The 72089-nt window shown below is 35.8% G+C and overlaps 1 protein-coding gene across 3 annotated transcripts; it reads right to left on the bottom strand.

The window, feature by feature from the left end:
• Nucleotides 1–26300: 26300 nt before the first annotated feature.
• Nucleotides 26301–39591, bottom strand: LOC131165799 (probable Histone-lysine N-methyltransferase ATXR5). 3 transcript variants are annotated; one of them, XM_058123899.1, is made up of 7 exons: nt 39120–39591; nt 38909–38989; nt 36455–36500; nt 27634–27863; nt 27433–27533; nt 27054–27266; nt 26301–26821 (listed from the first exon to the last, which is right to left on the bottom strand). In XM_058123899.1, exons 1-7 carry the CDS (start codon nt 39447–39449, stop codon nt 26662–26664), a joined length of 1161 nt encoding a protein of 386 aa, XP_057979882.1. In that variant the 5' UTR covers nt 39450–39591; the 3' UTR covers nt 26301–26661. The 3 variants fall into 3 exon arrangements, with proteins under 3 accessions (XP_057979882.1, XP_057979874.1, XP_057979890.1); XM_058123891.1 differs by lacking the exon at nt 36455–36500 and having other exon boundaries at nt 38849–38989; nt 39113–39581; XM_058123907.1 differs by lacking the exon at nt 36455–36500 and having other exon boundaries at nt 39113–39581.
• Nucleotides 39592–72089: the final 32498 nt, after the last annotated feature.

Here is a 72089-nt window from a genome sequence, read left to right as displayed (position 1 = left end):
TTGGTCCACTCGAATTTCACACCTTTCCTGGTCAATCTCGTCAAAGGACCCGAAAATTTAGAGAAGCCCTAAACAAATCTATGGTAGCACCCAGCCAAACCCAAGAAACTTCTGATTTCTTGCACATTCGTCGGTTGTACCCAGTTTACTACTACCTAAATCTTGCTCAGATCCACTAAAATACAACCCCTGGATACCACATATCCAAGGAAGGTAACTTTCTTCAGCCAGAACTCGCACTTCTTGCATTTCGCATACAATCTTCTTTCCTTCAGCACCTAAAGCACTATCCTCAGATGGTCCTCGTGTTCCTCTGAGCTCTTTGAATACCTAGTATGTCATCAATGAACACTACCACGAACTGATTTAAATACTAGTTGAAGACCTGGTTCATCAAATCTATAAATACTACAGGAGCACTTGTTAGTCCAAACGGCATAACCAAGAATTCGTAGTGGCCATACCAAGTTCTGAATGTTGTCTTTAGAACATCCTCTGCTCTGACCTTTACCTAATGGTACCCAGACCGTAGATCTATCTTTGAGAAAGTCTATGTCCCCTGTAGCTGGTCAAATTAATCATCGATGCGAGGAAGCGAGTACTTATTCTTTATAGTCACTTTAGTTATTTCTCTATTATCGATGCACATTCTCATCGACCCATCCTTCTTCTTCACAAAAAAATACCGGAACTCCCCAGGACGACATACTAGGCCGAATAAACCCCTTGTCTAACGATTCCTACAACTGTTCCTTCAAATCTTTTAGCTCTACCGGTGCCATTCTGTATGGCGCTTTAAAAATCGGTTCTGTCCTAGAAACTAGATCAATGGTAAACTTTACCTCGCGATCATGAGGTAGTTCTAGCAAATCCTTTGGAAAAACATCAGGAAAATCCCTCACTACCGAGATATCCTATATCCTTAACTCCCCTTCTGATACTTCCTTCATATAAGCCAAGTATTCCTAGCAATCTTTTAACAACAACCACCTTGCCTGAATGGTGGATAAAAATTGTGGTGGGGTGCACACTAACCCCACAAATCTATATTCTTGTCCTCTTGGAGGTCTGAACACTACCTTTCTCTGAAGGCAATCAATATTAGCATAGTGGGCAACTAGCCAGTCCATCTCCAGAATCACCTCGAACCTATACATCTCAAAACCATCATATTAACTGGTAAAGACCTCCCTTGAATTTAGACTGGACAGTTCCTGAGTACCTTTTTATGAAACACTACTGCCCCAGTCGGTGTAGAAATGGACAAACTAATGTCTAATTCCTGAGTTTCTATTCCACAAAATTTAACAAATTCCTAGGCAATTAAATAATGAGTCGCCCCTGAATCAAACAAGGCAGTAGCTTTATATGATAGTATTGAAATAATACCTGTCACAACATTTCCTACCACCTCAGCATCTCCTGGTGTCAACGCATGGACTCATGCTAGGGCGATATTCCTCTACTATCCACCTTGGGGTGCCTGGCGACCTCTTTGGTATGGTCTAGGAGAAGGAGCATTCACTGGCAGTGCTCAGAAATCCCTCGCCATATGGCCAGGCTGATGGCATCGGTAACATACCATCTCTCTGACCTGACACTCTCACAGGTGTCTTCTGTAGCATATAGAATAGAGAAGGGGCATCGATCTATCCTATACCACTCGATCTCCCATCCTCTATCTTTGACCTCCTCTGTTATCTTGCCTCCTCCATGGCCCCCGATTGGACCCTGCCTAAAAATATGGAGGTATGGGCCTCTTTCTCTAACTCTGTGTCGTAGCGCAATGGAGACCATGGGATGTATATGTAATAAATTCTCTCACTCACTTAGTTATTTAATTCATGAGGGATACAAACACGTGTTTGATATTCCAATATTGGAAACTAAAATACACACAACAAATAAAATTCCAAATTCCCTTTATATTTTTTTATAAAAAAAATGTAATATAACTTGGGAATTAATTTTATTCTCTAGTTGCACAAGCATAAAACAACATTGAAATTTTAAATTTTACATGCTAATGACATAACACAAGAACAAAAAACATGTCAAGCAAGCATATATAAACAAGAAATATGATATAATAAATATCTGGTTATTATGATCATGCAACTTGCATCATAACACCGTGAATCCTTGTTTGTCATTACGCAGTGCTAGGGTTCGGCAAGGCCCCAGGGCAACACCCCCAGTGGGGTGCGACCTGCCCGGTCAGTTCACAAGGGTCTAGCTAAATTCAAATTTAAATTCAAATTCAAAAAAAATTTAGATTCAAATTCAAAAAAGGAACGAAAATCCGCATCACTGTTTTAGGGTTTTTCTTATTTTTCACCACTACTATGCACACACCGCAACTGTGCTTGTGACGCCCTGATTTTCATACCATTTCTTTTTCTCTAATAAATAATAAATATTATTCAAACATCAGTTAAGTCAAAAACTCTGATACCATTTAAACATAACCCGACCCAAAGTGGGTACCAGGTAAACAATCATACAAACAACGCAAATAGTGGAAGTCAATATTTATAAACCATTCAGAATAAAAATAACTAAAATTCTAACCATCCATCCATATATATATACATACATATACATATCTAACACATCCCCAAAAATCAACCAAAAACTCTAGGAGAATCATGCATCCCTGGCTCAAAACACTCACCCTATTTATTAGGGTACCGACTCCTCTCTATCTCGGAGCTCTATCTCTTGGTCTGTCAAGGTTACCTAAAATATTTAGATATTTGGGTGAGACACATCTAAGTAAGACAAAATAAATTATTTACAGAGTGTGCCAGTATGAGTTTCGTTATACCAAAGATACTCATTTCAATGATAACACCATTTGAGAAAAATATACCAATTATACTCATAACCATATAAATATAAAACATAAGCTTTTTGTAATCTTTAATTCCATTTTTCAAACTCATTCACATGCAACCCATTTTTTTAGCGAAACTACCCGATGATAGGGGAGATTACACACCCATACATGTAGCTCCCCTATGCTCTGATGTCATTTGTTATCTTGCCCAATTAACTCAGGTGAGGCTGCAATTAAAACTTCTCAGGGCACTCATCTTATTCAGTAAGCCCTTAGGTGGAGAGTTTTATATAGTCACTACAAAAACAATTACCCCAAGATAGTTCCATTCAATACACACAAAGTGTACTAGCACAAGGAGTTGGAACTGTACCATTCCCAATAGGCAAAACAGATTTATTAAAACCTTGTGCTACAATCCTACTAATGGTGTGTCCAATTTCATTTAAGATTAAACAATAAACTTATATTTTATAAGAATTACATATGCATGATAATAATATATATTCTCACAATACTTACTACTAAAGCCAGTACCTAAACCATACTTATAATTATAATTTTCTAATTCAAAATTAATAATAAAAGGACCTTTTATAGTACTTTTTTAGTTCAACATATATTATAAATAATTATTTAGATTACTCCTTTTTTTAAAAAAATAAAAATAATGTCTTCTAGAAAATGGTTCCAAACCATTTCTTAAAGAAAAACTTATTGAAATTGGAGAAAATGCAAAAGCCGAAAAAATAATGTGTTGACCTTTTGAGTCCAATCCCGTTTTGATAATGACAAACCACTCGTATCTTATATATGTATTTAGTATTTGAATAGGTTTACAATTCAACATACATAAGGTAAAATAGAAATAAAAGCCAAGAAGGGACTTAAAGCACATACAGTTTGGCATATTCCATGAAGAGTTGAAGAGCAAAGAAGAGAAGATGGTTATTTTTTTAATCATATTGCATTTAAATTTATTTGTAATAATGCATGACTTGCATGATATGTTTTAAGATTAATGGACCATAGGCTGACCATAGAAGGACCTTAAGACATAAAATTATTTCATACAAAAACTTTTTCATAAAAGCTAAAATCATACAAAAAGGTTAAATTGCTTTTAAGGTGAAAAAGAGGGCTTAAACTCGTTTTTCAAAGGCCCTAGCCGACCGGCCCTTTCATATTTTAAAAGCCCTAATTAACTGGCCAGACCTCTTGGCCAGCTCTAGTGAAACCCTAGCTGACTGGCCATTAAAGGCCTTATAAGCCCTAGTCGACTGACAAGTCATTTTGGCCAAAATTGAATAGTCCAGTCGATCGGCCCTTTGAACACATAATTTCCCGTCGGCCATACTTTTAGGCAAGAATTTTGAAGCCCCAGTTGACCGGCCCTTGAAGTCCTCATTATTCTCAGTCGACCGGCCAGACCTTTAGGCTAAGTTTTGTAAAGTACAGCCGCCCAGCCTTTTTTATGGAACTAAAAGCCCAATCAATCGGCTTGATGATCTGACAGACCAGATCTTGAGCCCTAGTTGAGTGAACCTCTTGGATTTGAAAAATCTCCTCAGCCCAGTCGACCGGAGTAAGTGCCCATCAACCAGACCTCTTGCATTCAAGCCAATTTTGAGCTTAAATGGTCAGAAAACCTGAAATTAAAATAATAATTTATTTCCCTAACGGTCAGAAAAAGGCCATAATTTGAAAAACACTATGAATACTTGCCTAATGCACTTAGATTGGTTGTTGAGCATATTGATTTATATTTTACTCATTCTTGAGCATTATTTTCATCATTCTTTCAAAAATCAAAGAGCAAATACTCTCTCCTACTCTCTTCTTTTATAAATTCTTTTTGAGAGAGATTATTTTGTTTCTCCTACACTCTTGTTTTTTAAGATCATATTTGGAGAACATTCTATAGCTTTTGGAGCTTTTATTTTCATATCTACTCTCTTCTACTTTGCAAAAATATTTTGAAGAGCAATTTCATATTTCTCCTACACTTTCATTTTGAAAATATTTTTGGAGAAATCCTTCTAAAAAGATTCTTAAAAAGTCTTGAGCATATATCACATATATATTGCTTGAAATACTTTATATTATATATCAAATTTATCTTCTCTTTTTCATTTTAAAAATCATTTTTTGGAGAAATTTTGTGAGTTATTCAAGAAGGCTTTGAGCATATATTTATTGATATATACCTTACTTGAAAAGCTTCTTGCATTATTTTTTACCAAACCCGAGGCTCTCCTACACTCATATTAAATATATTTTTGGAGAAATATTTTTTGAGGTTTAAATCTTTGAAGTATATACCATATACATCTTATTCAAAGATTGCAAAAATATTATTGAGAAAAATACACATACTCTACTGAGCATTATTTCATATCTTATAAGAGTGCATATAGGATTTAATATGTACATATCTACGTATTTGAAAAGCATTTTTGTGTATGAAAAAGTTTATTTTTCACATCTTTCTATCCCTATGATTCGAGTAGTGAACTGTGTTCCAAGTGTGGGGTATCACCTGAAGAGGAGGGCTCCATCCTGTAAAGAGTGTGCCAGGTGTGAGATATCTGTTGGAATTGGTGTATTCCCAAGAGGGGGGTGAATTGGAGATTTTAAAAATTCTAGGTCAATTAAACCAACAGCAGTATTGTAAAGACCCGAACCTGAGTGAGTTCCTGCATATAAATTTTTCAGCGGACGTAATAAATTTCAATTATCTTTATTACTGGAGCACTAATTAGCTTTATTACAAATATACGTCTCAAATATTAAAATTAAAATTTCTAAAATTCTAAAATACACAAACATATTTTTAATTGTATTGTACTAAATTTTTGTTCTATTCTACTCTTTCTACTCCCGCCCATTCACTTGCTATGCCAAATTTTTGGTACATTCTTCAAAATTATCTGAAATGTAAAATAATTAGTGGGGTGAGACGATACTCAGTAAGTAAATAAGATTATTATTAGTGTGTGACCAAAATGTGCTTTCATAATATTATAATTTCGTAAAATAATATTTTAATACTATAACTTCAAAACTACTTTTAAATAAATATAGATTTAAAAATTTATGTACCAAACTTTTACTATCATCTATAACAGTAAAATTTTATAATCATATATTATGGTTGTTAAACTGAATTTTTTAACTTTTAAAACTATAACTATGATTCTTGAATCATGTATATACTTTTTCTTATTAAATTATCATTTAGGCACAAAAATACCCCTGTTTACATAAACATATACTTTTCCTTTAACTCATCAACAGCTATGTACACGAAATTATATATATATATATACACACATACTATTAAAATCACCCTTAGGCCTCTTAATCGTAAGTCATGTTTACCCGCATGACTGAGTTGTATAGTCCGAAGACTGAACTTAGTTGGCTAACCGGTTAAACTAAATCAACGTACATTATCATAGAGTGAGATTTTCCCTATTAAATCTTGGTCTGACCCAGGTGTGCACTCAGAAGAAATCAACTACCGTATAAAATCACTCTGTAAACAGTGTGAATGCACTCTAATCTGTTTAAATTTTAAGTTGCAGTACCGATCATTTGCAATTTTCTGTATCCTCTGAGCCATAAGGGGTTTTGAAAACATCTTATTATATAATTTATGAAATTAAAATAATATCACGAAGATCTCATTTTCACTCATATTTTCATGAAACACGCAACATAAAAATAAACTCATGTCATATTTACTCATATTTTCGTGAAATAATGCAATGCAGAAAAATAAATTCATGCTACACAATTTTGGTATTAAAAATATTTTCTTGAATAGAAATTAATGTTGTAAAATGTCCGAGGGGTTTAGAACATTTCTTAACTAAAAAATAAACGTAAGTATATTAAAGATAAAACTGGTATAATTAAATATGCATAAAAATAAACTTAGGAAAATTTTATGAAAATAACTAGTATAATCAAAATTTACTTACAAATGAACTCGAGTATAAATTTTAATAAAAAATCTAACATAATCTAATTTACTTACCCTTTCTTAACCTTGTAAACGGTCACCACTAGTATCTCTGAAAATGAGATTGGAAAGAGTGTGTAAGTGAGAATTTTAATTATAACAAAAATTCGCCCTCCATCACTAATTCTTTCACTCACTAATCCTTCTCTTCCTTTGAAAATTTTTTGTGAAAAATGAAGGTTGAGAGTTTCCTGTTTATAGGAAAATTTTGGGAAAGAAAATGAAATTTATAAAAGTGTGGAGAGATGGGTGAAATTATAATTTTTTTAAAATAAAGGAATGGACATAGGATGGGCTAGGTATGGGCTTGAGATGGGAGGTATGAGATTGGGATGGGAATACATGTGGGGAAAATGGGAGTGTTTGCCGACAATCTCATTTAATTAATTATTTATTTATTTTTTTTTTCTAAAATCATTATTATTATTTATTATTATTATTATCATTATTATTATTATTATTATTATTATTATTATTATTATTATTATTATTTTTAAGCTATATTTTTTTAACATCCTCAAAATTCTTACCATTATCTATATATATATATATATATATATATATATATATATATATATATATCTATGTATCTGCATCCATACCTAAGCAGCGAAAACACAAATCATACAACCATTCACATATATACTATACAACACCAAAATCCAGTGTATGTTAACCAAAGTCATACAAGACTAACCCCACCAGCATCATCTACCCAAAAATATATACAATTCTGTCAAAAACTCACCCTATAACTAGGGTAATCAACACTCTCTCTATCCGTGAGCCTGATCTGCTCGCCTAACTGGATCATCTAAAAAAAAATGTTAGAGTAATTGGGTGAATCGACGCTCAGTAAGTGGAAATATGCTATTACTAGTGTGTGGCAATTAAGTTAAGAATACTTTTCAAATGACAACTGAACTGTAGTCAAATAAATAATCTATAAAGCATATCTTTCTTTTCACAATTTAAAATATAACTGTAACATCTCTATTTTCTACTTTTCATACTGATAATATCATACTATACTCATCATATACTGTAAAACTGTATACATATATATAACTGTGCTTTATCCCTAGGACTCTGTACGTCATGATTTGACCCCTCATGACAGGGTTGTGCGGCCCGTAGGCGGGACTTCATCTGGTCGGCCCTCTAGATAAGTCAATATACTCTACTCTACCTCAGCCCGGCCAAATTGCATTCACTCTTAAGCTCCAGACTGGCTACTACCTTGTCAAACCGGCCCCCTCCACCAAGTGAATTGGGGAGCTGCAACCTCTCTGAGCATGACTGATGGTACCCACACACTATCTGAGATATGTGGTTGTACTCTATCTGTATATACAACGGTACCGTGCTCTGTAATCTATATCTATACTGTATCTGTCTATAATCTTTCCACAGGGATCTGATACTATACACATATATACATATATACTTTTTTACTGTTTTCATCATGTTTCCAAAATTACCATAACTCTATCTTTCTGTACTGTAAATATTGTAATCTCTGTATATTGTATCTGTAGCATCTTGATGCTACCTCTGTATCTCTGTCTATATACTCTGTCTGTATACTCTGTCTATATACTTTGTCCGTATACTCTGTATGTTATGGTAATAGGAAACATGGCATGCTATAACTCTGTATATACTGTTTTATATAAAACTGCAATATAAATACTGATCTGAGTAAAACTGTATGCATGTATATGTATATATATATATATATATATATATATATATATATATATCTATTTCATGAAACTATTCATATAAAAGTTGTTTGTGCATGTACATTTCTCTGTATACTCTCTGTGAATATAAATCTATATCTGTATATTTTGTGTAATCCCATATACTGGAAAAACTATATAAATTGTATATACTATCTATATATGTGTATTCAGTATAGTATGATACATTATAAAAGCTATATAAATTTCTTCATCACATGAAAATCTACTCAGGTCACGCAAGTATTTAAACTCATATTCTGTGAATACTGTATAATAAACTGGTATAAATACATGTCTATGAAATCTCTGATAGCATTATGAAAACTCCTAGCATATCATATTTCCCTTACCTTAACTCTGAAAAGCCCCTATAAAATTCTGGCTCTATACCCGCTGGGTTCCTAACTCAACATCCTAAAAACTCAATTCCCCAGAACAAAATATCAATATTTTCTTACCTACAACATTTCTTATAACTGAGGAGAAGGAAAATACTGAATAAAATGCCTTACCCTGAGATTAGGACGAAATCCAACCCAACTTTTCTAACAATCAGCTCCGGCAGACTTGTAGAGAATTTCGCCAGGAGTGTCGTGGTAGCCTCAGATCTTCAATCCGGTGAGAAATAGGCCCAAAAACGAAGAGAGAAGTGAGAGAGGGACGTAGAGAAAGAGAAAGAGAGAGAGAGAGAGAGAGAAAGAGAGAGAGAGAGAGAGGAATCTTGAAATTAGATAAAAATCCGAGTTTTCACTATTTATAGAGCCAGATTCGTCGACGAGACACATCACCTCGTCGACGAGTTTTTCAATAATTTCGTTGACAAACATCCACCCTCGTCGACAAATTTCAAGCTGCCCCAAAACCTCTCCCGGTATTTTCTCGTCGAAGAGACGTGGCTTCATCAACGAAATCCTTTATGCGCTCGTCGACGAATCCCCTGTATTCGTCTACGAACCCTGTGCAAAAATCCCAGGTTGTTATAGTTTCAGTATTTATTATGAAAGAAGAATTAAGTTTGAATTTCAAAAACTTATGTGGGCACATGGTCTTGTGGGCCCCAAACAACTTCGAGACCCAAGTGGGCCCCACGTAACTCCAATAGTTTTCACACGATCTTGTAGCCCCTACACAAGTTCGAGACTCATATAGACCCCACACGGCTTCGAGACTCATGTGGGCCCCACACAGTCCTGTCGACCTCACATGTGATGGATGTGGGAATGATCATTTGTATTGCGACATTTATGAAAGGCATACAAGGAAACTGATGTAGAATGGAATTGGTCGACCTATGTTGTAATGACCTGCTTAAATACCATATATATATATATATATATATATTTTAAAATAATATTCTACATGCTCTAATACCAAACTGGGGGGAAAACCCAATCATAAACCTAAGCAGCGAGAAGCATAAATCACATAAACATTACCATTTGAACATATATATATACAATACCACACAATACCAGAGTACTACATGTTTCCAAAATATGTACATACATTTGTTCCCCAAAAATACCCTCAACTAGCTAGGGTTATACATAAACATTCCCAAAATATACTCACTCTCTGACAAGGCACTATAAAAGCCCCCCTATCTGCAAGCCTGGTCTGCTCGCCTACCTGGATCACCTGAAAAATAATTCAACATTGGGATGAGCCAACGCTCAGTAAGAAGAAATATGCTATTACTAGTGTGTGGCAAATGAGCTACTATACTAAGAAAATCTGTTTCCATATAATCATGAATAACTGGATACAAAAGTACAGTACAAGTAATAAAATACACCACCCCTTTCCATGTTGCTTAACATAAAAGTATTATAAGTTATAATTCAAAATACTTCTAGTGTACATAAGTATGGTCCCTGTTTCTGTAAATCTGTACGTATGTAATAGAAACTAAAACTGTTCCCTGTGGCTATCTGTGTGTCATAACTTACCCCCTCATGACAGGGTTGTGCAGCCCGTAGGCGGGATTTACCTTGGTTGGCCAACCATGAATAAATCACTATACTCCATCGGTCGATCTGCCCACCTCAATCCATATCTGGATGGGGAGCCTAAACTCTTCAAGAGCCTAGGTGATCGACCTTACCACGTATTATCTAAATAGGTGGTTGCACTCATAAAGTAACATAATAGATGTAGCAACGGTACTATGCTCTGTAGCTGCAAGTCCCACAGGGTCTGATACTATATAATATATTTCTATATACAACTATCTGAATTACCATGATTCTGAAATAATCATAATAACCATGATGCTGCATAACTGTACTGTAATTCATACGTCGTATTACTGAGAACTGTATAATCATAACACTGAAACTGCATAATCATATTACTGAAACTGCATAATCATAATACTAAAAATCGTGTAATCATGGTACTGAGATTCATAAAATCATGGTACTGAAATATCGTCAAATTAGAATACTGAAATATCGTAAAACATATATTCATACTATATTCATATTCAAAAGCCACACGATACTATAATACATAATTTTCATCATTTAATAAACTGTATAATATTTTAAAAATACCTATAATAACATATTTCCCTTACCTGACTACTGGAAAGCCCTTATGGGATACTAACCTAACACCCGCAAGGCCTCCTACACAACACCCTAAAACCAACATATGCCAAAACAAAATATCAGAATTTTTCTGCCTATATCATTTCCTATAACTGACATAAGGCCAAAAACGGACTAAAAGGCCTTACCCTGAATTTGGGATGAAATCCCACTCAATCCCACCGACTATCAGTCCTAGCAAACTTGAAGAGAATTCCTCCAAGAGCATCGTGGTGGCTTCAAATCGTCGATCCGGCGACTAACAGGGCCAGAATTGAAGGGAGAAGAGATAGAGAGATGTAGAAGAAAGAGAGGAGAGAGAGAGCAGCCTGAGAAATGAATAAAAATCCGGTTTTTATCTATTTATAGGGCCAGATTTGTCGATGAGACAAGTCACTTCGTCGACGAAGCCCTATATTCGTCGATGAAATTCACAGCAGCCCAAACCGTCCCTCGGTATTTTCTCGTCGACAAAACCCTGTGTTTGTCAATGAATTTTCTTCTGCACTCGTCGACGAACCCCTGTATACGTCAACGAGTCCTGGAAGTTTCCTAAAATTAAAATTATCCCCAAAATGCGATGTCGTTCACGAACGCTCTGCGTTCGTCAACGAAGTCTACGGCCTCCTTCTGTTTTTGTATCTATTTCTCTCCCTCATATTATTTAAATAATATCATTCTTCAGGTCACTACATTCTCCCCTCTTTATGAAATTTCATCGTCAAAATTTACTATTTGTATCTCTATCAATACTCTCCATCATCCCGTAAAGAAAAGGGTCTACTTATTTTATTACCTGCCCTCACTTATGGCGGAGGAATACCGTGGTTACATGGATAGTTCTAGGAAATTACAACCATAAAAGAAAATTTCCCCCAAAACCAAAAAAAACTTCCTAACCTATACTCTACATTACAATTACATTGGACTCAACAAAATAGAATTACCATCTAAGCATATATATCAATACTATGATCCACTAAACAAGTGTGGATATTTCTGTCTAATCTCGCTTTCAAGCTCCCATGAAGCTTCTTCTATAACGTGATTTCTCCATAAAACTTTCACTAGTGGTATCCTTTTGCTGCGTAATTCTTATTCCTTCCTATCTAGGATTTGTACTAGAGCTTCTTCATATGCTAAAGCCTCACTGACTTCTAATTCTGCATGGTTGATGATATGGAAAGGATCCGAAACGTATTTCCTCAACATAGAAACATGAAATATGTCATGAACTCGAAATAGAGATGGCGATAAAGCCAGCCGATAGGCTACTGACCTAATCTTCTCAAGTATCTCAAAAGGGCCAATAAACCTAGGGCTCAACTTACCCTTCTTCCCCAATCTCAAGATCCCCTTTAGTGGAGTTATTTTCAGAAAAACATGATCACCTACTCCAAATTCCAGCCCTCGACGGTGAGACTCTGCACTGCACTGATCCTATCTCGAATAAGTCGGACTTTATCACACGCCCGCTGAATAATCTCTGGACCCAAAACTCGCCTTTCGCCTACTTCATCCCAGAAAAGAGGGGATCTACATCTCCTACCATATAATGCCTCATAGCGTGCCATGCCGATGCTAGCTTGATAACTGTTATTATAATCAAATTCAACTAGCGGCAAAAATTGAATCTAGTTACTTCCAAAGTCTAGCACACAAGCACGAAACATATCTTCCAATATCTAGATAGTTCTCTCTTTCTGACCATCGTTCTGAAGGTGAAAAGCTGTGCTGAATGCTAGCTGAGTCCCTAGTGCCTCCTGCAAACTCCTCCAAAACCGCAATGTAAAACGTGGATCACGGTCCGAGACTATGGATACCGGCACTCCATGGGATCGAAAAATCTCCTGTATATAAATCTCTGCTAACTAGTTCATAGGGTAGCTGATCTTAATAGGCAGAAAATGTGCTGTCTTTGTCAATCTATCAACTATCACCCAGATGGCATTCTGACCATGCAGCGCTGGCGGCAGCCCATTAAAAAATTCATGGATACATGGTCCCACTTCCACTCAGGAATGAAAAGTGGTTATAACTAACTAGCTGGCCTCTAGTGCTCAGCCTTAACCTGCTAGCACGTCAAACACTATCTCTCTCTTCATGCCATTCCACTAGAAATAATGTCGCAGATCCCTATACATTTTTGTACTGCCAGGATGAATAGTGTATAGAGACTTGTGTGCCTCCTCTAGAATCGTCCTCCTGATGCTATCATTTGTAGGCACACATAATATGGTACGAAATCTTAGAGCCCCATCATCAGAAATACTGAACTCTTCCCCCTGACCATCCTGTACTCTGGCTATCACCTTCACTAACTCTGGATCATCTCTTTGAGCAGCTTTAATCTTCTTATATAATGTGGTTGTACAACCAAATTGGCAATAAGCGTCTGAGGATCATCCTCCACTAATTCCCCACCGAGTCTTTCTAAGTCCATCTAAATTGGATGTTGAACTATTGCTGCTAAATGTGTTGTGTCTCCTGATTTACAGCTCAGAGCATCAGCCACCACATTTGCTTTACCTGGGTGATAACTGATGGTGCAATCATAATCCTTAATGAGTTCCAACCACCTCCTCTTCCGCATATTCAACTCTTTCTATGTAAAGAAATACTTGAGGCTCTTATGATCAAAAAATATCTCATACCTCCCACTGTATAAATAATGTCTCCAGATCTTTAGTGCATGAACAATCGCAGCCAATTCTAGATCGTGAGTAGGGTAGTTCTTTTCATATTCTTTCAACTGTCTGGACGCATACGCCACCACCCTACCATGCTGCTTCAGCACACAATTGAGACCTTTCAAGGACGCGTCACTGTAGATAACATAACCATTGCCTCCTGATGGAATCGTCAAAACTAGTGCAGTGACGAGCCGCTGCTTTAATTCCTGGAAACTCTGCTCGCATTCTTCATCCCACACAAATCTGGAATTTTTCCTAGTCAATCGCATGAGAGGACCTGACAAGGCTAAAAAACCCTTAACAAAACGATGGTAATAACCTACCAATCCTAAGAAGCTCCTGACTTTCTGCGCATTTCTCGGCCTAGACCAGTTTACCACCGCATCAATCTTGCTGGGATCTACTGAAATACCGTCCCCTGAAATCACATGGCCTAGAAATGTCACCTTCTCAAGCCAGAACTCACACTTGCTAAATTTAGCATAAAGCTTCTCCTCCCTGAGAGTCTGCAACACTTGCCTCAAATGCACCTCAAGCTCCTCAAAACTCCTCGAGTACACCAGTATATCATCGATGAAAACTACTACAAACTAATCTAGATACTGGTGAAAAACTCTGTTCATCAATTCCATGAACACAGCCGAGCCATTCGTTAGACCAAAAGGCATAACAAGAAATTCATAGTGCCCGTACTTGGTCCTAAAGGCTATCTTTGCAATGTCCTCTGCTTTTACTCTTACTTGATGATACCCGGATCTGAGGTCAATTTTGGAATATACCCGTGTACCCTAGAGCTGATCAAACAAATCATCTATATGGGGTAGAGGATATTTATTCTTAATATTAACCTTTTTTATCTCCCTATAATCGATGCACATCCTCATGGACCCGTCTTTCTTCTTTACGAACAACACTGGAGCTCCCCACGGCGATACACTGGGTCGTATAAATCCCTTGTTGAACAAATCTTACAACTGCTCCTTTAACTCCCCCAATTTAGCTGGAGCCATACGATACGGGACCTTAGAGATCAGCACAGTCCCTGGAGGTAAATCTATAGGAAAATCTACCTCGCGCACAGGAGGCAACCCTGGTAGCTCCTCTGGAAAAACATCTAAAAATTCTTGTACTACTGGAGTGCTATCAATCTTCAACTCATTTTTAGATGCTTCTTTCACAAAGGCTATAAACCCTTGACCTCCGTCCAAGAGCAATCTGCTCACCTGCACGGTTGACACAAATTGCATTGGAGCACGTACCCGTGAAAAAACCAACGAATCTGAATTGTTGCTCTCTAGGAGGTCTGAAAATTACTTCCTTCTGGAAACAATCGATGCTAGCATGATTGACAGCCAACCAGTCCATACCCAGTATTATATTGAAACCACACATATCAAACACAATAAGATTTGCTGGCAGCACTTTCCCCTGAATTTCTATCGGATAGCCTCTAAGTACCCTCTGACATCTGATCACTGACCCTGATGGTGTAGCTACCGACAACGATATATCTAATGGCTGGGTCTCACTCTCAAATAATTTAACATAGGATGTAGAAATGAAAGAATGAGTAGCACCCGAGTCAAAAAATAATAATAACTGGATATGATGAAACAATAAATGTACCTGTCACCACATCCGCAGCAGTCTCTGCACCTCCTAGCGTCAAAGCATATACCCGTGCTGGGGCCACATTCCTCTGCTGGCCACCCCGAGGCACCTGGTATCCTCCCCGAGCTACCTACTATCCTCCCTAATAGGGCCTGGGAGCTGGGACCTGGTCCTTCTGACCTGGGCACTCACGCATCACGTGACCGGGTATCCCACAACGATAACATATGCCCTTGCCTACCCTACATTCCCCTAAATGATGTCTCCTACACGTCTGACACACTGGGTAAGTTCGTGCACCTTGGTTCCCATGAGGTCCTACCATCTACCTCTGGTCACCCCTATCATGACCTCCTCTCCATAGACCCCTACTGGAACCAGCCTAAAAACCCTGAGGCACAGGCCTCTTCCTCTAACTCTGAGCTGCCACACCCCTCTGAATACCATTCTTGATAATCGCAGCTCTATCTACAACATCTGTGAATGTCTGAGCTCTGAAACCAATCACCTGCTCAAAAAAATTCTGCCTCAACCCCTCTTCAAACTTCCTTGCCTTTTTCTCTTCATCAGGTGCTAGATGTGAAGCGAAACGCGATAACTCAAAAAACCGAGCTGCGTACTGGGATACAATCAACTTCCTCGGTATCAAATGTAGGAACTCTGCTGCTTTTGCACTCCGAATGATAGAAGGGAAATACCGCTCGAAGAACATATCCTTGAATCGATCCCACGTCACTGGAACTGGAACCGGCCTTTGCTCCTCTATCAGACGCACTACTCTCCACCAGCGCTTCGCCTCCCCTGTCAACTTGAATGTGGCAAATGCTACCTTCTGCTCGTCCGTACATGGAAGCACTGTCAATTTCTCTTCGATATCCTAGACCCAATTCTCAGCTACAATCAGGTTATCTCCTCCAGCAAAGGATAGGGGCTTCATACGCGTAAACTGCTCAATCGAAAAGCCACGTTTCCCCGAGCTCTTGGCCATCTCAGCCATCACCTGCTGAGTGACACTGCGCAGTACAACATCTGTATCTCCTCCATCTATACTGGAAGGTCCTAGCCTGTCCTCCCTAACATTTGTGCCACTGCTTCCTGGGTCCATCCTAAAAATAAGAAACACACTTAAGCACTTTATCTCCTATATGGACCTATCCTGTACCAACTCAAAATTAATTATCTTCCCTGACCTTAACCATTATCCAGTTCTGTCACCTAGAAACACAACCTGACAATAGTTTACTATGGTTTTCCTGAAATCATCACCCCAAGAAAAACATAGAAACCACTACGGAAATCTTGTACCCAGACACAGAACAAACCCCAAGTCCTTTTCCTATACTCTGGTATTGCTTCCGATGCACTCTATAGTCTACAGAACCTAGAAAACCTAGGCTCTGATACCAAACTGTAACGACCTGCTTAAATACCATACATATATTTTACAATAATATTCTACATGCTCTGATACTAAATTTGGGGAAAACCCAATCACAAACCTAAGCAGCGAGAAGCATAAATCACATAGACATTACCATTTGAACATATATATATACACAATACCAGAGTACTACATGTTTCCAAAATATGTACATACATTTGTTCCCCAAAAATACCCTCAACTAGCTAGGGTTATACATAAACATTCCCAAAATATACTCACTCTCTGACAAGGCACTACAGAAGCCCCCATATCTGCGAGCCTGGTCTGCTCGCCTACTTGGATCACCTGAAAAATAATTCAACACTGGGATGAGCCAACGCTCAGTAAGAAGAAATATGTTATAACTAGTGTGTGGCAAATGAGCTACTATACTAAGAAAATATGTTTCCATATAATCATGAATAACTGGATATAAAAGTACAGCACAAGTAATAAAATACACCACCCCTTTCCATGTTGCTTAACATAAAAGTATTATAGGTTATAATTCAAAATACTTCTAATGTACATAATTATGGTCCCTATTTCTATAAATCCGTACGTATGTAATAGTAACTGAAATTGTTCCCTGTGGCTATCTATGTGTCATGACTTATCCCCTCATGATAGGATTGTGTGGCCCGTAGGTGGGATATACCCTGACTGGCCAACCAAGAATAAATCACTATACTCCATTGGTCGATCTGCCCACCTCAACCTATATCTAGATGGGGAGCCTAACCTCTTCAAGGGCCTAGGTGATCAACCTTACCACGTATTATCTAATTAGGTGATTGCACTTATAAAGTAACATAATATCTGTAGCAATTTCTATATACAACTATCTGAATTACCATGATTCTGAAATAATCGTAATAACCATGATGCTGCATAACTATACTATAATTCATACGTCGTATTACTGAGAACTGTATAATCATAACACTGAAACTACATAATCATATTACTGAAACTGCATAATCATAATACTGAAAATCGTGTAATCATGGTACTGAAATATCATCAAATTAGAATACTGAAATATCGTAAAACATATATTCATACTATATTCATATTCAAAAGCCACACGATACTATAATACATAATTTTCATCATTTAATAAATTGTATAATATTTTAAAAATACCTAGCATAACATATTTCCCTTACCTGACTACTGGAAAGCCCTTATGGGATACTAGCCTAACACCCGCAGGGCCTCCTACACAACACCTTGAAACCAACATATGCCAGAAAAAAATATCAGAATTTTTCTGCCTATATCATTTCCTATAACTGACATAAGGCCAAAAATAGACTAAAAGGCCTTACCCTGAATTTGGGATGAAATCCCACTCAATCCCACCGACTATTCGTCCTAGAAAACTTGAAGAGAATTCTGCCAGGAGCATCGTGGTGGCTTCAGATCATCGATCCAGCGACTAACAGGGCTAGAATCGAAGAGAGAAGAGATAGAGAGATGTAGGAGAGAGAGAGAGAGGAGAGAGAGAGCTGCCCGAGAAATGAATAAAAATTTGGTTTTTATCTATTTATAGGGCCAAATTCGTCGACGAATCTTTCAGTAAATTCGTCGACGAAGCCCAGCATTCGTCGATGAAATTCAGAGCAGCCTGAACCGTCCCTTGATATTTTCTCGTCGACGAAACCCTGTGTTCATTAATGAATTTTTTTCTCCACTCGTCGACAAACCCCTGTATTCGTCGACGAGTCCTAGCATTTTCCTAAAATTAAAATTATCCCCAAAATGCGATATCGTCTGCGTTCGTCGACGAAGTCTATGACCTCCTTATGTTTCTGTATCTATTTCTCTCCCTCTTATTATTTAAATAATATCATTCTTCGGTTCACTACATATGTCCTACGATTCAACCCTCACATAAGCACATACACTTAAAACACACTTCAATCTGTAACTCTTTGTATGTACATATGTATTACATGAAGAATTTTGGTACATGAAGACAGCAATTGGCATGTTGAAGCAAGTTCGAGTTCAAGACTCGTGTGGGCCCCACCCAATCATGTGGGCCCCGCATAGGATACCTATATTATTATTATTATTATTATTATTATTATTATTATTATTATTATTATTATTATTATTATTATTATTATATCATATATTTCTACAAATTTTGTCAATCAAAATATTATTTTATGTATATGTACTTATTTATGTGTACAAACAGTGTTTACCCTACTTATCCTAGCAAATTCCATTTGAACGAGGATGACCTCCAGGAAGCGACTGAGCCGCAATGGTCTCTAAGCACTTGTTAAGGTAAGGTCTTTCTTAGGCATCAAACATGGAATTCAAGATCTTACAAAAAAGCACCTCTGTATAGATATTAACTTAATGACCATTTTCTATTATTTTATTATTATTAGTACGCTTTAATCGTATATACATTTTTTGGATCATTACAAGAATAACTCAACCTAGGGTCTTTTCTAAAATGTTCCAATTCAACTAATATAATGATGTTCAGATAAGCTAAATAGAAAAGGCAGTTCCAGTATTACATAAGCAATCACAAAAACGTAGTTAAATATCCATGCAATGAATTTAGCAAAAACAAAATGAACAAGCAAGCACCAGAATGTAAAGATAATAAAGGCACAATGACACGCGATATGTTGCCGAGGTTTGGCAAATGTGCCTACGTCCCCACCTCTAACTCGTAAGTCCAAGGATTCTACTAAAGCTTACTTGCAAACGGAGCGACACTAGTTACAACACCCTTTCTTTTCTGGGCAAGGGAAACCCCAGGTCAGATTAATAGGGCTGACCCCAACCTTTACAACCTCTCCTTAAAGGGGCGGAGAATACCCACCTCAGGCCACGCCTGGAATATAATCGATCCTTATGGGCTAAATCAACACCCCCTCAGGCCACGCCTGGAATACAACCACAAGTAATAAATTTTGTGTACAAAATAGATGCTTTGTACACAAACAGATATGTACACCAATAAGCACTACACAATCAAAGCACTTACATATGATAAGGATTTATGCTCAGGAAGGAACTTTAGAAAACCCAAATAAATATCTCAATGATGTTTTTCAAATATAAAGCAAAATAGAAATTTAGGGTTTAAACTTGCAAAAGTGTTTATCAAAGAATAGTATGCAAACTTTCAAGTCTAGCAATGAGAATGCCAAACTCAGAAGTAAAGGAAAGGATTTTCCCAATCAATATTTATCTATATGAAATAATATGAGAAAAATCACAATAGCAGACTCTCAAGAAGGTATTTCAAACGTGTATAATGAAATCACTCTGTAAATAGTGTGAGTGCACTCTGATATGTTTAAATTTTAAGTTGCGGTACCGATCATTCGCAATTTTCTGTATCTTCTGAGCCATAAGGGGTTTTGAAAACACCTTATTATATAATTTATGAAATTAAAATAATATCATGAAGATCTCATTTTTACTCATATTTTCATAAAATACGCAACATAAAAATAAACTCATGTCATATTTACTCATATTTTCGTGAAATTATGCAACGCAGAAATAAACTTATGCCACATAATTTTCGTGTTAAAAATATTTTCTTGAATATAAATTAATGTTGTAAAATGTCCAAGGGGTTGAGAATATTTCCTAACTCAAAAATAAATGCCAAGTATATTAAAGATAAAACTGGTATAATTAAATATGCGTAAAAATAAATTTAGGAAAATTTTATGAAAAATAACTAGCATAATCAAAATTTACTTACAGATGAACTTGAGTATAAATTTTAATAAAAAATCTAACATAATCAAATGTATTTACGCTTTCTTAACCTTGTAAACGGTCACCACAAGTATCTTCGAAAATGAGATTGGAAAGAGTGTGTGAGTGAGAATTTTAATTATAACAAAAATTCTCCCTCCATCACTAATTCTTTCACTCACTAATCCTTCTCTTCCTTTAAATTTTTTTTGTGAAAAAATGAAGGTTGAGAGCTTCCTATTTATATGAAATTTTTGGGGAAGAAAATAAAATTTATTAAAGTGTGGAGAGATGGGTGAAATTATAATTTTTTTAAAATAAATGAATTGGCATAGGATGGGCTAGATATGGACTTGAGATGGGATGTATGGGATTGGGATGGGAATACATGCGGGGAAAATGGGAGTGCTTGCCGACAATCTTATTTAATTAATTTACTTAATTAATTAATTAATTAATTTTTTTTGAAATCATTATTATTATTATTATTATTATTATTATCATTAAGCTATGTTTTAGTATTCATTTTGAAAGAAGAATTAATTTCGAATTTCGAAAACTCATGTGGGCACATGGTCTTGTGGGCCCCACACAACTTCGAGCCCTATAGCCCCAAGTGGGTCTATGTAACTCCAATAGTTTTCAAACGATCTTGTAGGTCGTACACAACTTCGGGACTTATGTGGACTCCACACGACTTTAAAACTCATGTGGACCCCACACGACTTCGGGACTCATGTGGGCCCCACATGGTATTGTCGGCCTCACATGCGCTGGATGTGGGAATGATCACTTGTATTGCGAGATTTATGAAATGTATACAAGGACACTGATGTAGAACGGAATTGGTCAACCTATGTCCTACGATTCAACTCTCACACAAGCACGTACACTCAAAACACACTTCAATCCATAACTTTTTGTAGGTACATATGGATTACATGAAGATTTTTGGTGCATAAAGACCGCAGTTGATATGCCAAAGCAAGTTCGAGTTCGAGACTCGTGTTGGGCCCACCCAAACATGTGGGGCCCGCATAGGATACCTCTATTATTATTATTATTATTATTATTATTATTATTATTATTATCATATATTTCTACAAATTTTGTGAGTCAAAACATTATTTTATGTATATGTACTTATTTACGTGTACAAATAGTGTTTACCCTGTTTATCTTAAGAAATTCCATTTTGACAAGGCCGACCTCCAGGGAGCGACTAAGCAGCAATGGTCTTTGAGCACTCGCTAAGATAAGGCCTTTTTTAGGCATCAAACATGGAATCGAGGATCTTACAAAAAAATACCTCTGTATTGATATTAATTTAATGACCATTTTCTATTTTTTTTATTATTATTAGTATGCTTTAATCGTATATACATTTTTCGGATCATTACAAGTATAACTCAACCTAAGGTCTTTTCTAAAATGTTCCAATTCAACTAATATAATGATGTTCAGATAAGCTAAGTAGATAAGGCAATTCTAGTATTACATAAGCAATCACAAAAACATAGTTAAATATCTGTGCAATGAATTTAGCAGATATAGAATGAACAAGTAAGCACCAGAATGTAAAGACAATAAAGGCACAATGACACGCGATATGTTGCTAGGGTTTGGCAAATGTGCCTACGTCCCTGCCTCTAACTCGCAAGCCCGAGGATTCCACTAAAGCTCACTTGCAGATGGAGCGACACTGGTTTCAACGCCCTTTCTTTACTGGGCAAGGGAAACCCTAGGTCAGATTAACAGGGCTGGCCCTAACCTTTACACCCTCTCCTTAAAGGGGCGGAGAATACCCACCTCAGGCCACGCCTGGAATATAATCGATCCTTACAGGCTAAATCAACACCCCCTTAGGCCACGCCTGGAATACAACCACAAGTAATAAATTGTGTGTGCAAAACAGATGCTTCTTACTCAAGTAGATATGTACACCAATAAGTACAACGCAATCAAAGCACTTACGTATAATAAGGATTTATGCTCAAGTGAGATCTTGCAACTTTAAATGTCAGTTGTCAAGTATGTGTGTGTGTGTGTGTGTGTGTGTGTGTGTGTGTGTGTGAGAGAGAGAGAGAGAGAGAGAGAGAGAGAGTGAAACCTTTCATTCAGGATATTATATCCAATAAATGAATAATCAAAGGAACTTTAGAAAACCCAAATAAATATCTCAATGATGTTTTTCAAATATAAAGCAAAATAAATATTTAGGGTTTAAGCTTGCAAAAGTGTTTATCAAAGAATAGTATGCAAACTTTCAAGTCTACCAATGAGAATTCCAAACTCATAAGTAAAGGGAAGGATTTTCCCAATCAATATTTATCTATATGAAATAATATGGGAAAAATCACAATAGCAAACTCTCAAGAAGGTATTTCAAACGTGTATAATAAAATGAGAGTATATGGCAAAAGATATGAAATATGAATATGAAGATGGCAAACACCAATGAAAAGCAAACTCACTTCAATTTGCAATTGTTTTGCAAATAAGGAGTATAATGTTTAAGCTCTCTTCTTGAAAAAATTTTAGCAAGCAAGAACAAATGAGAGTATGTAAAATGTGCTTGAAAATTGAAAGAATGTAAGTAATGTGAGTGTAAAATTTTCAGAGAGTATTTTGCTAATCTCTAACTAATCAGGGCAAATGAAGGGGTATTTATAAATTTTCCAAAAAATGTTACCATTGGGGACACGACTGGTATTTTGGAAAAAAATTAATTAAAAATTAACCTCTATTTTGTGCGATAAAAACTCGCGAACCCGAGGGGTTCAGTCGACTGACTTTCAGCGTCGGTCGACCAAACACACACACAATCATTTGAATTTCAATGCAGGTTTGGCTGGCTGTGGGAGGGACCGGTCGGCCGAGCCAAGGTGATTTTCCAAACCTTTATAGGTTCGGTCGCTTGGCCTTAAGGTCGGTATGTCAAGTGAACAAGGCCGATCAGTTGACCCATTTTAAAACATGAAAGGTCGATCCTCCAAGTACGCTAAAAAAGGTGTTTTAGACTTTCGATTGACCTAGGGTGATAAGTTTGTTTTTGATTGGTTGGCCGAGCCATGACAAAACTTTAACCTTTGGCCACGTGTACATAGTCATTTGGCTAAGGCATTTATAACGCACTACGTTCGGTCAACCGAGTCCCTTTTGAAAAACAAAGTATACCCTGATTTTTAACTTTAAAAAAAGATGTATCCTTGTTTGTGTATGTCTTTTTAGAATATAAACATTTTTACAAAAAATAAAAAGTGACATTTGACTTGTACTACAACAAACATTTATTACAAAAAGTATTTTTCCTGAACCACTTTTTAAAAAACTATTCAAGTAAATTTTGATAAGCAATTTAAGTTTACTTTTTTGCCACTTATAAGTGACACTAATTTTGCAGATATAAGAAATTTTGTAGCTATTTTATAATTTATAAAATACATTAGAAGATAATCATATATTATTTTAATATGTATTTTCAAGTTTAAGCACTAAAAAAACATAATTCGATTTTGGAATGAAGAAGAAGAACTATCTATTAATTTAAATTAATATTAAAAATTAAAAATGTTAATTTAATTAATGATATTATTTTAACATAAATTAATACGATAGTCATATGTTATAAATATAAATTAAGAATGAGATTATTGTTAATCAAAAAATAATATTATACTATTTTTACTTAATAAAAATAATTAAATATTAATTTGAAATTATAGTTAACATTATATTAATCAAAATTTAAATTAAAAATTTAACATATATTATTATTTTATGCATTATAACCCATTAATTATTAATAAAATATAATTAAATTTTAGAATGAATAAAATGAACAATCTATAAATTTAGTTAATACTAAATAAGCTAAAAATTTTAATTTAGATATTAATACTATTTTTTAACATATATTAATATATATACATTAATAACAAGAGTTGTGCTAATTAATAAATAATAATATATTATTTCAGTTAATAGAAAGTATTTAAATTTTAACCACAACTAATATAATTAACATTTAAAATTTTAATTATAAAAATATTAATGTTTTTGTTTAAAATATATTTAAAAATACATATATATTAATTATTATAATTTCATTTTAGGTTGAACAAGAATTATTTATTAATTTAAATTAACATTAAATAAATTAAAATTTTAAATTTAATTAATAATATTATTTTTATCATAATTTAATACGATAGTAATATGTTATAAATATACATTAATATAAAAAATATTATTAATTAAAAATAATAATCTTATATCATTTTCTAAATAGTGAATATTTATATTTTAATTATAAATAATCAAAATAATCATTAATGAAGTTATTAATTAAAAAAATTATTTATAATTTAAAATATATTTAAAAATAATTATATAGTACCCTATAATAAAATTAAGTATCTAAATATCATTTATTTTCAAATATTATTAAATACTACATGTAACTTTTAATACTTTCTCAGTTCAGCATTTACCATATCTGTGGCCTGGCAATAATATGACATTGATTATGAGGAGACATTTGCCTTTGTTGCTCGTATTACCTCCGTTCGCTTCCTTTTGCCTGTTGCCTCTGCCCGACGATGGTCTTTATTTCAGATGGATGTCAAGAATGCCTCCTTACATGGTGATTTGACTGAGGTGGTATATATGCAGCCTCCTCTAGAGTATCTTCATCCTCTTGATAAGGTTTGTTGTCTCCGATGTGCATTATATGAGCTTGAGCAAGCTCCCCGTGCTTGGTTTGTCAAGTTCAGCTCTACTGTTGCACAACTTGGTTTGCTTCTAGCCCCTATGATTCAGCTCTTTTTACTCGTCACACTGATACTAGCATCACTATTCTATTACGTTATGTTGATGATATGATCATTACTAATGATGATACTTCTGGTATTCATAAGCTTAAGCAGTTTCTGTGTCAGCAGTTTGAGAAGCAAGACCTCAGTTCTCTTAGCTACTTCCTCGGCTTAGAGGTGTCCCTATATCTGATGGCTAACTTTTTACCCAAGCCAAGTATGCTTTTGATCTTCTCACACATGCTTGTCTTTAGAAACATATGAAAATGGTGTTTCTGACATGCAAAACTCTTTCACATTAAAATCTCCTGCAAGAAGCAATTCTGGCTCCATGTAACGCTGATATGAAGCTCCATCAACGTCAAAATCACCAATCTGTTCACACAAGCTCCAATTGCGGTGGCCAGTGCCAGCAGCGGCTCTCATTTTTCTGGAGGCGATTTAATTACAGGCTATAGGGAGAAAGTAACGCATTGAATATATTACCTTCGCCTACCTATGCTTGTCTCTGAATGCTTTGATAAATCCCAGCGCTGATGCGAGTCAGCCTCCGTCAGCCTTCTGTAACTGAAGAATGCATCAGAGGACCTATTTACCAATTGCCACATCCACTTGATTACTTGAAGCACAGCTATAGCCTAATCTTTGGTACAAGAGAATACAGTGAAATTGGTCACTTCTTCATCTCTCTCTCTCTCTCTCTCTCTCTCTCTCTCTCTATATATATATATATATATTTGAAGAGAATAAAGAAGGAATGCACATAAATGAAAGACAACTACAGGCAGCTTCAAAGCTAGAAAAAGATAATCATGAAATTAGGCTAGAGTCTTTATTAAAAATTGTGTTACAGATGTGTTAACAAAGACAATGTATAACAGATCCTATTTCTGAGACATTTGAGTTTTTCCTATGCTAAATTATTAGACAACAAAAATTGCCATCGCCTGATCTAATTCTCTCGGGGCCACAGAATCGGCCAGCACTACATGATAAATTAAGCCGAAGAGCCCAATGGAACCAATTGGAAAAAGATGTGTTGGCCCTACACAACAATGGGTGAACTGTGGAAGAGAATGAAAAATGGGGAGGATTCAATGGGATCCAAAACTACACGATCGATGATCCTGCATATTGTTAGAAATTGATTTCATCTATATATGAAATCTCAGACGAAATGATGTGTTGGGTATTCATGCTCATATCCATTATAGTCATAATATAATCGTTCCCCTTCAGCAATGTCACGAGTAGCAACCAAAAAGACACGGCATTCACCATCGACATTGTATCTTACGCACTTAAGATTCTGCTTCTTCCTTCCCTCCCTGCACAAAATCGGAAAGGATTCAAGCAGAGTGTCGGTCTGGCATTTCAAACCCAAAGAAAATACTTGGCACACAGCGATATAGAATTATGTAATACAATGTTCGCTATGTGCCAAGCTCCACAAAAAAAAAATATGGAAAACTAAGCAACACCACCGGAGGGCCGGTGTTGCAACAGGGAAGTAGTTGAGTCAGAAATATGGACAACATGGGGCAGGGTACAAAGCCTTACGGAGTATGATTATTAATTCCATTAATAAAGCGAGCAATATTTCCTCGCTTATCGGGACAGATCACAAGACTTTTGGATGGATCTGTAGCTAAAAGAAGGGTCATCATGCTATCACAGTCATCATGTTCACGGTTCTTGATGTAATCCACATCACCAGTGTATTCTGTGATAAATGTCATATCTTTTATATGACCATCAGCCTCGACTGTATAACTGCATCAAATATTTAAAAGGAATGTGTTAAAAATCATTATAATAGAAAAATACCCACATGCGTGCACTGACAAACCAAGAACTTCCCATTAGGGAGATGCGCCACAGGCCCATGCTCCTGTTCAATATGTATTTTTGAAAAGAAATGAACTCGAGACTAACATACCCTTCACATGAATCAAAGACTACTGCAAGGGGAGGACAATCGCCTCTTTTACACATGGCTTTGCAGTATTCCACGGTTTCTGCATCTTCTCTGGAAAGCACCTAATTGAAAATTACATAACAGATGCTAAGATAACATGTACCTCGCAGGAAGTTTAAAATTCTCCGCAGAACTTAAATCTGAAACATTCGAGTTCAGAACCTGCATGCCACCATTTTCAAATTTTGCCTGATTGGCTGATTTAGGAGCCATGACTAACATGTAAGTGAGGCCATCACTGAATTCCATCTTCAATGCTGTTAAGGCAGTAGCTAGGGAACCCATTTGTTTCAACCTTCGTGCAGGATCTTCTGTTGGAGTAAATGGCAACAGTCTCCTTCTTTTCTTGTATAAGACTAATGACCCAGAACGTTTTCGACGCTTTCTCATGTCTGAAAAAACAAAAAGGTTGCATCAATGGTGTTGTTAAAAACCTAAATTGCACAGAAAAATATTTGTGTAAAGGATCAAAGACACAATGCAGCAATTTAATTCAGAACAATCCACAATCACAACTATATGAAAGCAATAATAATCATAAGGACACAAAAAATAACGTGGTTCGACAATGTTTACATCAATGGGAGCAAACGACAATGATTCATTATCTTTTTGTCCAAATTACAAGAACAATACATCAATTTTCTCAACTCTTACAACCATCATACTCTAAATACATCAGATATGACATATATATAGAGTTTCTGGAGGTTTTCCCTCCAAACCTCAACTAAATTAATGTTCACCTTTCAAAATTTGAAATTTGTGCTGGGTATCCTGAGTCCAACTGTCAACGGTTTCAGACATAATGCAATTTTTCTGAAGCATTGCTCCAAACCGTCGATGGTTAGAGCCTTACCATCGACGGTTTCCCCTGCTCCTACTTGATTTCTTTCATGTTTTCCCTCTGTGTATGTTTTCCACTCAGTATGTGAGTCACATATCACAACAATCTCCATCTTAGCGAACATACGCCCCTTAGGAGAAACTGAAAACATGAATCCGCTGCTCCACCTTGAACTTGGGACGTTAGGTTGGGACCGCCTCCTGTCTAGCAACTGGAGACAAACACCAAGTCCAAGCAATGCTTGAACTTACTCATGACAACTTCGACTTCTGCCATAAACCCCATTTAGTTGTTGATGTTACACCCGAAGGCTTCACCCTGGGTTTCCAACAAGGCATTCCCACAATAGTAAACGCAAAACCTACTGTAAACATTCTATCATCAAAGCCCCCTACATAATCTTCAATAAATCTCACAACTGACGGACCACTCTGTCGCCTGTCGAAACACCCCATTGCTCCATCATGGAAGACTTTGATATATCCCAAACATCATCGTACGTCCTTAGGTACCGAGCAGTAGACATTTCATATCGGTTCTCCACAAAAACCCCTTTAGATGGGAAACAAAGTCTCCCAGTGGTTTTGTCCACAAAGTCACCATGAGATAACACTAATCTCCCTGCAGCTCTATTTATGCGAATTTTCAAACCAAGACTCTTCTTGGTCATACCCAAAATCTTTATGTCAAAACCTTTCAACAGAGTTTCCAACTGATTAGCTTTAGTCAAAGTCTTCCCACTAATAACATGTCACTTACACACAACAGATATATCACTCTCTTACATCCTATCACCCTCTTTCCTAACTGGACTTCTCACCAACTCCCACATCTGATTCTTATGCAATACTTTCCTTTCCTCCATCATAACACTCATCCAACTATTTTCCTTTCATTGTTCACTGCAAATTAAAAATAGTAGGAACCTTATTGCTAGTAGTAATGAATGCAGAAAATACCATAATGCTAAATTTATACCTGAGTGGTGGTTTGATAGTGCACCAAGGCCCACCGTGATCTTGCTAGTTTCCTGAACTGAAACTCCCTGCAATATAAACAATGTCATCTCTAACCTGAGTCTGTAGCTCAACCTGTATCACATGTCCATTTATATTGTGAAACAGTTAACCCGAGATTGAACTCCCTGCATTTCTGCTTTGAGTATCTAACTCCACCTGAATTACATGTTTGTTGCTGCCACAATTTTCTGGCATTTGCTTCTTTTCCTTTACTTGAGTACGCTGCCCCGTGGCTTTATCACCAAAAATCCTGTCCTCAATCACCCCTTTGTTTGCCACAGGATCACCCAACTTGAACTCACCTTTCTTATACCTCAGTAAGATATACTGTCCGGGCATAACACCAAACCTAGATCTTACATCACGAGAATAGTGCACCAGTGGACATACACTCACACCCAAGTAGTCTACCGCAAAACCTGCCTACAATTCACCTGCAACTCTCCCATCGAGTGATACCTTCGGCGATCGGTTAAACGAGAAACGCATCATACTCGTTGACTTTACCAAGAAGTTCCTTGCAAGCCCTACATATAACCTGTCCTGCTCACAAAACTCCTTGAACAAAACTAGCGTACTCGGTCACAATGTCTAACCTGAGGATCTCTCTCCCGATATGGTTCTCCACCTCAAGCACAAGTTAAACCTGATAAACACATTAAACTTGTGCCATGAGATACACCAAGACCTTTCGTGATAAACCCACGAAATACTTATGTCTACCCTGTGATGTTATCCTCACCGATCTCCAAACATCTGAATACATGTAGTCACCAATATGCCCTAACCGCATATGCCACAGAACATCTGACTCAGATTCTACAAATGCAGCTCCACCTATAACTGTAACACCCTGCAGTGCATAGATATTTCCCGCTATCTTTTGTCCTTTCATTACTATCGAATCGCCTTCACACACTTTTATTTCTCCACTTTAAGACTTGTAAATATATCCGTTACAAACTAAAGTGCCCAATGAAATTACATTCTTTCTTAGACTCGGTACATGTCTAACATCACATATGGTTCTCACAACACCATCATACATTATGATTTTGGCATTTCCAATACCAATTATTTTTCATGAAATATCATTTCCCATCGAAACACAACCAATATTAACTGACCTGTACGTGTTGAACCATTTTCTATTTGCTGTCATGTGATAAGAGCATCTGGTATTTAGGATCCAAGAATTATCTGTGAGGCACTCTGAACTCGACACATAACATATCTCCATCATTGCTTCTTGAGTTAGTCTCCTTCCACTACATTTGCAAATTTTAACGGATCCTTCTGATACTCAGCCCCTTTCTTCCACTTCGAACATTGTGGTCTTATGTACCCAAATTTATCGCACCTAAAACACTTTATGTTCTTCCTCTTCCCGGACTACAATCGAGATCTGCTCCGAGACTTAATGTCTCCCACATTCCTGGTTACTCTTCACCACGAGCCCTTCAACATATGAAACTTCATCGTTAACCATTTTTCTTTGATGAAAACCGAGCAATGCGCTTGTCACCTCTTCCAAATTTAGGCTTTCTTTGTCCTATGTCAAAGTGGTAGCTAAATTCTCATACGTGTGAGACGCAGGTAGGGAATTCAATAGTATTAGCGCCATGTCTTCCTCCTCAAACTTTACATCAACACACATCAAATCACTCATAATCTGATTTAATGTGTTGATATGTTGGTTCAAACCCGAACCCTCCGCCATCTTAAACCAATACAACCTTTGCTTAAGAAACAATTTATTCGATAAAGACTTAGATATATACCGGCTTTCCAGTTTCCACCAAATTGCTGCCGGAGAATCCTCATCCATGACTTGATACAACACGTCAAGCCAAACAAAGTCAAATGGTTGATACTATATTTGCCTCCAATTCAATCCAAGTTGCTTCATCCATGTCTTCCAGTTGAATTCCGTATAAGACCTTCACCATACCTTACTACACTGAGAGATCCTTTATCCTTCTCTGCCACAAATCGAAATTCCCGATTCCATCAAACTTGACAATGTCAAAATTCGCAATTGAAGATCTTGAGGCCATTACAACAATGCTTTGATATCAATTTGTTGTGAAAAACCCAAATTGCACAGCAGAATAATTATGTGTAAAGGATCAAACACACAACCCAGCACTTTAATGATGAATATACAGACCAATCCACAACCAAAGCAAGAATATGAAAGCAATAATAATCACAATAATATAAGAAATTATGTAGTTCAGCAATGTCTACATCCACGGGAGCAAACGGCAAGGATTCACTATCTTTTTGTCCAAATTACAAGAACAATATCAATCCTCTCAACTCTTACAAAAATCATACTCTAAATACATCAGATATGACATATATATAGAGTTTCCAGAGGTCTTCCCTCCAAACTCCAACCATATTAACATCCACCTTTCAAAATTTGAAATCTGTGTTGGGTGTCCCGAGCCAAACCGTCAACGGTTTCAGACAGAATGCAATTTGTCTGAAACACTGCTCCAAACCGTCGACAATTAGAGCCTTACTGTCGACGGTTTCCCTTGCTGCTGTTTGATTTCTTTCATGTTTTCCCTTTGCGTATGCTTTCCACTCAGTATGTGAGCCACATATCACAACAAATGAAAATCATAGAAAATCAAAATTTAATCCGAGCATAAAACAGACAACCTAAAAAGTGTGCAATTACTGAAGTACAATATTCATGTGGAATACTAGTAAGCAAGGATAGGATTTCAATAAATGTGGTAGTACAATTAATAAATCAAGGGAAAGAGAACATCTTCCATAATGGCACAAAAAATGTACATGCTTTTGTAGAGCAAACGAGCAAATAGTTTCACATAGACCATGGATGACCGAAAACAAACTTAAAACCAAGATTTTCACCACCATCATCTACCTCATCATAATCCAAGGACAAAACATCAGGACATATATTTGGAGCAAATATCTGCAATGGTTCCATCCACTTTCATTGAACTTAGAAGTTTTATGACACAAATCATAACCGAATTGTAAATTCTTTTCCAATTCTCCACTCTTATTATAGAGAATAAAATGGTCCATGTTATGTATCTTTAACGAGTACTGGTTTGATGAAATTATTTTCTTGAGCTCTTCATGAGAAGTGAAGCTTGATGAAATTTTTTTGCCAAAGTTCTTCTTTTATGAGAAGTTAACACGTTTGCATCCTGCACAACTTTTCGACAGTTCAATATGCATGAATCTCTTCCTTTCATTGAACATATCTACTAGATGTCCATTCAAAAAATAGGCATATTGAACACATGCACCGCCTCTGAATAATGTATTATCCTCCAATTCATTTCTCACCACTTGAATTCTATTTTACTAGGTCTACCTGCACAGTCCCTCATGTTAAGTCAATATCATTGTCACACTCAATGTACACTTTGTTAAAACTTGATATATATTGTTGACTCACAACCTAATAGCTTAAGATTTTATGTAAAGTGTTAATCTAACATGGTATTAGAGTTAGTTACTAGGAGGTCCTGGGTTCTAGTCTCCTTGCCTGCATTTATTTTGTGGTGTTTAAAAAAATTACTTACACCCTATAATGGGTGTTACATATTGTGTGTTTATCCCTCCATGTATGTCCATCTGCATGTGTAGGAGAGTGCTAAAGCTTGATATATATTGTTGGCCTACAACATAATAGTTTAAGCTTTTAGGTAAAGTGGTAATTTAAAACACTTCAATGAAAATAAAAGAAAAAAAGACCAAAATCCTTACTTCCCAATGATTCATATAAACCTTCCTATTAAAAAAAATTAAGCCTAAATTTTTTCTTTACATCTATGATTAGGCTACCAATTAAAAAATAAAAAATGAAAGACAACCCTTGGATCAACGGTAAGGTTACTCCTTTGTGACCAGTTAATCACATGTTTTGAGTCCAAGGAAACAGTCTCTCTGCATAAAAGCATGGATAAGGTTGCATACATTGTGAAACCCTCCCCCTACCCTCGCAAAGTAGGGAGCCTTACGACCAATGGACACCCTTTTTTTTACCTATGATTAGGCTACAGATGTTTTGTATGCCCTTCTGTCAATGTCAAAGCTTGATATAGATTACTGGCTCAGAACCTAATGGCTCAAGCTTCTTGGTTGAGTCGCGACTAGTGGCTTAACATTGTATCAAATCAATGGTTATACTCATGTTGCCCGTGTTTAATTTCTACTATTAAAATTAACATATTCGTCAAAATGGCTATAATTTAATACATGTCTATGATCAATCAGGCTCTAAAAGTAGGAAAAGTATTAAGATTTGATATACATTGTTGGCTCACAACCTAACGACTAAGCTATTAGTTCATATAATGACTTAACACTCAGCCAGTAAATTTACATTAAATGTATCAGATATCCTTGCCACATCTTTATTTTGCATCATGTTAATCCCAGATACTCAAGAAAAATCCCATTTGGTTAGTATATACGAGACACTACCAACGGAAGTAAAAGTTCTCTTCAATTATATTGGGCCTGTATACTTTTGAAAACAAGTCTTATTTTTCATAATTGAGTAATGACAAAGAAAACTAGCTTTACCAGTCAAACCTATGCTCAACTCTTAAGACTCTATGAAGACACCAACAAAGACCACCTTGTCTTTTGCTGCCACCACCACTATTGCCTACTTCTGCCACTGATATGAATGCTGCAGTCAGCATTACAGGTACCCCCACTGCAACATTGATACTCTGGAGGCGGCCAACACCATCATTGTCTATTGCCATCAGTGCTGCAGGTTTCGAAAATCACCAATACAATCTGGATCAGAAAATGGTACTGGTGTCGATTAATACCAAAATTGTGGTCAATAGATATATCCCAGGGCACTAATACTAAAAACTACTATCATCTCTTTTCCCTGGTTTCTTTCACCTCAACCGCCCTTTTCCTTTCCTAATACATATACAAACAATTTGCAATATGCACCCAGCATGGAAAACTAGAAACAGACTTTCATCACAGAATCATGGACAAAATATCAAGATCTAAAAATGTTCCAAATTATTGCTGTCGAGGGATCATAATTTAGAGGATTAATCGGACGTTTCTAAAGAAGCTTACCCATGTTTGATTGGGTTCTGAGGTGTCACGAATATATGGAGCAAACTCTGGCTTTTGAAAGATTTAATTAATTTTGATAAATTTAACGTATGGTTTTCAAACACTAACAACAACAACAACATTGCATGTCATTCCAAATGTATTTTGGATTCCAATACACCTCTCATCTATTACTGGGGAACTTATTCAGTACAGGATGTGTACTATCCTATGCCACAAACTAAATAAGGAATCCAATTATATGCATTGCAAATGTATAATAATAAGATAACATATTCATAGAATATATTTTATTAGCAGTGCAAATTTCCATCATTAATTAGATATTAGCAAACATGGCAACTTTCAGTCAAAAAGCACTCCAAGGACACAAATCAACCTAAACTACCAACCTCGGAATATGTAGATGATGATGCTTGATCTTCGATTACCCTATGCATTATAATACTAACAAAAATATTAACCTTCAGGCAGTTAACTCAGGTGCCAAATTGACAATGTCTCAAGCTACAGTATCTGTATATGTATTGGAAAATATCAAAATGGTAAAAAAATGAAAATATATAAAATAAAATTTTTTAAAAAAAGAATTAGGTATAGGTTGACTACTTATGTTGAGACTGAAGGAATCAACTATTTTACAAAAGAAAAAATAAAATTATTTGGAAAAAATAATAATAGAGGAAGCAGTATTTCAATGATAGTGAAAGACAGGCCAAAATGTTGTAAAGAATTACTCAAAACTGTTGATAATATCATCAATTTGTCAATCATTTAAGGAATGTCAACAACATTTATAAGATATTTCAGCAGGATAATCGATGTCCTTTCGTTATAAAATATGAGTTGAAATATTGATTTAGAACTTGAGACATTGGGGTTGAACACATCAAGATAAATAGCAAAAAGTCAACAGATTTTCAAAAAATATTACCCAATGAGTTCCCAAATTTTGAAATTCTTGGTATGTCCAATATCTCTGCAGAGAGTCTACAGATTTAGAGATTTTTTATCCCAAACCTGTCAGAATATCTCTGCAGAATAATTTGTCTTCCATTCTCATACTTTAATGCTTACTCCATCCTTAGCCATATATAGAGATTTATATCCTATCTAGGTTATTGACATTTTAAAGATAATTCAACATAATGAGCAATTTTTTTTGCATTATAAAAGCTCAGTTGAAATGAATATATAACTAGGCTCTGGATATATATCAGGAGATGCATCAACATGCCAATAAATTTTAAGAAACTTGCAGATTTTGAATTGTTATTCCTGGCATAAAATTCTCCTTAAATCCTAAATTTGTCATGGTAGGCAGCTATAATTTGTCTACTTTACTCACAGTTTTGCACTAATCCCGTCCTTTTTTGACATAATCACAAGTGTAGACCAACTGACCAAGTGATACCTTCTCTAAAGAACCAGCTACTTGATTCATAATCATGCAGAAGTATAGGTACTCACCAGTTACCAAATAAAAAACTAGAGAAAAGCTAATTAACTGATAAAATTAGAAAGCAATGACAATGGCGAGGAAAAAAAAAACAAACAAACAAAGACAATAGGATGGCATTATCTCTGGACATAAAAATGATAAAAGCAGTATCGTGAACACAGACTATAAAATAGGAAAGCTGAGCAGAGCCTCTCCCTTGAGATAGATCCACTTTGTCACTGTAGTGCAAATAATAGCTTCAATCCTACTAAAGTGTAGAGCATGTGAATATTAATTGCAGTTTTCTCAAATTAGATACATACCACTCATGGTGCAGAACAAATTTAACAACTTTATGCATGGACGAGAATATTTTATCAAGGCATCCATAGATCTACTGGTACATTTAACACATTGATAAATGCTTCGAAAGAAACTCAGATATTGTATTTAATCAATCAATAATGCAATGTCCATAACATCGAAAAAATACTTTTATTCAATTTTGATATTTCAACAACAAAATATCTTAGTTACAAGACCTCTTATACAAGGATATGCTCTCACCTTGCAACCTTGACTCACTGTTTCTTACATAGAACCCCCACAAGACCTACACATGGTAATAAATGCCCAAAAGGTAAAAACCTCAAACTCCTTATTTAGTTTGGATCAACAGAATATAAATTGCAGTTTGTATATTCATATGGAAAATGGTTTTTACTGACCTAGAGAAAGCCAATGATAGAATAACCAAGAAAGTAAGATGGGTTTTAGGAAAGAAAGGAGTGCGTAGGTGGTATATAGAGGTTACTAAGGAAATTTAATGACTAAGGGAGGAAAAGATTCTATTTTCTAAGGACAGTCAACCCCATTCAGGGGACTGGCTTTTTTTAAAAACATTGTTGCATGTTCATCACAAATTGTGCTGGGTAAGGAAGAAACTAGTTTCACAATTATATTAGAAGTTCTTTCTTAACAATTACTATTTCCTGAAAAATTTCCTAAGGTGATAAACAATGTTTTAAAAAAAGGCCTGGAGTCCCCTGAATGGGGTTGACTGTCCTTAGAAAATAGAATCTTTTCCTCCTTTAGTAACAAGCCGCCCCAAACAAGCAAGAGTTCAATACCCTTGATTCAGGACTACATTTGTCCCAACAAGGGAAAACTCAATACTAGTTTTGAGTTGCGCATACATGTCAAAGTTTTAAATAACTGAAGAAATATTTTGAGGTCATGCTTGTGCTCAAGCACATTTTAAATTTACATAGACATTTCCAATCATAGACTATTCTACATCTACCAACTTCATCACACTTGCTCCTAGATCAATGCCACTTCAAGTAACTACATAAAATATCAGAGTTGGTAATTCTAATAACAATATTCTCTGTTGATCTCCACATCATATACCAATGCATCACATGCTTGTTGCACATGCATTTGCAATTTCATTATTATATTTTACCTTTTAAATATTCATAGGCAGATGGACACATTCACTGCTAAGACTTTCTTTTTTGAGCCAGACACTGATGCTTTCATCATTCTATACCTATCTTTCAAAAATATTCATGGCAAATGCACATGTCTAGCAAATAAGTTCAAATCAAATTTTTATATGAGCCTGACAATAGTGTCTTAATTGATACCATAGCAGTATGCAAATTCTTTAGTTTTTGAAGTTATTAGATTATGCAAAACAATAAAGTTTAAAATTAAAAATGCGGCCACAAGGCAATTTTAGTTATTAAAAATAATAATAAATTGAAGACATTGGAGAGCCATGATTAGAGACACTTCTAAATAAGTAATGTAACCTTATCTGATGTGTAGGTGCACCAGCAATTAATGATCCCAGTAAAACACCACAATCCTTATCACCACAATGCTGATGATTCTCCCCAAAAAGTTGGGACAGCATATGTAATTTTACAATACAGCATTGAAAAATTTTATATTGACAGTTTTATGATTCCAAAGTTCTCAAAGCATTTTAAAAGGTGTGTTGTGTGATCATATAATACCCTTAAAATCAAAAGAAATGTTTTATAAGACAGCTATAAAGCCCACTATGCTTTATGGTTCAAATTGTTGGGGAACTAAAAAACAACGTATACAAAAAGTAAAAGTTACCAAAATGCGAATGTCAAGTTGGATGAGTGGAATAACATTAAAATATAAACTAAGAAACGAATACATACACAATAATTTAGGCTTAACTAGCACCGGTCAAAGACAAGATATGGGAGGGACGACTTAGATGATTTAGGTATTTGAAGCGTAGGCCTACTAGAGCACCTGTGAGGAGGAATGAATTAGTTATTGTTTCTGGCATGGAAAGGGTATGGGTAGGTCCAAAATAACTTGGAATGATGTAATGAGGAAGGGCTCAATAGCCCTTAATTCAGTTGAGGAAAATGCTCTCGATCGGGTGAATTGGAGAAAAAAAAATTCATGTAGTCGACCACACCTTGTGGGACTTAAGGATTATCGCTGTTGTTGTTGCTGTTTTCCCAGAACACTTCTAATTCTAATGACTTCTACATATCTAATTGCAGTTTGCATCACTCTTCAAATAAATCTCCACTTTCTGAAATATTATTTTTTTCATAAAAGTTTCCATATCTAACACTTCCTGCTACATTTGAAAATCATACCCACTGTAATGCAACACAGTTTTTCAACAGCTTTCCAAGGTAGTGGCCCATTTATTGCATGTGTAATATGGATTCTCATAATACAGATAGATAATAGAGAGGTCATGCACCACTAGAAATGGAGTCTTCTCCCATTTCTAATTTCGTTTATTTTTTCCCTTTTCGCACGAATTTTAAGCTGTTTTTGGCTTGGTCAGAAAGAAATCAAAAAAAAAATTATAAACAAAAATCCTACTACTCTTCAGAAATAATTCACCTCAATTAACTATCACTGATAATCCAACAATGAGAGCAATAGTACCGAGCACGATGTCTACGATGACATCGAAGATGACGACGGTGATGAATTCCGGCAACTTACCTTGTGGAGATGTACATTTCTCAACAACATTGGCACATTTCTGAATGCGGAAAAAATCTGTAATCTTAGTCTGAGGAAAACCTAAAATGAAGCACAAAAACATACATTGCGGCATTTATCATTGCATGCACAACTGAAAATTACAAGCCAGAGAAAAACACAATTTAAAAAAAAAAATAGAGTCAAAATCACAAAAACCCCTACTTCTTACACGTCTCTGGCCAGAACATTTTGGGCAGAACCACGATCCGATCGGAACACGGACCATGACGGGCCTAAGGCAGAACATATGGAAACCTTTATCGCACTTGTCGCAGAGAAGCAGCTCCTCGGCGCGGTCACCGGAGCCGCATTGCTCGCAGATGACCTCGCCGTAGTCATCGCGCTCCACCACCGCGAATTTCGCGTTCGCCATCACCTCTGCCATCGACATGAACTTCTTCGCGGGCTGCGCTGCCAGCTGTGGCGGCGCAGCGCGGAAAACGATGCCGTGGCAGGGGGATGGTTTGTGGGTGGAAGCGGCAGAGGAGGACGGAGCCATGGCCGGGAGTGGCGGGGGATACAGCCGGAATTTTGGCGATTGGTAGGGGGTGGACTTGGAATTTGTGAAATGTTACGGTGTGTATAATGCTCAGAAGGTTTGTGCGAGAGAGAATGAAGAGGGACAAAGAGGGACGAGTCTCGCGGGGAACCTAGAGAGAGAAAGTCTAGGGGAGAGGGGTGCTGTGCGCTATGTCAGGCTGAGGTGGAGAGAGGTGATTGGTTGGATAAAGTGCGCTGGAAGGGTGCACGGAATATGAGGGTGCGGTGCTTTCGCAAGTCAGCTTTGAGCTTTACCCTTTTTTAGCCGTTTGGATTTCGAAATGACCAAAATGACCAAGCCCAGTAACTAAATGAACTTAGACTTTGGAGGGTGTTCTCGTAAATTCGGTGTGGAAACTAGTCCACGGCCAATGAATTAAAGGACAGCGTCACGCAACTGAGATGCGTGCAGTACTGCGGTATTTCTTCTATTCCGGTTGGGCGCGCAAAATTGACTCTGTTCGCAAAAATTTTAGTAAATTACTATTGGTTAAAATTATCATCAACCAAAAATACTACCTTGCTCACATTTAAATGTTTTTTTTTTTTAAAATTATTATTGTCATTATTATTATTATGCTTGGCCACTAACAGACATTGCATACAATTTTTAGGACTTATTTAATTATGTAAAACAGATTATATTTTTTATTTTAAAATTTTCAAAAATTATAAAAATATCAATTTAATTTGTTTTTTAAAAAAATATTTATATTAAGATTGCACAAAAACATAAATACATAAAAACACGCTTAAAATTTAACATGCAAAAAACTCATCAATGTGAAGGATAAAAATCATAGGATCAAGGTCCATCTTATCACCAATTTTAGTTTTACATTCTCCAATTTACAACACTCCACAAGCATAGTGTACTACTTTAACATATATATATATATATATATATATATATATATATATATATATGAGACAGGAATGTTGTGATCCCAAGAGGAAGTGTGAATTAGGTTTTAAAATTCTTTTGGTTAAATTAAATTTACGTTGATTCATCACAAATCATATTTCATTCAAAGTATAGTTGTGTATGTAAAATAATTAAACAATGAATATAAACATACACGAGTGCAATATATCTCATTTAAATTAGATATATGTATGCAAAATAATTATGACAATAAATGTAAGCATACACATACAAGAATTAAAGTGCGGGAATATAAACGAGATAGAGAAAGAGAAACACATGATTTATCATCGAGGTTCAGACAAATCAGCCTATGACCTTGCCTTGGGTCTACCACTCAAGGATTCTACTAAATGCTCACTTAAATGGGCGGAGCGACGCCATTTACACTCTCCTTACGGGGCAAGGAAACTCAATTACAGGGTTGAGCCACAACCAGTACTCCTTGTGGGGTAGAGTCTCCGCAACTCAATTACAAGACTAAGTCACAATCAGTTCTCCTTACGAAGCGGCGACACCTCAGTTCACTTTCCGGGTGGAACCAAGCCATACACATTTCACAGGATGGTGCACCTCCTAGTTCACCTAACCAAGTTCGAGCCAAATCAGGGCTCTTTTTCGAGGCAGAGTCTCCTCAACTCAATTTACAAACTGAGCCAAACTAGTACATAAAACAATTTTTGTACAAAAAACAATGCTTTTGAAAATAAGCAAAGATGTAAACAATGAAGTCTCAGATGATATGATTTATGCTCAAGAGAGTAGGAGTGTTTTCAAAATAATTTTGTAATCTTTGAATATGATATATGTGATAAAAACTTCAAAGATTTGAACCCTATAAAATATTTCTCCAAAAATATAGTAGGAGAACCTAGGGTTTTAGCTTTTAAGAATATTTTTTGTCAAAACAAATAGGAGTTTTTTACCAAAATATTAAAAAGAAAAATCAAAAAACACAAATATGAAGGAAATTGGAAAAATCTACACAAATGTATCCAACCAATTTTCCAAAAGTCGGTTTGGGTTTTAAAATAAATAAAAATAATATCAGCCACAATTCTTGACTGCCAAAATAAAATAAAAAATAAAAATTGAGAACCGACTTTCCAGAAGTCAGTTTGGGCTTTAAAATTTATTTTTTTTTTAAAAGTCAGTCGCAATTCTGGACTGCCAAATAAAAATAAAAAATAAAAATTGAGAACCGACTTTTTAAAAGTCACCCCCCCAAAAACCAAATCCCAACCCCCCACCCAAAATCAAATAATAAAATATATATTTTTAATTTAAATAATAATAAAAAATATATATTATTTTTCAAATTTTAAGATTTAAAAAAAATTGTAAATAAAAAAAATATTTTTAAGTGTCATTTAATGTAAAAAATATTTTCTACTTTTTATTTATTTTTCAAATGAATTAAAATAAATTAAATTAATTTTTTAATTTCAAAATATTATATAAAAATGAATACAATAACAAAAAAAATTGAAATAATTTACTTTTGAGAATAATAAGACAAAAAGGACATCTTACTTCCTAATTACATAAAAAAAATTATTTTAAAAAACTAACTTCCATTTTTTTCCCAAAATAGAAAATTTGTCTCTAATTTTAATTAATCTAAAGCCCAAATTGACTTTTGGAAAGTCAGTTGGGTACATTTGTATAAATTTTCCCAATTTCCTTCATACTTATGTTTTTTGATATTTTTTTTAAATATTTTGGTAAAAAACTCAAACACACACACACACACACACACACATATATATATATATATATATATATATATATATATATATGTAGTAAATGTTTTCTTCAAAAAAGATTTGTAATAAAATAGTTTGGAAAACCTAGGATTTATGCTCGGAAATGTTTTTGCAATAAATACAATATGAGCTTTTGAATCTTGCAATAGATGTGTACAGATTCACAAGCTACAACAAGTCTCCCCAAAAATATTTATCAAGAAAATAATTGGGAGAAACCTTAAACTTACTCTCAAAAATGTTTTTTCAAAAATCAAAACTTGTGTGAGAGCAAATGCTCTTGAGTAAAAATAAATGCTCAAAATAAGTGTTCTTTCCAAAAGGATTTTTCAAAAGAAAGAGTGAAAGATAGTAGGAGAGTGTGTAAAAAAAATTTACCCTAACAAAAGACTTTTGCAATAAAAAGAGTTTGGGGGAACTTTGATTTAAAAATAGCTCAAAATATTTGAGAGGAAATTTTGGCTAATCATAGTTTTTAATTATGCTTATGGAGGGGATATATATAGAGCCTTGAAAAATTTGACCGTTAAGGGACACGGAGGATATTTTCAAAAATATTTAATTAAAAAATTAATCTTGATTAGCGCTGGAATTTTGAAAAACCTGAGAGGTTTGGTTGACCGGGAGCTTCGCCGATTGGCTGACCCAAACCAAAAATTCAAAATTTCGTTAGGCTTGGTCGGCTAAGTAGAGTGCTAGTCGGCTCGCCATGGTGATTTTCCAAACCTTCATATGTTTGGTCCAATGGCCTCCCAGGCCAGTCTACCGGTCCAAATAGCCAGTTGGCTGGGCTTTAGAAATGGGCCAATTGTGAACGTCAGTCAGCTGAGGCTTTCATGTGGTAAAATGGCTGATCGGCTGGGGCTGTTTAAACTAAGTCATTTACTATGGCTGGTCGACTGGGGTAATTTAAATTGAAGATGGTCGGTCGATCGAGGTCAATTAAGAACCTAAGTTTAGCCCTGTTGTTGACCTTATTGATATTTTAAAACCCTTGTATGATTTTAGTATTTATAGAAAAAGGTTTCTTTTTTTCTTTGTTTTTTGTGAAAGTGTTGGGTCCCATATGGTCAGTCTACCGTCTGTACTGAGTTTTGCAACCATATCATATAAGAGTTTCATTATTACAGACCATGTATAAATTCTAAATACTTTGCAAATAAAATAACATGCCGTCTTCTTCTTTTGCTCTTCTAATTCTTCTAAGGAATACGCCAAGGAATGTATATGTTTTACGTTTTTCATGGCTTCCATTTATCCTCTTTCATGTGTGCAATTTGAATTATTAACCTGTTCAAGTACTAGGCACATACATGAGATACAAGTGTTTTGTCAACACCAAAACAAGGATCGGACTAAAAAAGTCAAAAATCTCTCCCTTTTTTATGATGACAAACACGTAAAAGCAAAATGGGTTAAGCCTAAAAAGGCTCCCCCCCCCCCCTAACAATATGCATAAATAAATAAAAAATAGTGTAGCTCAAGTATATTTACAAAAGAAGATATTTCAAATAATTATGCATTTAGTATTCACAATGAAGCACATATAAGCTCAAATATTTTCCTCTATATTATTTGTCCCTCACATAAAAGAATTAGCATTTTACTTATAAATCTCTCCCCCTTTTGGCATCAACAAAAAGGGCTAAGTTAAGTATAAAAAAATTTGAGCATTAAAGAATTTTTTAGCTAAAAGAGAAACTCCCCCTTTTTGAGAACTCTCCCCCTACTTGATGTAACATTTGGGCATAAAATTTTATAATTGTTTTGAAAAATATAGTAGTTAAGCACACAAAAATAGTATAACTGGTCATTTAAAATAAAAATGACATGATAAACATGGTCAGACCAGAGACATCCTCAAACTATTTCATTTTAAGCATTACATAAGACCCGCAAAAGATTGGAATTTAAAGCAAGCGACATATGAAAAAAAAAATAGGTTTGAGCATAAAAATGGGCAAACTAGTTAGCATGCATTTCATATATAATCAATGAACCAGTTATGCAAAATTTTTTTCAAAAATAAAGTAAAAAGTTATTGAATTTAATGACAATAATATGAATATTAAGATAGCACATGTCATGAAGCTTGTTAAGCACACTAGTGAGAGATAAGATATGTCTCATTTTAAAACCATTTCTTGCCATAAGAATATAAATACATAAATAAATACATATATATAATTTTATATATATATATATATATATATATATATGTCTTATTTTAAAACCATTTCTTGCCATAAGAATTTTACTGGATATATGTTAAACCAATTGTATTTCACTAGTAAAACTATTCCTAGAACACACATGCACCAGAAATTTAATATTAAGTCATGTGCAAAGTGCTTATGCATGCCAGGAATAATCCATATAAAAAATGATTCAATGAAGATAGGATATGATGTTCAAGGTACTTAAAAAAATTAGGACTCAAAAAGTAGAAATAATGAAAATGTGAGTCCATGGGTCACGTGCTTTTAATCCTTTTCTCAAGGATGGGACTTAAAATCCCCTATATATTTGCATGCACACATGAATGCCTTTTCAAGGAAGGATGATATTCATTTAACACACATCATCTTATACACATCCTTTCAAAAGAATTCAGCATGCAACAAATATTAATCATTTAGCATACATGCATGACATATTGCATTTCAATTTAAAAACACGATAGTCAATCAAGGTTATACTCAAAATTCATGCAATAAGAGTTTAATATAAAGATGACACAACTCAAAATACACAATGAGTGTGTGTAAGACGAAAATCTCCCCCTAAGTCATGCAATTGACTTAGTTTATGGACCATCATCAAAACAAGTGACATTTGATTACAAGGATGATGCTTTACCATTTAGGTCCTAAGTAAAAGTACATATCCCAAAGAGTTGGACCAAATGGTGTCCATGAACTAGTCAATCCTAAGGCAATAAACTGTGTACATGTTTTCAATTTTTATAGCATTTTGGATTTAACACGTGCTAAACTATTCAATTATTTGGCATCCTAGGAAAGAGAAATGAGATGCTTATACTAAATAAGGATTAATTTCATTAAGTATGCTAAATAGTATAAGCACTCTTTTTAAAACTATTAAAATAATTATACTGGATTATTTATCAAAGCATTTTCATCACTTGACCAGTATAATTGTCCTAAAGACCACAAATGCATTAGAGAATAGATATTAAGGTGAATTGTAATGCTCATAAATCAAAGAGCAATCCATATATATATATATATATATATATATATATAAAGAGAGGAGAGAGAGAGAGAGAGAGAGAGAGAGAGAGAGAGAGAGAGAGAGAGAGAGAGAGAGAGTTTGAAGAGTTTGATATGATGTTCAAAGATTTTCAAAAGAGCCTCAATATTTAAAAAAACGAAACATGATGCAAATGAGTCCTTTATGCTCTTTATCTAAAGATGGAGCTTAGCTCCCTTGATTGCACATAAAACATTTCAACAAAGGATGAAGTTCATTTGTTAAAACATTTATCATTCAATTATCCTTCATTACGACTCTTAGCATGCAGTATGTTATAAGCATTTAGCTGAAAAAATATCCACCTATTGCATTCTATTCAGCATTTGATAGCCATGCAATAGTTACGCAGGACATATAATCATGCATCAAATCATAGTCATTTAGGCACATGGTCTATGGATTCTGATCATTTTGGGAAAAATGTAACGAAATTTCGGCAACATGCCGTCTGTAAATAAAACATTTTCCCATATGAACATGTACATGAAATCTGGTTGTTTTCAGCAAATACTTCATATTAAGCATACAACAACAAAGTCCACTATTAGTATGCAGTTCACAAAGATCTGCAACAGCCTTGCAGATGGCATTCCAGTTCAAGCATGCAGATCAGTATAGCAATTTATATAAACTATCCATTCAAAGAATTTAAACATTTAACAAACAATGGATATTTGCATTCAGATCAAACAATGGATCATGCTAAAAACTAAAGTCATCCATCAAATGATATAAGCATTAGGCAAAGATGGATATTTAGCATTCAGTGCAAACAAATCATCTAATAAAAATATCACAGTAAAATATTTCCAAATTAAGCACAATATAGTTAGGTGTTTATTGGATGAATTTTAAGTTTGTCGCTCCCCCTCAATTTTGCAGCCAAAACATTTAACTCTGAGCTAAACATTTTAGATTTTTAATAAATCAACTTTGGCTTTTTAGATTAGATATAACTAAAAATTTTATTATGGGGATTAGTGTTGAAAGCATTTGAATATGATTAATGCTTTAAGCTCCATGATAAATTTAGGGTTATATGATATATAATACTATGATAAATTTCCTAATCCCCAATCTTAGCATGATGGACAAAATATGCTATTTTAAGATATTTATTCTTAACCATATATATAGCATTAAAAATCATTCAACTAATAAAAACGTCTTTGTCCATATGAAGGGGATTCACTCAAGCATGCAATTGCCAATATTTTCATATTATAACCAATCATAATGATATGCATACATTAAGTAAATAGATTGGATCTTATCACATATATATTCGTATTGGCATGCTTTTCAATAGTTCTTAGTATAACAACATATTATACTAAGATTTGGAATTTTAAGTACAAAACATTATCTATGCATTTAAAGCACTATGACCCTTCTATAATTCATCCTAAAATCTTATGAGTAATAAAAATTTCTTTTTAAGTGCACCCCATAAGATGACATGAAATCATAATTAAATTCACATGATTCATAAAAAATATAACACAAAACATACAGTATGAATCATTACATGAAATATTCAATAACATAGAAGGAGGCAGAGATATACTAATACATTATACTCCTTCTTAATCATTTAAGCTCGGAGTGGCATTCTCCTCTCTCTCGGTCTTTCCATACCGCTCATTGTTCCTAAAATTTCCTTAGTACAAGTATAAATCATAAGCTTTGTAAAAACATTAGTAACTAAGGCACAACCAAATGCATGGCACACAAATTTTTATGCATTAAAATTATGTCATGCTCATTCAATTCATTTTCAAGTTTGGGAAAACTATTCATTTCAAGATCATTTTCAATGGGATATGATTTCATTTGCAAAACACTTTCCAAAACCTCCAATAAATTTGATTTTACATACACATTTTCAATTTCCAAACAATAAAATCTACACACTAAAAGCAGTGGAGTATTTGTAAAGGTTTGACCCTCAAAAGAGGGATCCCCCAAAAATGAGCCGTTGCAATCTTTATGCAAATGTGGTTAAACTTATTGCAATCGGGCTTTGATACCAATTGACAAGAATGGTGTGATCCCAAGAGGGGGGTGAATTGGGTTTTAAAACTTTTTTACTAAATTAAATTTACACCGATTCATTACAAATCATATTCCATTCAAAGTATAGTCATGTATGTAAAACAATTAAACGATGAATATAAACATACACGAGTGCAACATATCTCATTTAAATTATATGTATGTATGCAAAATAATTATAACAATAAATGTAAGCATACATATGTGAGAATTAAAGTGTGGAAATAAAAGAGAGAGAGAGAGAGAGAGAGAGAGAGAGAGAGAGAGAGAGAGAGAAAGAGAAACATAGGATTTGTTATCGAGGTTCGGCCAAACCAGCTTACATCCTTGCCTTGGGCCTACTACCCAAGGATTCCACTAAATGCTCACTTAACCAGGCAAAGCGACGCCATTTACACTCTCCTTATAGGGCGGAGACTCCCCATCTCAATTTTAGAGCTAAGCCACAACCACTACTCCTTGCGCCGGGGGGGGGGGGGCAGGAGTCTCCCTAGCTCAATTATAGGGCAAAGCCACGACCAGTTCTCCTTAAGAGGCGAAGACACCTCGGTTCACTTTTCGGCCAGAACCAAACCATACACACTTTACAGGAAGGTGCACCTCCTAACTCACCTAGCCGGGTTCGAGCCAAACCAGGACTTCTTTATGGGGCAAAGTTTCCCCATCTCAATTTACAGGCTGAGCTAAACTCGTACATAAAACAATTTTTTTACACAAAAATTAGTAAAGATGTACACAATAAAGCTCTAAAATACACTCTCAAATGACATGATTTATGCTTAAGAGAGTAAGGGTGTTTCTCAAAATAATTTTGCAATCTTTGAATATGATATATATGATAAAAACTTCAAAGATTTAAACCCTATAAAATATTTCTCCAAAAATATAGTAGGAGAACCTAGGATTTTTGCTCTTAAGAATATTTTTTCCAAAATAAATATATATATGATCTTTGATGTGAAGTAAGATATGCAATAAGAGCTTCAAAGATCTAATATGTAGTAAATGTTTTCTCCAACAAAGATTTGCAGTAAAAGAGTTTGGAGAACCTAGGATTTATGCTCAAAAATGTTTTTGCAATAAATACAATATAAGCTTTTGAATCTTACAATAGATGTGCAAAGATTCACAAGCTACAACAAGTTTCCCCAAAAATATTTATCAAGAAAATAATCGGGAGAAACCTTAGCTTACTCTCAAAAATGGTTTTTCAAAAATCAAAACTTGTGTGAGAGTAAATGCTCTTGAGTAAAAATAAATGCTCAAAATAAGTGCTCTTTAGTTGACCTGATAGGTCATACCCTATTTTGATTATGACATATACTCAAGTATTTAATGATTAATAAGTTTGTATGCAGTATCAATTGGAGGTTTCAATATGATGCACGTGGACTTGAAGAAGCTAGAGACCCAGTGCATTTATTTGTTGTAATTTAATTAAGATTTATTTGGGTATGTAATAATTAAAGATCAATGGTCTGTAATAATTTAATGCATTGCATACATGATAGGATAGATAAACTCAAAGGCCTTAGGTTGATTATAGGACCTACAATTATGTATAAAATAGTCCCCCATAATCTTAGAATTAATTATCATGTGATTAGGGACAACTTCATAAGAAGAATAGGACCGAAATGCATAATATTGGCATGTTCGGTTGACCGAACCCCAACACTCTGTGCACTTTGGTCGACCGAGCCTCCCCATGGTCAATGGTTTGACCCTTCGATCAACCGACCTCAAAGCAGCAACGCCCTGGTCAGCCTAACAAACACGTGGGAAATCCCAACGCCCTGGTCAACCAAACTTTTAGTAGAAAATTGACATGGTCAACCGAACATCCAAGTTCAGTCAACCAAACTCAACCCGGTCGACCGAACCTTGGAGGTTCTGAAAATCGCCTTAAGACTGGTCAACCATCTTCCCAGTTCAAATTCATCCTGGTCGACCGAACTGGGCAACTCGGTCGACCGAACCATAAAAATGGTCAACCGACCCTCTCGAGTTGCTCGATTTTACCGAAGTTAAAACGTCGTTAATCTTTATTAACCTTATTTAAACTTTTCCAAAAATGACAGATAGGTCCCAAACAATTATAATTTTGGGCGTGTCTATATATACCCCTTCATTTGCATGGATTAAGATAAGATTAGAAAACACGATTAGCAAGTTTTCTCTAAAATTCAAAAATCCCATTTCTCATATTCAAGCATCCTACTTCCATTCTTACTCATCCTCATTGCAAATCTTGCTAAGTAAGAGTGTTCTTGTGATTTTCTCATTAAGCTTACACTCTCATTTGTTCTAGTTGGTTGAGATATATTTTTATTTGAGAGTAAGCTAAGAGTTTTTCTTGGAGACTATCAATAAGTCTTCCTTGGGAAAACTCCTTAGAGCTTGTGAGTTTTGCATCATCATTGTAATACTCAAAACCTCGTATAACTTTTTGTTTGTGAAATAATTTTTTACAAACCATTTTCAAATATCTCTTGTGCCTATTTTGAGAAAAATATTTTTAAGATATTTGCTTGCATTGTGAAGATCTTTGTTGCTGCATTGAGATTGATATTATTATCTTGATACAAAGATCCTAACATATACACTCTCACGTACTGATCGCTATATTTGCATTAATTTTTTAGGGTAGACATTAAAACTACATTGAGCTTATCATATCTTATCATACAGTAGTGTGTTGATTATTACTGGTGCAAATATGCTTTATTGAGAAGCATATTGCTTGTACGCATCTTGTATTGAAATTTGATTGTATTCTAGGTGTGATATGAGGGGACGGTAATCCAGCCCGAAAGGATCCTCATTTTTTATTGAATGGGAAATCATGTTTGTTTGCATGCTCATTTCGATGAGTTTCACAATAACCCGGGCACGGCATGCACCAAGGAATTGAAATGAAAGAACATTCTCTTGTTGCCTCGTATACGGTGCAATGGGATGTGTTTATTTTTGAACCATAATGACTCTCGGCAATGGATATCTCGGCTCTTGCATCGATGAAGAACGCAGCAAAATGCGATACTTGGTGTGAATTGCAGAATCCCGTTGATTGTAAAGGTTGAGGTCAGCCTTGTGCTAATTGACATGGTTGTAATTAGGTGCCGCTCCACCCATTAAGTGAGCCTTAGTGTAATCCTTGTGCTTGTGAGCCAAGGCGGGGACGTAGACACTGTTGCCAAACCTCGATAACATATATGGTGTTATCTCTCGTTTACTGCTTTGTTGTGCATGCTTAATTAGATTACTTGAGTAGTTTAATTTTCGCTAAATAGATATTGATTTATTTTATCCACATTAGATTGACCTTAGGTTTGTGTAATACTGCTGCTAGTTGATTGACCTAGGGGATTAATTTTTAAAATACCAATTCACCCCCCCTTTTGGGATTATAGTAAAGCTAACATCTTTCCAAAAGGATTTTTCAAAAGAAAGAGTGAAAGAGAGTAGGAGAGTATGTAAAAAAATTTTACCCCAACAAAAGACTTTTGCAACAAAAAGAGTTTGGGAGAACTTTGATTTAAAAATAGCTCAAAATAGTTGAGAGGAAATTTTGGCTAATCAAAGTTTTTAGTTATTCTTATGGAGGGGATATATAGAGCCTTGAAAAATTTGACTGTTAAAGGACACGAAGGGTATTTTCCACAATGTTTAATAAAAAAATTAATCTTGATTAGCGCTGAAATTTTGAAAAACCTAAGAGGTTCGGTCAACCAGGGGCTTCACCGATCGGCTAACCCAAGCCAAAAATTCAAATTTTTGTTAGGCTTGGTCAACTGAGGAGAGGGCTAGTTGGCTGGCCATGGTGATTTGCCAAACCTTCGTAGGTTCGGTCGGTTGGCCTGCCAAGCCAGTCTATCGGTCCAAGTGGCCGGTCGGCTAGGCAATTTTTAAACTTTGTTAGGCCTGTCGGTTGGGGCTTTAGAAATGGGCCAATTATGAAGGTCAGTAGGTTGAGGCTTTCATGTAGTAAAATGGCCAGTTGGCAGTGTATCAACCTGCCTATTTTACCATATTTTTTTTCATTTAATAGCATTTAATATAATAACCCTGATAACTTGTTAAACTAATAAAGCATGATCAACCTGGACCCATGGGTACCAGGGATATACTTGAAATACAACTCTGATACCTAAGCAGCGGAAAATGTAAAATCATATACATATCAAATCATCCAACCAACACAAAACCAGAGTTCTACCAAACTTGTCAATACATATACACATCCCAAAAAGACCAAAAAATGTGCCCTAAGGTCATAACCCAAAAATCCATCAGACCCTAGCATAACGACATACCCTTCTGACAGGGTATGATAGTTGACTTCTAACACTGAGGTATTCGATCTTCTATCTGGGGCTCCTGAAATTTTTATATAGCTGGGGTGAGACACCTCCTAGTAAGGGAAATAAACTAACATCAATGTGTGACAACATGAGTATTTTCGTGTTATACATGTAACAGTACATAAGTTGTATGTGGTAAAACTGTTTGTATTATATCTGGATAAAATGTAAAATTTATCATAACATGGTATAACATACTGAGTTTCTAGACATGAAATCATCTTATATAACTATACATGAAATAACACCTTGGATGGATAGCTAGCTGGTGTTATGTCTTACCCCCACATGACTAGGTTGTGCAGCCCGAAGGCGGGACCTAACAATGGCTGGCCGACCACGCTAGATTAACATAAGTCTGTAAGTACGATGGGTCTGCCCCTCCTGGTCCGGATTACTAGAGGGATGCCTTCTCTACCATAAAATCACATCGACTGTTTTTCTCCCACATTCTCTTATGACGTGTTGTAGCACTAACATATACATGATCATGAACAAATAGCTACAGTACCGTGCTTCATGAAAGCCTAAACCAAGCCATATGGGTTCTGATAACATATAGTAAATCTCAAATAATGATACATAGATGTTTCATAATAATATCTGTCATGATAATATTTTCATAATTTTTTGCATAACATATCATGTAAATCATGACCCTTGCGCTGACATATTTTAACATATAAAACCACGACCTTTACGCCGACATAGTATATCATGTAAAACCACGGCCCTTATGCCGGCATAATATAACATGTAAAAATCACGGCCCTTACGTTGACATAGCATATCATATAAGATCATGGCTCTTACGCTGGCATATTTTAACATACATAGTTTTGAAATTCCTGTACTGTTTTAATACCATACTTTAAACATAGTTCCTGTATCATTTTCATGGTTTTCCTAAAAACTAAGAAAACATGCTTATTCTAGGAAATTCACAATATTCTGATATAACATAATTTCATAAAAAATTATACTCATGTCGCACAAATATGAATATTGTTTTAAGCATAAAACCTGATCTAAAATCATATTTTCTGGTAAATAACATTAAACCCATTTTCCTATTCAACTGCAATATTCCCAAACACTGTGCTAATACATACATAATTTCTGAAAATAAATGATGTAATATGGTAAATAATTTCATAAAAATTTTTGACTTAGTTTATCCCCTTACCTGGCTTATTAAGAAGCCCATCAATTATTCCAAAACTACACCCGTGGTATTCCCAACTCAACACCTTGAAATTTACATTTTCCCCCAACAAAACTTTAGTATAAACTTATCTAATACCTTTCCTCAACCTAGAAACACCAAATACCTTAATAAATATTAAAATAACCAACTTACCCAAATTTTGGGATGGTGCCCAAGTTGCCCTAACCGACGATCTACTCCTATAGATATGAACAGAAACTTCCCAGGAGTAGCGTGGCGACTTCGAATCGTTGAACCGGCATGAAATAAGGCTGAATTTCTAGAGGAAGGGGGAGGGGACAAAGTTAGAGAGAGAGAGAGAGAGAGAGAGAGAGAGAGAGAGAGAGAGGTTTCTGAAAATTTTCTCACAGGAAAAAAGTATTCTTGGCCTTTTATAGAATTTTTGTCCATGTGGCCTCATTGACGAGTCACATCTCCTTGTCGACGAGTCACAATTCCCTTCAACGACGCTATCTTCAAAAACACATGGTCCCCAACTTCAAATTCTAACTTCCAATGATGAGTATTGGTGTAGCTCTTCCGCCAACTCTGAGCTGCACAGATTCTTTATTTAATGAGCCGGACTTCGTCATAGGCTTGCTACACTATTTCTGGTCCCAACACTCACCTCTCACCTATCTTATCATAGTATAAAAGAGAACGACACCTCCTACCATAGAGCGCCTTATAAGGTGTCATGTCAATGCTAGTCTGATAGTTGTTATTGTATGCAAACTCTACCAGTGGCATATACTGGGTCCAAATACCCCCAAAATCCAGCACGCATGCCCGCAACATATCTTCTAATATCTGAATTACCCTCTTAGTATGACCGTTCGTCTAAGGATGAAACGTCGTGCTGAAAGATAACTGAGACCCCAGAGCCTCCTATAAGCTCCTCCAAAACCATGACGTGAAACGTGGGTCTTGGTTTGATACTATAGACACTGGCACACCATGTGATCATACTATCTCCTACATATATAATTCTGCCAATCTGTCCATGAAGTAGTTGACTTTAATAGGAATGAAGTGAGCGGTCTTCGTCAATATATCAACGACCACCCAAATAGCATTCTAACCATGCAATGCCGATGGTAAACCCGTCACGAAATCCATAGATACATGATCCCACTTCCACTCTAGGATGTGAAGTGACAGCAACTGACCCGCTGGCCTCTGGTGCTCAGCCTTTACCTGATGGCACGCCATATATTGCTGCACAAACTCAATAATTTCCCTCTTCATGTCGCTCCACCAGTAAGACTCTTGCAAATCCCTATACATTTTAGCACTACTTGGATGAACCATGTATAAGGACCTGTGAGCCTCCTCTAAGATTGTGCTCCTGATGCCCATATCCGCAGGCACGCACAACTTGGAATGGAACCTCAATGCTCCATCATCAAAAATACTGAATTCCTCTCCTTGTCCGTTATGCACCTTAGCTATCTGTTCTGCTAATTCTACATCATCTCTTCGAGCAATCTTAATCCTTTCCTGTAAAGTTGGTTGCACCACCATCTAGGCAATAAATTCCTAGTGATCACCCACTACAAAATTTACGCCAAGCCTCTCTAGATCCATCTGGATCGGATGATGAACCTCCATAGCTGCTAGTGCTGGTCTCACTGGTTTCCTGCTTAGAGCATTAGCTACAAATTTTGCTTTCCCTAGGTGGTAACTGATAGTGCAGTCATAATCTTTAATAAGTTCCAACCACCTCCTCTGTCTCATGTTCAGCTTCTTTTGAGTGAAAAAGTACTTCAAACTTTTGTGATTTGAGAATATCTCACATCTCTCACCGTACAAGTAATGCCTCCAAATCTTTAACGAGTGCACCACTGCAGCCAATTCTAGATCGTGAGTGTTAACTTTGGTGCAATCCCAAGAGGGGGGGGGGTGAATTGGGTATTTAAAATTTATCGCCTAGGTTAAACCATATAAATAGTATTACTTAACCTAGGGTCTGTCTATGCAAATGTAAACCTAATCATTCACAATATAACATACACGTGCAGTAAGTAAATTGTGGAAATGTAAATGAACACGCACGATATGTTATCGAGGTTCGGCCAATAGTGCCTACGTCCCCGCCTTGGCCACACCAGCACAAGGATTACCACTATAATGCTCACTTAAAAAGGTGGAGCGACACCTAATACAACCAGGTCAATTCACAGGGCTGACCTCAACCGACACGCCTTAACAGGATGACGCACCTAGCTTTCCTAATTGGGTCTAAGCCAATCCGGGACTATTCCAGGGCTAGTCTCCCTCTTCAGGCCCGTTCCTGGAAATACAACAGATGTGTATAAAATTTGTACATTAAAATATGCTTCTAGAAAAGCATATGTGTGCACCAATACAACTCAATCAATAATGCAAGCACGAATGATATGTAAATATGCTCAATACTCTAATGTGTGCTAAACACTCGGTCACGTATAAGCTTTTAGTTCAGATCTAGAGTGTATACCCAAGCAATATTTGAAACACACTATGTGAATAATACCATATCAGATTAGGGTTTCAAAATATGCTAAGCAAGTTCAAACAAACAAACTCAATACAATATTCTAATATTCAAAGCACACTAGAGTTGTTTGAAGTACTAGCTCTTGAAAAAGATTTTTGCACACAAAATCTAGGTTTAGGTATCTTGCAATAATACTGCAAGAACCACAACCCTCAGAGTTTTTCCACACTAAATTTAACAAATGAAATTGGTGGAAAAACCTTGACGCTAAACTCTCGCAGAAAATTAATCAAACAATAATGTAATTGAGAGTTTTAGCTACAAAGATCAAGCACAATAGCCTTAGAAAATACTCACAATGCTTGTAGAAATCAAGAATGAGGAGTATGTGAGTGTTTACAAGAAGTATTTAGCTAATATAGGGTTTTGAGAGTTGAGAGAGTTTTTGCCCTAATCAAGTTTGTTAATCCAGCTAATTATGACAAATGAACAAGTATTTATAGGCAAGGAGGATTTTTTGACCGTTGGGGACACAATGGGTATAATTAGAAAAGATTAATGACATTTCAAATATTTTAACCCTATTTAAAAAATGTTTAACTGCGGTAAAAATTAGGACAACCCGAGAGGTCCGGTCAACTAGAAAGGTTTCAGTCGACCAAGTCACATATGGTTCGGTCGACTAGGGGACTTTTGAACTGAGGGCTCGGTCAACCAGGAGAGGGTGATTTCTCAATTTTCTGAGGTTCGGTCGACTAGACCATTTTGAACTGGCTAGTTCAGTCGATCAGACCATTCGGATTTCTCTCGAGGACCCTCTGGTTGACCAGGTAGTTGGAGTACAAAAAGGGTCGGTCGACCAGATGGTCAAATTTTTGACCCAGGGAGGTTTCGGTCGACTAAGGCTTTTTGAACTACCTGATTCGGTCGACCAAATGGTCAAAATTTGGACCCAAGGAGGTTTTGGTCAACCAGGGCTTTTTGAACTACTTGGTTCGGTCGACCAGATGGTCAAACTTTTGACCTAGGGAGGTTTCGGTCGACTAGGGCTTTTTGAACTACTTGATTCGGTCGACCAGATGGTCAAACTTTTGACGCAGGGAGGTTTCGGTCGACCAGGCCAAAATGAACTAACTATGCTGGTTAACCGAAAGTGCACCAAGTGTGCATTTCGGTCCCGTTTCGAAGCATACAAGCCCTATTCAAGTGCCTAACAAGTATGTGTAAATGTGTGTGTCCTAGGGTCACTTGGGGTCCAATTTGAAGACACCGAAAAAGTCCGGTGTCAGTCGACCGAAGGGTGTTTCCTAAGGTCTTTCTATGGTCCATGTAAGTACCTAAAATCCAACTAAGGTCGATTTGAGCATACCTACCTATCATGCATGATGCACATTATTACAAGCCATATGGGTGTCCAGTCCATAATAAAATTACATCCCAGAATGAAAAAACTGAATAATAAATACAAATGCAGCACAAGATTCTTCATTCATTGGCACGAACACCGCACGCTATCATAATAAGTCTTTTAGTCCTAAAACACGCATAAGGTGAACCTGCATGCAGTTCTCAGTACAACCATTAGTACCAAAAGTATTTGTCATAATCAAAACAGGGCGTGACCAATCAGGTCAACAATGAGTAAGGTAGTTCTTTTCATATTCTTTCAACTGTCAGGAGGCATAAGCTACAACACTACCATGCTGCATTAATACACAGCTGAGTCCTTTCAAAGATGCGTTACTGTAAATAATATAACCATCACCCCCTAACAAAATGATCAATACTGGTGTAGTAACAAGACTCTGTTTCAGTTCGTGGAAGCTCTATTCGTAATCATCATCCCATTTAAACTCGACATTCTTCCTGGTCAAATGCATGAGAGGTCCTGATAAAGCTAAAAACCCCTCCAAAAATCAACAGTAATAACCCGCGAGTCCTAAGAAACTCCTAATTTCCTGAACTATTTTTTGGCCTGGCCTAATTCAACACTGTCTCAATCTTGTTGGGATCCACTGAAATACCATCCCCTAAAATAACATGCCCCAGAAACAACCATTTCTTTAGCCAAAATTCACATTTACTAAACTTGGCATACAACTTCTTTTCCTTGAGCATCTAAAGTACCAACCATAAATGCGTCTCATGCTCCTCAAAAATTCTTGAGTAAACCAATATGTCATCAATGAAAACTACAAGGAACTAATCTAAATACTGGTGAAAAACTCTATTCATCAAGTCCATGAACACAGCAGGAGCATTCGTCAGACCAAAAGGCATAACGAGGAATTCATGATGCCCATACTTGGTCCTGAAAGCTGTATTCGAGACATCTTATGCTTTTACTTTCACCTGGTGGTAGCCTGATCTGAGGTCAATCTTGGAATAGACCTGCGTACCTTGAAACTAATCAAATAAATCATCTATACGGGGTAGAGGATACTTGTTCTTGATTGTCACCTTATTAATTTCCCTGTAATCTATACACATCCTCATAGACCCATCTTTATTTTTTACAAATAACACTAAAGCTCCCTACGATAATACACTGGGCCGAATAAAACCCTTATCCAGTAAGTCTGACAGCTAATTCTTTAGCTCTCCAAACTTTATTGGAGCCATTCTATAAGGAGCTTTAGTAATCGATGCCATCCCTGGAAGTAGATCAATAGAGAAATCTATCTTGTGATCAGGAGGCAAACCAAGTAGCTCATCTGGGAAGACATCGTGAAACTCCTTAACCACTGGTGCATTTCCCAGCTTCAATTCATTTTCTGACACCTCCTTTGTAAAATTCGTAAACCCCTGACAACCATCCAGGAGTAATCTTCTTGCCTACATGGTTGACACTAACTGTGGCAGCGAACTCACCTACGATCCCACAAATTTGAATTCTTGCTTCCCCGGTTATCTGAAAATCACCTCCGTTGACTCTACGAGTCCAATCCGATTTTGATAATGACAAATCACTTGGTATTTGATCTGTGCGTTGAGTTTGTGAACATGAACCATATTAAGCATGCATAGAAAGATAACGAGTCATGGAAGCCTTAAAGTAAAGAATACATATCTTGGCAAGATACATGGAACTCAAAGAATACGAGAATCAAGATACAAGCAGTAAAGATCAAGCACATCTTGGGAATGGGTACTTAGACCTCATGTATTTACATTTTCGTATGCTTTAATTTATGGCTCAACATAACTCAGATAGACTTTAGGATTCATGCATTTCACGTATATCATTAGGGGACTTTCATGGACTTAGAAATACTTTTAAAATCATGGAAAATATGTTTTACAAAAGACCCAAGAAGGAGAGCAAAACAGAATTTTAAATTAGAAAAGAAAAATTCAGAAATGGGGACTTCAGTTGACTAAACTTTAAGTTCGGTTGACTGAAGAATTTCCTTAGATGTCTGAAGAATAAGCTCAGTCATCTAAAGATTTATGGGTGAAAAGCAAAAACCGGCAGAAGCACCTCAGATGACTGAACCTTGACCTCGGTCGTCTGAACTTGACACTTTGGTCATCTGACCCTTGACCTTGGTCGTCTGACCCTGTGTCCAGGCTATTTTTTTAAAGGATAAAAATAACTTCAGTCATATGGGCCCTAGACCTTAGTCGTCTGAACTTGCGGGAAAGATTAAAAATGTAATTTATATTGAGCAAACACGCGAGCTATCTTATGATCCAATGGTTGAAATCAATTCTAAGGGTAAGACACTATAAATATTGAATATCTAAACCCTAATATGAAAGCTAAGACAAACAAGAAAAGAAGAACACATCTTATTGAAAGAGAATAGAGATACTTGAGCTAATTGATATACGATTGTCTACACTTCATTCTACACATCGTCTTTCAGCAAATCAATTTAGAAAATCAGAAAGGAACTCACGTATACATTTTGTATTTCATCTTGGTATCGAGGTTTGGTGATTCAAGTTATATTTTTTCAAGAGCTTCTCATCTCATCACTTGCTATTGAATATCTTTAGAGAATTTGATCTTGAACATTCTTAACCATATAGAGATTTTGTTTGACAAGTTCATTACTTGAAAAAGTTTACTTTGTCGTTGAGATATATATTTTTCAAAGAACCACTCATTTAGAAGTCTATAGTTTAAATGTGCTGAGTGATAGAGAGTGAGTAAACTTTATATATTGTCTAGATATTCTCACTGCTTGGTAAAGGTCTTTATCATTGGTTAAAAAGATTTGATTCTAGTGTGTGTTTGTTAAAGGATCTATATTTTAGATATATTAACGCTTGATTAAATATCCTTGGTTTTTTTTTATAAATGTACATTTTATTGAGGGATATTTTTCTGAACAACAATATATTCAGTTTGTAAGTGTTGAACATCATTATCTACATATATATATACGTACTTGCATATAACAAAGATTGTGTTGGGATTGAATATTTGAAAGGAACCTTTTTTTATTGTAATTGATATAATCTTCAAAGCTATTTTTGTATTCAAAGATTTAACATAAGTTTCTCCAAAGTATTGATTCATACAAACATTTTGGGTGATTTGATAAAAAGAGAATTGTGTGTTGAAGTATATCATACACAAACGATTGTATCGTTTCATACATTCTGAGCTTCAAGTTATATCATATGTTAAATGTATTAGGAATTTGAACTGTACTCACAAGATTTTGTTTGGAAGCATTTTTGAGTACTTTTTTTTTTTTTTTCAGATTCTATTGTATACACGGTTCGGTATGTGAACCGGGGTTTAAGGAGAGAGCTGTATCTCTTGTAAGCAGTGGAGTAAGAGGGAGTTGTGCCTCTTATAAGTAGCGGATTGTAAGGGAAGCTCCGTCCCAATTTAAGGAGTAGGGATTTTAGTGAAATCCTTGAGTTGTTGCTCAAGGCGAGGACGTAGGCCTAGTTGGCCGAACATCGTAAAAATTGCGTTTGTCTTTTCTCTTCCCTTAACTCTTTACTTTCCACATTACATTATATTATTTGCATTGCATGTGGATGTTGAATTACTTTACACACATTTAATTAGGTAAAAATAACTCATTGATAAAATCAAATTTAACTTAGTTATAAATCCTAGCAATTGATTTGATAAATATTCAAATAGGGATTAAGTGGTAAATAGGTTCAAAGAATTTTTAAAATACCCAATTCACCCCCCTCTTGGGATTACACCTTAATCAACATTTGGTATCAGAGTGGGTTTACATAGACTTAATAGTCAATTTGTAAAAAATCACATGGCACATATCGGTGTAACTCCATTCGATGAGGGACACTCATCCACTAGACCACCCATTTTCTGTGGTGTAAACTACACCTATTGGAAATGTAAGATGAGCATATATCTATTGAACGTAGATTGGAAGGTTTGGAAAATAGTGACTAAGGGTAATCATATTCCCATGATAGTAATTGATAAGATTAACGTACCTAAAAATGAAGATGAATATACTGAAGAGGACTGGAAGTCAGCACAAATCAATGCCACTGCCATGAACTTGCTTTTCTGTGCATTAGATGTAAATGAATTTAATAGGGTAATGACATGTAACTCGGCTAAATAAATTTGGGAAAAATTAGAAGTTACATAAGGCACTAAGGAAGTCGAGGATAGTAGGATAGGCATGCTCATCAGTGAATATGAAGCATTTAAAATGACAGTTGATGAATCTATACAATCCATGTACACTAGATTCACACACATCATCAATTCTTTGAATGCACTTGGAAAGACTTACCCTACTTATGAGTTGATCAGGAAAATACTCAAGGGATTACCTCCAATGTGGGAAGCAAAAGCTATGGCAATAGCAGAAGGGAGAAATCTCAAGGAGATGTCGGTGGACAAACTCATTGGATCGCTCATCACGTATGAGCTGGCAATAAATGAGAGGAAGATTGAGCAAAGCAAAGCAAACAAGGTCACTGCACTTAAGGCATCATCAAGCTACTCAAGTGAAGGAAGTAATTTCGAAATGGATGATGACATGGACTTGCTAACAAAGAAGTTCGGTAAGTTCTTAAAGAAGAACAAGAAGTTCAACGAAAAATTTCAGAACTATAAATCGGAAAGAGGAGAGCCTAGCATGAAGAAGGAGGATCCACCAACATGCTACAACTGCCGAGAAGTTGGACACATCAAGCCTGAGTGCCCCAAACTAGTGAAAGCCTCAAAGAAAAAGAAAAAGGTGCTGAAAGTCAGTTGGGATACTCACAGCTCTAGCATTTCAAAATCTGAATCCAGCGACAATGAAATTGCCAATCTGTGTCTAATGGCACATGATGACCTTGAGGTACAATCATCTTTTTCATCATCTTCGTATTATTCTAGTGATTCTGAAAATGACAATGATATGATTTCATATGATGAACTGAAACAAGAATATCTATACTCTATTAAAATGCTTGAGAAGAAAACAAAAAAAGTTTTTGAGTTGAGAAGCAAAGTCCAAGAGCTTTCAAATTTAGTTGAACGCCGAAATAAATCCCATGCATCTTTCATAAAAGATAAAGATTTGAAAATTAAGAAGTTAGAAAAGGATTTGAAAGATAAATATGAAGTTATTTGTAAATTTACTAAAGGACAAAAAAATTTTGAAAATCTCCTAGGATCTCAAAGAAATTCCCTAGAAAAGGAAGGGCTCAATTTTAATGGAAAGGAAAATCTAAAGAAAAGACATCTTTACATGTGTTATTTTAGAAGAGAGTCAGAGTCATATGTTCCAACTAAGAATTATTATAGAAATACCACATGCTTTAAATGTAGAAGGTTGGGTCACATACAATTCGATTGTCTTTTCAAAAATAAAGATGTAAAAATTAAGAAAGTATGGAAGGTCAAAGGTCAACCTAACACTAACCCCCTTGGACCCAAGAAAATTTGGGTAGCAAAGCTAGTTGTTTGATTGTGTCTTGCAGATATGCTTAAGATCAACATCCTCAAAAGATAGATGGTATATGGATAGCGGATGCTCACGTCACATGACTGGGGATAAAGCGAAGTTCACATCCATCACACCCAAGGATAAAGGGTTTGTTACTTTTGGAGATAATGCTAAGGGAAGGATCACAGGTGTAGGTAAAGTTGATAATGATTCCTCACTCATTATAGATGATGTTTTATTAGTTCAAGGTTTAAAGCACAACTTATTGAGCATAAGCCAACTATGTGATAAAGGTTACAAAGTATTGTTTGAACATGACAAGTGCATAGTTGAACCCAAAACTGATAATAAGATACTATTCATTATTGAACGTCATGAAAATGTATATACCACAAGACTTGATAACTTAACCTCACAAAGTGTGACATGCTTTCTTCTATGAATGAAATAAGATGGATTTGGAATAGGAGACTAGGACACGCAAACATGTATTTAATCTCAAAACTTGTTAAGAAAGAATTAGTTAAGGGACTGCCTAAGACTAAATTTGTGAAAGATAAAACATATCATATTTTCATGTCTTTGGCTGTAAATGTTTTGTGCTTAGAGACAATGAGCATCTAGGAAAATTTGATGTGAAATCTGATGAAGGTATCTTCCTAGGGTATGCCTTAAATAGTAAAGCCTATAGAGCATATAACAAACAAACATTGACTGTCATATAATCTATTCATGTAATGTTCAATAAGTTAAATCCCTTCTCCAAAAGAATTGATGAAGATGAAATTGAATTAAACAAGGAATTTGAAGAACTATCAATTGAGAATGATTCAGAAACGAAAAATGAACTTAAGGAACCATCCATTGAAATTGATCAAACTGAAAATGAGGTTAATGAACCACCTAGAAAATGAAGATATATAAAGAATCACCCCATTGATTAAATAATAGGTGAATCATTATGTGGAGTAGCCACTAGCTCCTCTTTTAGGAACATGATTAGTCATTTTGCATTTCTATTTCAAGAAGAACCTAAGAATGTGAATGAAGCTATAGAGGATGAATCTTAGGTGTTGTCCATGCAAGAAGGGTTAAATCAATTTGAGAGAAACAAAGTATGGACACTAGTTCCCAGACCTGAGGATAAATCAATCATTGGAACCAAGTGGATATATAAGAATAAAAAGGATGAACATGGAATAGTTGTGAGAAATAAGGCTAGATTACTAGATTAGGGATATAATCAAGAAGAAGGTATAGATTTTGAAGAAACATTTGCACCTGTAGCTAGAATGGAAGCCATTAAAATGCTTTTAGCATATGCAACTTTTAAGGATTTCAAGCTATATCAAATGGACATCAAAAGCACCTTTTTAAATGGCTACATAAATGAAGAAGTGTATGTATAACAACCCCCAGGATTTGAAAACCATAAGAATCTAGATCATGTGTATAGACTGACAAAAGTCTTGTACGGTTTAAAGCAAGCTCCTAGAGCTTGGTATGAAAAGCGAAGCGGTTTTCTTTTAGAAAATGGATTTATAAGAGGAAAGATAGATACAACCCTGTTCATTAAGTCCAAGAAAGATGATATTCTCTAGTGCAAGTATATGTAGATGACATCATATTTGGCGCTTCAAATAAAGAACTATGTGATGAATTTGCCAATACCATGCAAAATGAATTTGAGATGAGCATGATGGGTGAACTAAATTTCTTCCTAGGACTTCAAATCAAACAAGCAAAACATGGAATATTCATAAATCAATCAAAGTATATTAGAGACCTACTCAAAAGGTTTAATATGGAAGATGGAAAAATACTGGGTACACCTATGAGCACTTCATTGAAATTAGACAAAGATGAACAAGGTATACCAGTAGATGTCGAACTTTATCATGGAATGATTGGTAGCTTATTATACCTGACTGCCAGTAGACCTGATATAATGTTTAGCATATGTCTGTGCGCAAGATTCAGTCTGCACCAAAAGAGTCACACTTGTTAATTGTTAAACGAATACTTTGATACCTAATAGGAACTGTGGAAATTGGATTATGGTATCCTAAGTACACATCATTTGAGATTATTAGTTATTTAGATGCTGATTTTGCGGGTAGCAAAGTGGATAGGAAGAGCACTAGTGGTACTTGTCATTTCTTAGGACATTCCTTGGTCTCTTGGTTTTCCAAGAAGCAAAACTCAGTTGCTCTTTCTATGGCTGAGGCTGAATACATAGCGGCAGGTAGTTGTTGTGCTCAAACTCTTTACATGAAGCAACAATTAAAGGATTTTGGATTAAGTTATGAAACAATCCCTATTATATGCGATAGTATGAGTGTGATAAATATTTCAAAGAATCTCATATTACATTCACGAACTAAACACATAGAAATACGACATCACTTTCTTCGTGACCATGTACAAAAAGGGGATGTGACACTAGAGTTTGTATGCTTAGGTATGAATTAGGTCTCATGCATAGTCAAGAGGTTGCCTAAAATTATGTTAGATGATATAATTCAGGGGGAGCAATGTCACTTACGATGTAATCACTTGGTATCATATTAATCAAAATTTCGGTATTGCATTAATCTATAATTGGTATCAAAAATTCGTCATAACATTTAATCAACATTTGGTATCCTCATGTAATCTTTGAAATTTATACGTTAGCAAGGGGGATAGTTGATGTCAAAAAGCATGAGAAGGAATTGTTTTTTACCTAATGGTTGAACCCGTTTAAAACCTTAAGATTTCTAAGGGAAGAAGAACATAAGGGTATGTCTACTTATGTTTTATTATTTTACACCTTTTTTTTTTATGTCAAAAGGGGGAGAAAATTGGGAGCAAAAGTAATAGAAATCAGGAGAAAAAGCATAAATAAGAGAAATCGAGAAAAAGGAGCAAAAATTAAAACTTTGTGTTGGGGAGAAATATCAGGAGCAAAAACTGTTGGAAAAACTAATTGTGCAAAAGGGGGAGAAGTATAATAACAAAAATTGTTGAAACATCATGAGCATATTGTCATTCATTGAATATTTGATGCATTAATTGAGGGGGAGCCTTATTTGGTGTAACCCATTATATATATTTTTTCTAGTGCATTTGTCATCATCAAAAAGGGGGAGATTGTTGACTCTATGAGTCCAATCCGGTTTTGATAATGAAAAATCACTTGGTATTTGATCTGTGCATTAAGTTTGTGAACAGGAACCATATCAAGCATGCACGGAAGGATAACAAGTCATGGAAGCCTTAAAGTAAAGCATACATATCTTGGCAAGATCCATGGAACTCAAAGAATACGAGAATCAAGATACAAGCGGCAAAGATCAAGCACATCTTGGGAATGGGTACTTAGAAATCATGTATTTACATTTTCGTATGATTTAATTTGAGGCTCAACATAACTCAAAAAGAATTTATGATTCATGCATTTCATGTATATCATTAGGGAACTTTCATGGACTTAAAAAATATTTTTAAAAGAAAATATGTTTTACAAAAGACCCAAGAAGAAGAGCAAAGCAGAATTTTAAATTAGAGAAGAAGAATTTAGAAAATGGGAACTTCGGAAACTGAACTTTAAGTTCGGTTGACTAAAGAATTTCCTCAGACGTCTGAAGAATAAGCTCAGTTGTCTGAAGATTTATGGGTGAAAAACGAAAACTGGCAGAAGCACCTCAGATGACTAAACCTTGATCTCGGTCATTTGAACTTGACGCTTCGGTCGTCTGACCTTTGACCTTGGTCGTCTAACCCTGTGTCCTGGCTATTTTTTCGAAGGATAAAAATGACTTCAGTTGTTTGGGTTCTAGACCTCAGTCGTTTGAACTTGCGGGAATGGTTAAAAATGTAATTTTTATTGAGAAAACATGCGAGCTATCTTACGATCCAATGGTTGAGATCAATTATAAGGGTAAGACACTATAAATATTGAATATCTAAACCCTAGTACGAAAGCTAAGACACACAAGAAAAGAAGAACACATTTATTAAAAGAGAATAGAGAAACTTGAGCTGATTGATATACAATTGCTTGCACTTTATTCTACACATCATCTTTGAGCAAATCAATTCAGAAAATCAGAAGGGAACTCACGTATACATTTTTTATTTCATCTTGGTATTGAGGTTTGGTGATTCAAGTTATATTTTTTCAAGAGCTTCTCATCTCATCACTTGCTATTGAATATCTTTAGAGAATTTGATCTTGAGCATTCTTAACCATATAGAGATTTTTTTTGACAAGTTCATTACTTGAAAAAGTTTACTTTGTCATTGAAATATATATATTTTTCAAAGAACCACTCATTTAGAAATTTATAGTTTAAATGTGCTGAGTGATAGAGAGTGAGTAAACTTTATATATTATCTAGATATTCTCACTACTTGATAAAGGTCTTTATCATTGGTTAAAAAGATTTGATTTAGTGTGTGTTTGTTAAAGGATCTATATTTTAGATATATTAACGCTTGATTAAATATCCTTGGTTTTTTATAAATATACATTTTACTGAGGGATATTTTTCTGAACAACAATATATTCAATTTGTGAGTGTTGAACATCATTATCTACATATATATACATACTTGCATATAACAAAGATTGTGTTGAGATTGAATATTTGAAAGGAACCTTTTTGATTGTAATTGATATAATCTTCAAAGCTATTTTTGTATTCAAAGATTTAACCTAGGTTTCTCCAAAATATTGATTCATACAAAAATTTTGGGAGATTTGATAAAAAGAGAATTGTGTGTTGAAGCATATCATACATGAACGATTGTATCGTTTCATACATTCTGAGCTTCAAGTGATATCATATGTTAAATGTATTAGGAATTTGAATTGTACTCACAAGCTTTTGTTTGGAAGCATTTTTGAGTGTTTTTTTTCACATTCTATTGTATACACGGTTCAGTGTGTGAACTGGGGTTTGAGGAGAGAGCTATATCTCTTGTAAGCAGCGGAGTAGGAGGGAGCTGTGCCTCTTGTAAGCAGCGGATTGTAAGGGATGTTCCATCCCAATTTAAGGAGCAGGGATTTTAGTGAAATCCTTGAGTGGTTGTTCAAGGTGAGGACGTAGGCCGAGTTGGCTGAACCTTGTAAAAATTGTGTTTGTCTTCTCTTTTTCCTTAACTCTTTACTTTTCGCATTACATTATATTATTTGCATTGCATATGGATGTTGAATTACTTTACACATTTAATTGGGTAAAAATAACTCATTGATAAATTCAAATTTAAGTTAGTTATAAATCCCAGCAATTGATTTGATAAATATTCAAATAGGGATTAAGTGGTAAATAGGTTCAAAGAATTTTTAAAATACCCAATTCACCCCCCTCTTGGGATTACACCTTAATCAAAAACCTCTTTCAGATTACAGTCAATATTAGCACAGTTAGCTGCCAGCCAATCCATACCCAGTATTACATTAAATCCATGCATATCAAGCACAATAAGGTTAGCTGGTAGTACTCTCCCCTGAATTTCTCTCCAATAACCCCTGAGCACCCTACGACATTACACCACTGACCCTGAGAGTGTGACTACTAACAATTCTACATCTAATAATTAGGTCTCGTTTCCAAACAATTTAATTTAGGCCGCAGACACAAAGGAGTGGGTGCACCTGAATCAAATAAAACAATTACTTGATATGATAAAATAGTAAAGGTACCTGTCACTACATCTGCGGTAGTCTCAGTGTCTCCTAGCGTCAGAGCATAAACCCTCACTAGGGCTACATTCCCCTACTAGCCTCCACGAGGTGCCTGATAGCCTCCTCGGTAAAGTCTGGGAATAGGAGCGGTACCAGGTGGTGTAGGGCAATCTCGCATCAGATGTCCTTGCCTACCGAAGGCGATAACAGACGTCTCTCCCCACTCGACACTCTCCCAAGTGACTCTTTCCACAAGTTTGACAAACGGGGAAATTTTGCACCGCCTGGAACTCAAGACCTTCAGTCTCCTACCCCTATCCTCTACCATAGTTTCCTCTCCTCCACTGACCCTGCCTAGATCCCTGCTGGAAGCCTGAAGGTGTAGATCTCTTCTTTTGTCCCTGCTCCTCTACATCCACGCTCTCATTGGCCTTAGCCAATGCTGCTCTGTCAACCAATTCAACAAAATCCTGTATCTTCAACACTACTACCTGCTTGTATATCCCGCACCTCAATCCTCTTTCAAACTATATTGCCTTCTTTATTTCATTAGGAACAACATATGGGGCGGAGCAGGACAATTCTATGAACCTCGCCACATACTACTGGATTGACTACTATCCCTACTTTAGATTCAGGAACTCTTCCACTTTGGCCTCTCTAATAGTGGTTGGAAAATATCTATCAAAGAATAATTATTTAAATCGGTCCCATGTCATAGCTATAAGCATCGTCCTCTATTGCTCTAAGTGTTTCACAGCAGTCCACCACCTCTCGACCCCTCCCATCAATTCAAAGGTGGTGAAGGGGACCCTTTACTCCTTCGTACATTGCAATACTGCTAACACCTTTTCAATCTCCCGCATCCAATTTTCGGCGACTGCAGGATCATCACCTCCTAAAAATGCTATAGGATTCATCTTGGTGAATTTCTCTATCGTGCACCTATGGTCTACAGACGAGCCTCCCTGCTCTCTGAAGCTCCTAGCAATCTTAGACATAACCTGCTGAGCTACACTATGTAGTACTGCATCTGAATCAGCCCCGCCTACACTCGAGGGCCCTGCACCATCACTACTACTCGAATGGACACTACCTCCTCTAGGGTCCATCCTAAAAAGGCAATAAACATGGCTTAGGGACCCTATTCTTATAATTTAGGCATCTACCCAAATTCCCCTATCTTGAAAACCTTTTCTTAATTCAAGATTCAGTCCTACACTTTAAAAATACAACCCAGGAATAGTTTATTATGACTTTCCTGAAATCGTCACCCCAGAAAAGAAACAGAAACCACTGTAGAAGTCCTGCCTCTAAATTGCAAAAAAAAACCTCAAATCCTTTCCCTATACTCTGGTATTGTTTATGCTGCACTCTAAAGTCTACATAACCTAGTAACCTAGGCTCTGATACCAAACTATAACGACTTGCCTATTTTGCCATAATTTTATTTTTTCATTTAATAGCATTTACTATAATAACCCTGATAATTTGTTAAACTCATAAAGCATGATGAACCTGGACCCGTGGGTACCAGGGATATACCTAAAATACAACTCTGATACCTAAGCAATGGAAAATGAAAAATCATATACATATCAAATCATCCAACCAACACAAAACTAGATTTCTACCAAACCTTTCAGATACATATACACATCCCAAAAAGACCAAAAACTGTGCGTTAGGGTTATAACCCAAAAATCCATCAGACCCTAGCATAATGACTTACCCTTTTGACAGGGTATGTGTTAGCTTTACCATGATCCCAAGAGGGGGGGGGGGTGAATTGGTATTTTAAAAATTTGATCCTTAGGTCAATCTCCTAACACCAGTATATTCACAACACTATGGTCAATCTAGTGCAAGTAAAGTAAATGTATACTAGAAAGTAAATAAAGCAATTTAATCAATCACACAAGCACCCGAAAGCAGTAAAGAGAGGGTGACACTCAGATATGTTATTGAGGTTCGGCCAATTGCATACGTCCCCACCTTGGCTAACAAGCACAAGGGTTACCGCTATAACTTGCTCACTTAAACAGGTGGAGCGGCACCTATACAAACCAGGTCAATTAGCACAGGGATGACCTCAAGCTATACACCAATCCTTACTGGCCTGGATTACCGCCTCCTTAGGTCACGTCTGGAAGCACTCATATTTTTACAATCAAATGGTATAATGAAATAGTGCTTTCTTGTAAAGCAGATTTGTGCCCAAATAATAAGCTCAATCAAATGCGCATCAATAGCATGATATAGTGTAAGCTCAGTGATGCAAGATATATTCTACCAATACTCAACATAGTATAGTCAATATGAAGCTCAAGAGTATTTGATGCAATACAATCAGTATGATGCTCAAGAATAATCAATACAAGCAATGCCTTGGAATCAAAACAAAATATTTCAATCAACACATAAATGTTCCAAGTATACTAGATAGATAATTAAACTAGTTTCAAAATGATTTTCTTCAATAAGATAAGAACAAAGTTAGTTTGAAAGGATTGTTTGCTTATTTGAAAAATTCTTTACACACCAAAATGAAGCTCTTGGACACTTGCAATGAAATGCAAATATCCTAAGCTTTCTTGGTTTCATCCCACACAAGATTTATAATGAGCAAATCTGCAGGACAAACCTAAGCTATGCTCCTAAAAATTAAATATCAAGTAAGCACAACAAAGGGAGGAATAGCTCTAAGCAAAAATCAAACAAACACGAATGAAACTCTCATAATCTTGGATTTTATCAAGAGGATGCAAGTTTGAGAGTGTTAGGGCAAAAAGTGAATTTTTGAGAGTGAGAGAGAATTTTTGCTTATCACTTTTCTAATGCTTGTCTAATCATGCAAATGAAAGCCTATTTATAGGCAGGAAGAAAATTATGACCGTTCGGGACACAATGGGAATAATTAAGAAAGTCCCAAAAGATTAAAATTCACTTAGCCCGTATTAACCCAGTTTTACCACAATTAAATTGATTTCAACCGTCTGAGGTTCAAGTGGCTGAACCATGGTTAGGTCGCCCAACAGACACAGTCATAAAATATTTCAAATGAGATTCGGTCGCCCGCATAAAGGTTCGGCAGCCCAAATCAAACTCAGTAGCAAATCCACGTGACTTTGGGTGCTTGGTCCTAGGTTCGAGTGCCCGAACACATGTGTTCGGTCGCCTGGGGCTGATTTGAACTGAAATTCTAGGTCGCCCGAGTTGGTGAGCAGTCCCTTTTGAGGCATTGGGGCGCCTGAGGGAGTCAAGCATGTTTATGGTTCGGTCACCTGAGGTCTGGTCAACTTTTAGACCTTCACGATTCGAGCACTCGAGGAGATTTGTACTCCAAGAGTTCAGTCGCCCGACCCCTCTTGACTTGCTTAGATATGTTCAATTTTCAGCGCAATTATTTCACTCATATATTTTATGCTATGTGTGTGTGAGTGTTGGAGCCTATGGTCTTGCTATGGTCTGTTTGAGCTTATACTATATTCTATATGCATGATGTGTAGGTGATGAGCATACATCTACAGCCTTAGTTACTATTAGAGACCCATCTAAATTATTACAGACCGATATAAATTACAATTACAATTACAAGTTACAAATCTTCGTGGTCTTTTTGTTTCCACAAGTTTCCTTTGGGATATTAATTTGATCCTGCACAAGCACTTGTCAAACATCAAATATTAGTATTTGTCATTATCAAAACCGGGCGCGACTTAAAAGGTCAACATTCTCCCCCTTTTTGATGATGACAAATACATTTTGCAAAAATTGGGTATAGCTTAAATAAGCTCCCCCTAACAGTATGCATCATGTATTACAACCTTACCCAATTATTTTTGCCTCTCCATCTCCCCCTTTTGGCTACAGCAAAAAGGGCTACAAGAGTGAAAATCCTAGGCAATGGGTAAATCTTACATTTATATATGAGAAATTTTGGAAAGATTTATAAAAATTTCGGCA

Source organism: Malania oleifera, chromosome 1 (assembly GCF_029873635.1).
Source record: "Malania oleifera isolate guangnan ecotype guangnan chromosome 1, ASM2987363v1, whole genome shotgun sequence".
NCBI classification, from domain to species: Eukaryota; Viridiplantae; Streptophyta; class Magnoliopsida; order Santalales; family Ximeniaceae; genus Malania; species Malania oleifera.
This window is presented reverse-complemented; position numbering and strand designations above follow the sequence as displayed.

Excerpts from the sequence above, each read along its gene's own strand:
- LOC131165799 (XM_058123891.1), bottom strand. The coding sequence starts at position 39,449 with ATGGCTCCGTCCTCCTCTGCCGCTTCCACCCACAAACCATCCCCCTGC. Across the intron at positions 27,864-38,848 it reads CATCGTAGACATCGTGCTCG|ACATGAGAAAGCGTCGAAAA; the intron begins GTACTATTGCTC and ends TTGTTTTTTCAG. Across the intron at positions 27,267-27,432 it reads GTCTTTGATTCATGTGAAGG|TTATACAGTCGAGGCTGATG; the intron begins GTATGTTAGTCT and ends TATTTGATGCAG.